We start from the raw sequence: 72,089 nt of genomic DNA, 5'->3' as shown, positions 1-72,089 counted from the left end.
GAGATTATCCAACAAACCAATCACAACTTCTCATAAATATTAAATATTCATTATCATTTATCAACGTCCACACAAATTAAAATATATAAATTTACGGAAATTACCACTCTGCAATACCATTGATAAAACTTTAAACGGACCCATTAAGCAAGCTATTAATTATTTCAAAACAGCACATGTACTTCGGTAGTTCCATAAAGTTTTAACAATTTACAAACAAATACAATCTTACAAAATCTAAAACAAACCATAACAGGTATAGAATTCTACATTCATATACTATAAGTTTGTTTGAGAAATGACAATAAAACATGTACATCTACTAACAAAATACATATACTAAAAAAACAATAAAATTGACATTTAATTAAATGTTAAAATTTAAAAAGATAGAATTACTTACAAAAATTGATAAAATCCATCAGTAAATCAGAACACGGATGCTGTGACCACAAAACTTCAAGAAATATAACTTGTTGTGCTGATATGAGGGAGATTTTTGTTTGGAGGGGAGGGGGGGTTGGTTGTTTGCAGATGGGGAGAGTTGGGATTAGGAAGAAGAAGGAGAAATAGGGGAGGAGAGGGTCGGCAGAGCAGACATATATTAACGTTTCCCGACGGTTTCACCGACGGACACTCCGTAGGTGAAATCGTCGATGATTCTGACGGAACAATCGACACTTCACCGTACGGATCTGCCATTTCAAATCCGTTGGTGATTCTGTCGGCAATATAAACAGCGAACCGGTCACGTCGCTGTACGGGCTGTCTTTTTGAATCCATCGGTGATTTCGTTGGAAAAAATAACCCGCCAAAACCTCCACGTCAGCGACCCGCCTTTTTTTTACGACGAAAACTTTTCCATCCGTAATTCAGTCGGTAACTACCGACAGAAATTTGCCATCGGTAGTTACTGACTGAAGTACAGATGAAATAGTGTCTGTCGGTAATTTCGACCTCAAATTACCGACAGAAATATTCCGTCGGTAAATCCATTGCTATTTAGCGAATTTCTAGTAGTGGTTATTGGAGCTTCTTGAAACTCAAGAAGAAGCAATCGGCTCACCTTGCTGAAGCTTTTTTTATCTGCTCCATTCAAGAACTGAATAACCCTAAGTTGGTCCCCGACTCTGGTGCAACCTCTCATATGACAAATAATCTTGACAACTTGGATAATCCTGCTACTTACTCTGGTAATGAAAGGGTGATGGTTGGTAATGGTCAATCTCTGCCTATTTCTCATATTGGTTCTGTTTCCACAGTTGCTCCTCACAGTTCCATTCCTTTGTCTAATGTCTTAGTTATTCCTGCCATTAAGAAAAATCTTATTTCTATCAGTCAGCTTACCAAACAAATTAATTGTCGTGTAATCCTTGATTCTCTTCGTCTTATCATACAGGATCGCGTCACAGGAATGGTGCTGGGGGTTAGTTGATGTAAGAATGGTCTCTATGTCCTCGATCAGCATCATCATGCTCTTGTTTCAATTTTGTCTACCTATAAACCATGTGCCTCTACTCAGTTGTGGCATGCACGCCTTGGCCATTCCAATTATCATATTATTTCTTCTTTTTCCAGATTAGGGTCTATTCTTTGTAGTGATAGATCACTGCCGAATAATTCCAACATTTGTATTGGTTGTCAACTTGGTAAAAGCCATTGTTTACCTTTTTCTCTAAATGATGAACATTGTAGCATGCCATTTGATCGATTACATTGTGACTTATGAGGTCTGTCACCAGTATCTTCTATTACTCGATACAGATATTATGCTATTTTTATTGATGATTATACTAGATTTAGTTGGATGTTTCCTTTGAAACACAAATCTGATTTCTTTGATGTATTTGTTAATTTACAACATTATATTGAGACTCAATTCTCTGCAAAAATAAAATCTTTCCAATATGATGGTGGAACGGAATTTACAAATAATAAGTTTCGCTCTCACTTGCACTCTTGTGGTATTGTTCTTCGTCTAACATGTCCTTACAACCCGAGTCAAAATGGTGTTGCTGAATGCAAACATCATCATGTCACAGAAACAGGTCTTACCCTTATGTTTCATACCCATGTGCCAGTTTTGTTATGGGTCGAAGCCTTCTCTACTACTGTTTTTCTCATCAATCGACTTCCATCACCGTCTCTTGATGGAAAAACTCCTTATGAAATCTTGTTTGGTAAGTCACCTGATTACTCAATGCTTCGTACTTTTGGGTGTCTTTGCTTCCCTTATTTAAAAGATTACTCACCCCATTAACTGTTTCCAAAATCCGCTCCATGTGTATTTTTAGGTTATAGTACTCTTCATAAAGGCTTTTGTTGTCTAAACCGAAAGACTCATCGTGTCTATGTTTCACGACATGTTCAGTTTTATGAACATCATTTTCCTTATCCTGATGCCTCATTTCCTACTCTACAGTCCAATACTGACTATACCTGTTTTTCAGATTGTGTGGACTGTGTTCCTAGCTCTTCTCATAATGTTTCTTGTGACTCTTTATCGTCCTCTTCTGTTTTGAAATCACCATGTCTGCCTTGTAGTGATGTTCCAGGTTCCTTGAGTTCTTCTTCACTACAGGTTCCTATTTCTACAGCGTCTCTCCCCGCTACTACACTTTTGGATTCCAGGGTTCCTTCTCCTATGCCTTCACCTTCTCCTGTTCTCACCAACTGTCATCACATGATTACCAGGGGGAAGGCTGGTATTTTCAAACCACGGTCGCATCATGCTTTGATTGTTTTGTCTTCCAATCAATTCTTTCAAGCTCTTCTTGTTACCAAAGAGCCCAAGTGTTTTAAGTCTGCTGCAAAGAATCCTAATTGGCTTTCAGCCATGGATGATGAAATTCTTGCTTTAAAGAGAAATGGTACTTGGACTCTTGTTCCCCGGCCTTAATCTCATAATGTCGTTGGCTGTCGTTGGATCTTCAAAGTTAAACCTTGTCCGGATGGGTCTACTGAACAACATAAAGCACGCCTTGTGGCTCAAGATTTCTCTCAGGTTCCTAGTCTTGACTTTGGCGACACCTTCAGTCCTGTGGTTTGTCCTGCTACAATCTGACTCATATTATCATTAGCAGTTGCTTCTGGATGGCATTTACATCAGTTAGATGTCAACAACGCTTTTCTTCATGGTTTTCTCAATGAATAGGTATACATGGAACAACCGCCAAGTTACACTGATCCCCTATTCCCTTAGCATGTCTGTCGCTTAAAGCGTGCTCTGTATGGCCTAAAATAAGCTCCCCGCGCTTGGTTCCATCGCTTCGGCTCTTTCTTAAATACACTTGGTTTTCACTCCAATCCGGCTGATTCTTCATTATTTGTTTATCATTCTAAGCTTAGGACTGTTTACTTACTTCTGTATGTTGATGACATGGTGATCACTGGCAGTAGTTCTTCGTTGATTCGCACCTTCATTACTCAGCTTTCCAAGGAATTTTCCATGAAAGATTTGGGTGATCTTCATTATTTTCTTGGGGTGAAAGTTTAACCTACTGAAAAGGGTTCATTTCTTAGTCAAACAAAGTATGCCCTTGATCACTTACACCGAGCTTCGATGACTGATGCCAAACCGATTTCCACACCTTTTGTTGTTGGTCAGCATTTATCAGCCGAAGGACAGTTGTTCTCCGATCCAACTCTGTTCCGCTCTTTAGTCGGTGCTCTTCAATACTTAACCATCACCAGGCCAGATTTATCATTTTCTGTTAATTCTATTTGTCAATTTATGCATGCTCCCACCGACGATCATTTCCATGCTCTCAAGCGTATTTTACGATATGTTAAAGGCACAATTCATCATGGTCTTCAGCTGCATAAAGTATCCACTCATAATCTTCTTTCTTATTCTGATACGGACTAGGCTGGTTGTCCTGATACACGTCGTTCTACTACCGGTTATGCTATTTTCCTTGGAGCTAATTTAATCTCTTAGTCCTCTAAGAAACAAAGCACTGTCTCTCGTTCAAGTGCAGAAGCCAAATATCGCTCCTTATTTGTTGCCACTGCTGATGTTGTATGGCTTATTCAACTCCTTCAAGATCTTCAGGTTCCACTTCTAGCACCACCCCGCATTCTTTATGATAATCAAAGTGCAATCTTTATAGCTGTTAATCCTGTTACTCGCCCTCGGTCAAAACACATTGCCATTGACTATCACTTTGTCCGAGAATTTATCGTTAATGGCTCTTTGAAAATAAACTTTGTTCCTTCCCATATGCAGCTTGTTAATTCGCTTACCAAAGGAGTCACCAAGCCTCAGTTTTTCCTCTTTCGAAGCAAGCTTAGCGTTCTCCCTTCTCCCACGCTCACCTTGCAGGGGGGTGATAAGGGAGAATCTCATGATTCTCCATAATATACATTGCAATTCTTCTGTTACTGTAATATTGCTAATGTATAGCTGTAGGATAATTACGTCATTAATTGTATCCTTATCTTTCCTATTATATAGGATTGTATAGCTGTCGTTATGTTAATATATAATGAATAAACTTCTCCTTAGCATGGTAAGGAGACATTCAGCCATTCTCACTGTCCTGTAAACATCTTTATATCCAGATTCACAATATATATATATATATATATATATATATATTCAAAATTTTCCAACTTCCAAGGAATAGAATATATTAAAGGATCATATTATTCCTGGGTTGATTAGAAACAATATACATATATCATAAAAAACAAATGGAAAATATTTTATTTATTTATTTATTTATTATATGAAAATAAAAGGCATCAACATCTTAGTGACAAGATCCATTTAAGAATCATACCATCACTAGGTTGATTCTTTGAAAAAAAAATTAACAAACCCTATTTTACATGAAAATAATCCTACCATTTATTTTTTAAGAAAAATTATTAAAATTCAAACATAAAATTAATTACATCCATACACTAAATTAAATGCATCTATACACAAAGTCAAACATTTTACAACTAATCCTCCCAATTCTATTATGGAGTATTGATTCCAACCTTCATAACCCTAGGAAAATTTATAATCATTGGAAATTATTCAAAATAAATAAAAACATCATTCAAGATTCTAAAACAACATTTGGTAGATGTTTGGGTCGGGTGAAAGTTGCTAGAAATGGATTGGAATCACTACTATATTTAACAGTTTTATCGACGAAATATTATGTCGGTATTTACTCTACCATTCTATCGGCGTGTATTTTACTGATTGATTCGCAAATAGAAAACATCTGTCAATAAACTGCTCATCGGTAATTTCTTTTATGTCAGCATTTTCATTGATAAAAAAAACCCGATGATTTTATAAATAGAAAATGCACGCCAAAAAAAATTATCTGCTGGAATATACCAACGGAATAATTTCATCGGTGATTGGCAGTGGCATTTAGAGTAATTTTATTTTAACCCTCTGTAAAATACCGACGGAATAATTTCATCGATGATGTAATAGTTGAAGTGGCATATGTAGTAAATTTTTTCCTACTATCTAGAATATACAAACGAATTGAGTCTGTCAGTAACGTCGTCCGTAATAATTAAAAAATCTATTTTTAAAAAAAATCTATTGCACCAAAAAAGAAAATAATTAAAAAAAATTGTATAAAATTCAAGTATGTAAAAATAAATTATCTTAATATAAAAACCAAATATTCATTAAAAATTTATATGTTCAAATAAAATTAAACTAGAATAAAGGCAGCGCTAGAAAAGGAGGGGACTAGTCGTTCCCGGGACTATAAGGCCAAAGAAGGGGTGCACATGTACCACTCATCTGTGATTTCATATCCATAACTATTCAGAAGAGTTCTTTGTAATTCACAGAGAGTTGTTCATATTTTTTAGTTAGATGGGTTGTATGTTCTTGTGAGGCGATGAACTCCTGAGACTTGGTGCTCGAAATCAATTGCAAGCTCCCAACGATTGAGACACTATGGGTCGTTCGCAAGTTCTTAGCCGTAGTGTTAAAGAGTTCGTACATCCGATTTCTATCGGGTCCACCACACGATCCTACCTCCATCTATAAATCAAGGTGGGTTGAAGAATCGTCCCTGTATCTTTCCCCCAACCAGCTGTTATATGTCTCCTCGAAATAAAAAAATGAAATCATCAGGTTTTTATATGCGCTCAAAAAATGGTTGAACAAAAATACCACAAAGTGTTGAGCACAGTTGTCGATGAACTGTTACACCCCTTTTGGCGATCTTCAATCCGCACGTGCGTCTCCACAAAAAGCTTCATTATGCTTGGCTCACATTCAAGAGGCGTAGCCTATAAGAAAAAAATATTGTCAGTTAAATATATTTATAAATAACAATAAATTAATTAAAGATAGATGTGATTAAAATTAATCTTACCATCTGCTTCACATGTGAAACAAATGGAACAGAGTTGTCGATGTGCATGGTAACCGAACCGTGAATTTGTCGGCTTCGGTTGCCCACACCAAACTATGAGCATCGTGTGAAATGTGCAGACGTCATGTGTTGATTACATTCTATCCATATATTCTAAAGTATGTAAGGCGGCCTGAAATCCTTTCAAACCACCACGTCACTACAGCTTGGTCGAGCATTTTCTCTGACATATTTTTTAGAATTTGTTTTGCACCTCATACCAAAAATCATACAACTTATATGCTACAAACATATTCTATATGAGTTAATGTGTAACAACCCTGATTTTCTACATTCTTTTTCGCAATACATTGGAAATTCTCAGGTAAATTATATATATATATATATATATATATATATACAGGTTCCACCAAAATTTCTCCCAAAATTTCAGCAAAGTCTCCCCTATACAAGAAGGTCCCAAGTTATCGACATATACCCTATTTACACTTCTAATATCTCACATCTCATAACTCAATCACGACCCAATCATCTTGGGTTTCAACCCAACTCATTATCATCAACATAATTGATGCAACCATATTATTCGATAGTTTCACCCACATTTAACTAGTGTTTTGCCTATGTTTTATATATAAAATGCCTTGATATTCTTTGTTTTATGTTTTGAAGGCACTTTTGGATGAAAGATGCAAAAAGGAGTAAATTGGAGATAATTGGCAGATTTGACCTTCAGTCGATGTTTTGTGCAGAGCGTGAGCTCTAGAGGTTGAAATGAAGTGATTCTAGTGGCATTAAAAAGGTAACATCCATACCTTTCTGGTCATCTAAGGCAAGAAAATAAAATAAGGAAGAGCATGGAAATCGCAGCCTTCAAAGTCAAATCTCGTAATCTGCCAATGTTGACCTTTGACCATTCCAACTTGAATATCTGGAGCTACAGAAGTCCAATTGATGCAAACTCAATTTTTTTGGATTTATGACTCAAATTTCTATAAACTCTCCAACTTTCAGCCAAAACCGATGTCATATGAGAGAGATATGATTTTTCAAAGATGACATCTGAATTCTGCCAGCAAACAGGTTTCGTGAAGAAACCAGTCCAAATTACGTTCCGAAGCATCTAAACCGATATCCAAGTTTTTATTTCAGAAATTTAGCTCCTCTAAGTCAAAGCTTGAAGATTTCATGCAAGGCTATTTCTCTTTTTTTAGGAAAATAGTTATTGAAGTACTTAAAAATAAACAGTTACTTAATGGAGGACTATTTTGTAAAATAGAGACCTGGGGTTTCCTAGGATATAAAAAGAATGAGAGAAGAGAAGGGGGGCAGCCAGCCAAGAAGAGAAAAATGCCCCCTTCCTCTAAGAAACCCTAAATTATGCATTCTTCCTTCTTTTTGATTAGTTGTTCAACAAACATGCAAGGCTAAACACTTTTTCTTGGTTGCAAGGACACGGAAACCTTCGGATTTCAAGAACTGTGAGATTTATTTTACCTTTTCTTTTCAGTTTATATGATGAATATGTTTGTTCTCCTATGCTTATTTTTCCTATGATTGTTTATTTTAATTGCTAGAGCGGACTCTAAGTTATTATTGTAGACAATCTATTGCTAAGTTTGATATCAAAACCGGAGTTGTGGTATATGAACTTCTAAAGCAACTGAGTTTAATAATTATGGTGGATCTACGTTATTAATCTTAGAGAGAACATTCAATCAAATCAAACATAGACTGCAAACAGTTATGTTTTCTTGATTAATCAACTTATCTAGTTCTTAAGGCTACCATTGAATTAAATTACTAGTGCGGACACTGTGGTTGTTTGATGGTTAGGGTTAGTTATACGGCGGATCCGTTAACTAACCAATGTTAAGAAGAGATAAATATTCAGAATATAAATTGATGTTTCGTTTCCATGATTAGTTCTGATTTCTGTAGGTGGAAGTGTGCTTGTGACTAAGATTTGTTCTCTTGATAATTTTCTGATTTTATTAAATTTCATTTGATAGTTTTCTATTTTCTTTTGCTTTAGCCTAGAAAACGTCCAAACCCCCCCCCCCCAAATTGCATATCATCTAGCATAAAAATCTGACTTGAATCTTCCTTGTGGGATTAACCCCTTGCTTACTCTATACTATCTTGTGTGTTGTGTTTGAAGCTAGGGTAATTAATTTGTGCGACCGCGACATCGCAACAATAATACATCTTATTCAATAACATCATATAATGTAGTTCAAGTGAAAGATTCAATTTCAATTATAAACATGCATGGTTAAATATATACTTAGAGTTTTAACCATTGGATTAAAGACATACATTCAAATTTACGGATTAATATTACATCTCAAGTTTTAGGAGATATAAGTCTTTTAATTTACAAATAATTTACATGGTCAAAAGCAAAAGATAACTAAACTAGTATCACTCTTGACGCGACCCTAATAGACCTGAAAATAGAAATTAACATGTAACATAAATATAAAAGATAGTAACAAGCAATAACAATGACAGACAATAATCTCTATGAAATTTCTTTTGATATATAAAATTAGGCATAAACCTCTTTTACAACATATATTTTCCATCTATTACCAATATCCATCTAATATCCTATCTTATTTGCCAAGAATAATTTCATCTTGGAAATCTCAACACAACTCAACGGTTTGCTAACACCATCTCCATATAAATCAATTCTCACTTAATACCAAGATATTCCTCTCTTGGTATCATTAGCTTATCTAATTCTTTTGGAATAACTAATCAATATTTTCCCTTTCTGAATTTGTTGTTAGAAGGTAATCGCCGAAACTAATAAATCTCATTAGTATCATTAGTCTTCTAATATAGGGCTAGACTAATCAATTACATTCACATGTCGATATCAACATAACCGATTAGTATCATTAACTAATCCTTCCTCAGAATAATTAATCAAATCTTATTCATATATGGTTTACCATCAAAGTTGTCGATGTCAAGAATCCTTGACATCATTAGCCTCCTTACCTGGAGTAGCTAATCAATGCCATTTGATTCTTCCATTCGTACCGAACCCCTTTTATTTTTCTTATTAACATCATATGCATTATTACCACGGTTGCCAAGTACCATTCGCACACAATCTTAGTTATCGACATTACGGTCACTAAGCATCCTTCACATAACCTTGGTCACCCTCATCAAAGTGCCAAGTATCAATTTATGCCCTTAGCCACCGTTATTATGGTGTTAAGTATCATTGTAATGTATCCTTAGCCACCAACACTACGGTAACCAATTATATATCAATTCCCCTCCAATCTCCAAGTCATTGTGTCTACCCAATAACCACATTAATTAATTTACTCAATATCTTAGTCATATATTAATTATTTTACTCATAACATTTAAAATTTACTATTTCTAACTTCAATCAATTAATTCACACAATCTCTTCAAAACTTAAATATCCTATTACCAATAATTCTGGTAATTTCATATAATTACCAACAAATTTGGTTAACCTTCCTCGGTTACCAATAAATCTGGTAATTCCATACGAATTACCCAGCCTCCAGCTAACCTCTTTTGTTAAGTCAATCAATCCTGTAATTACATATGAATTACCCCATATCCAATTAACTTCCTTGTTAACCAATAACCCGATAATTCTCTTAATTACCTAAGAAATCTGGCTAACCCATCTTGGTTGTCAAAATCAATCCGGTAATTCCATACGAATTACTTGGCATCCGGCTAACCTTTTTTGTTAGCCAATCAATCCGGTAATTCCATATGAATTACCCTATATTCGGTTAACTTCCTTGTTAACCAATAAACCCGATAATTCTCTTAATTACCCAAGAAATCTGGCTAACCCATCTTGGTTGTCAAAATCAATCTGGTAATTCCATACAAATTATCTAGCATCCGCCTAACCTCTTTTGTTAGCCAATCAATCCGGTAATTCCATACGAATTACCCCATATTCGGTTAACTTCCTTGTTAACCAATAAACCCGATAATTCTCTTAATTACCCAAGAAATCTAGCTAACCCATCTTGGTTGCCACAATCAATTTGGTAATTCCATACCAATTACCCAACACCCAGCTAACCTCTTTTATTAGCCAAATAATTTCGGTAATTTCTCTTAAATTACCAATAATTTTCCTTTGTAATAATCACTCAACTTATTCACTTGTTTCATTCTTTTAACATCAATTAAATACACAACACAGAAATTTAAGAAAAATTAATAATTACAAAATAAGGTGATGAATCACCTACCTAGAATAGGTGCACGTGCTGCCACTCCATTCAATTGTTCAGTCCCCACAGCTTCCCCTGTACCATCAGGGATTCAATTTTTATCAACAATACAACCAACATCACATCTTCATTTAATTCTCATTCAACTAGTATTCTCAAACCAATCAAAATGAATTTTCTTTAAGATTTCATACTCTTACTCATTTTCATGTTTACATCCATTCTTATAATTTTGTCATCACAACCATCACTCAACATCAATTCCAAGCACAGATTAAAAATTGTCTAATTCCGATCAATTTAGCTTTACCATCTCAGAATACTATCTAGTGTTTTAATCATAACTAAAGTTGTAAAACTCAATTTTAGGCGTGATTTATCTCTATGAAAGGCTAAAACATAGAAATACAGCTTTTATGAAGAAATCAACTCCAAATTATTTTGTTTTAAGGCTCAAAATCAGCAATCACAATAGCCCCTCCTTTATAGCAAAAATTTTGGACAACGAGGATTTTCATCCCTTGGAAATCCTTTTCAACTTCCAACTTATTTTCATGCAAAAACAACATCATCCAAGGTCATTTGGCATCATTAAATCACAAATTCAAACCAATTCTAAAGCAAAATATTCAAACAATTTCCCTACCTCTACAATATAGCAAGATTAAACCAAAATAAGAAAACTCATTCCTTTTGGGATTTCTCCTATTATTATTATTAATACAACAAAATGATAAACCATTCATGTTCTTTCGCTTTCTCTTCGTGAGATTAAAAATATGCGACAAACCTTAACAATTAATATTCTTAGATCATTATCACAACAACAATTTCACCTTATTAGTTGGAATCCATGACAATCTTCATTAACTAATCAATTTGCCAAAAATAATTATGGCTAGCTTTAAATATGTTTTATTTTCCAAATTTATTTCATTTCAATTTCTTCATGGTTCCACCCCATTTATATCCACACAACCAATAAGTTAGCTTTCTATTCAATCAACATGTTCATATAGCAATGTTCCTTACTATTCTTACACAATAATCATTCTTCCCCTCATATAAAGATTACACAATTAATCTATAATAATAATAATAACAAGAACATATTTTTCCATTACACTTCCATAAAACCTACACCTACACAATTCTAATTTTATCAAAACATGTATTTAATCAAGTTTACTAAATTTTGTCAAAACCAGCAATAGATTCAAGAGGCAATAAGTCATCAATCTCTGATTATTGTTTTAAACGCAATGGTCAAACTACATATAATAAAGTTGTGCATAATATATCTCAAAATCATAATGATCCAACGATTGGATCTCCCTAAATCTGAATAAAACCGAGCTAACCTAAAAATGGACGAGCTACTGTTCAACATGACCAAAACCTTGCTGGAAAATGTATTTTCAATCTCCATTATCCAAATTTAAGGAAACATCTAGGCGCACCACATATCCAAGAATGAGCATGACCCAACGGTGGATGGGAGAGAAATCAGCCGGCGACCAAAATTGCCCTGCAGAATTATTTCCTTTTGTTTTCCAGAATAGTTCAGATGAATATTTCTATCAAACGGATTGTTCCTTCAAATCCCTGCAGTCAGTTAGTAGAGAAGTGTGTGAAGAACAATATATCAAAAAATTAACATGATCCAACGGTGGATTCGAGAGATATGGCCACCGGCGTATTATTGGTTCCTTCAAATTTTGAACTTCTCTCTTTAGTTGAATTCTCTATTCTCTCACTTTTATTTTTTTTGAACTTGTGGCCTTTTTCTATTTTAAAGGCACATTTTTCCCTAATTACAATTATGTTCCTCATTTATGCCTCTATGTATTTTATTTTATTTTTCATGTAAACTATCTGGTTTATTTCTACCTAAATCACTAGTCTTTACTGAACTCTGATTGGGATGGGATCTTTAACCAAAGTAGGAAAACATATTAATAGACTTCATGCAAAATTGCATCCCGATCCGATGATTTGATTGAGAGCTCTGCTTTCTAATGTAAAATTGGTCAATTCATGACTTTTCATAAACAATCTAGATTTTTCTTGTTCAATCTTCACATAAAATCATATCAATTATCCTTCTAAATCATTTTATTATTTTGGAATATATTCATTTTAGAATTTCCATCTTTATTTATTTATCGGGCTTATTACCGTTTCAAAGTAACGTCACTGATTTTTAATCGGTGGTTGCACCTTTAGTCCTACCTTTTTCATTGCACTATTCTTTATTATAATATATTCTTTATTACCTCACTTATTTCCTAGAAATAGTTTTTCATTTTTCTTATTATTTTATCCATCAAAACACGTTACCAGTTTCTCTGTCCTTATGAATTCTAAACCAAAATTCATTTTATAGAGGTCATCTCTTCCCTTATATATCATTATTTATCTATTATTTCTAATCTTGGTTTTCATCACTCATTAAAATATTACCACTTTCAGTCTTACGTTTACATGAGAGTTTACACATCTGCATATTTAAAATATAAATTTTCAGGGTTTCACATAATGACATATGAAATTTTAATATTTAAAATTAAAAAAATTATTGTATTGTTTTCGATGTTACTTAGTTGTAGCGTGATTCTCCCAAACCCTCCTCACAACATTATCATTTGCTCTATCCCACTCAAATTTAGCCTTGCATTAAAACTTTATAAAAAATAAATCAATAATTTCAATAAAGTAAAGGAATTAACATAAAAAAATAGTTAAAATATTAAGTTAACACTAACTTTAAATCTTATAAATCATGCATCGACATAAGGTTTTCAATTAGGATGTTTGAAAACCTGGCTTCATTGAAACAATGGAATTTCCATCGATGATTTAAATGCTGATGTTATTACTCAGGCAACGTCAATGTTTGTGAACCTAAAAATCAATAAATTAATTGAAATATTATTTGTTCATGTATTGTTAAACACAAACCAACTCAAAGCGAAACAAACTTTCATTGAAAGGTTATCCTTTCAATGTGCCTTGTACCTACGGGTGTATGGATCGCACTATGAAGGGACATTGCATCTATGTTGTGGAACTGCACTCGAAGAGGTAGTGTCATGAGTCGATACATGTCCTCTTCTTGGTCAGCACCTAATGACACGTTATTGTCATCATCATTGCTAGAACAACTAGTTGTGATCATATACTCATGACATGCAGTTGATTTTCTCATATGCATCTACACAAATTTGATGAATATTTACATAATCTATTTCAATTCTTTAAAAAAAAATCGGCAGCACCTCCCTTATTTTGAAAGCTACCCAGAATTTTCAATCCTGCAAATATACAACATATATGCCATAAACCAATTAATTTTATTTTATTTCTACAAATAATTTTGAATTATTCAATTTCATCTCATTTTCAACGTGATAATGTTTTTAATCCTAAATTGACAAGAATGTTTTATAATTAAATTTAATCATATATATTCAATTGACATGTATACTACAAATTTGATAGTAACAATTAAAATTCAACAAAACAATAAAATATTATTCCAATGTAGACCAAAAAAATAGACGAAAACAAATAATAAAAAAAACAAATATAGGCTTTAAGATTGAAGAATTCTTACATTAATTGTGTGCTTACTTTCAGAGTTTATCTACATGTAAACCGAATAAAAGAAGAAAAATAAGAAGAAAATACGTCAAAAGATTCACCATATATACATGTTACACTACAAGATTTCACAATTTTACCAACAAAAATATTCCGTCGGTGTGTGATTAGCAGTTCGTCGGTGATTTATTTACTGACGTCTTCACCGACGGATTATGTCCGTCGGCTTTCCCGTCATCAGTGATTCCCCATTCCATCACTATATCGGTTGGAAACACAAAAAAACCATTTGCCGATGGTTTTACAGACGGAATTTGCGCCCCGAAAAAAAATTTCTCGCTTGAAATATACCGATGGATTTTCATCCGTCGGTGATATCCTGATTTACCGACGGATACGTACCATCGATAAATTTATCGGTGAGTGTTTGAAATACTGACCAAATATATCCATCTATAAATTCATCGGTAATTGTGGCAGCTACTGTCAAGTGCCGACGGATTCATTCCGTCGGTAAAACCCTTTGTAATAGTTTTTTCTAAATTTGTTTTAAAAAAATTATTTAGAATACATAATATAAAATTACATAAATTGATGGTAAAAAAACCAATTATGCAAATAAAATTTATATTAAACATCAAAAACAAAAAATCAAAGTTAAATAATATTCATTACAAACTGAATGAGTTTCAAAAAAAAATTAAAATGAAATTTTAAAGGTAAATAATGTTTATTAAAAATTAATATAAAGGTGGAGCTGGAGGAGGATTAGGCGCACATGTTCCACTCTGTGTTGCCATATTCATGACCACTTCGTGAAGCTGTTCATAAGCCGTTTTTTGTTATGTAGACTCCGCTCTTTGTTGTGCATGAGACGTTTTGAGTTGTGCGTACTCCACTGATAGGTGGTCGTATTTTTCAGTGAGCTGAGTCGTGCCATGCGTTGCTGCAAGGCCATGAACTTTTTAGATTGGGAGCTCGACATTGATTGGGAGCTCCCAACGGTTGAAACACTACGAGTTGTCTGCAAGTTGTCGGTCGTAGTGTTGGAGAACCCGTAAACCTAATTTTTATCGGGTCCACCTGACAATCCAACCTCCATCCACAAATATGGATCAAATTCCAGATGGGTCAAAATATCGTCCCCGTATCTCTCCCTCAACAGATTATTATAAGTCACCTGAAAATAAAAATAAAAGTAATCATCATATTCAATTCAATAAACATAATAACTTATAAAATAAAATGGTTGAACAAATATACCACGAAATGTTGAGCACGGTTATCAATGAACTGTTGCATCCCTTTTTGGCGGTCATGACTTCGCACGTGCGTCTCCACAAACAGCTCCATCGGGCTCGGCTCACGTCCAAGAGACGTAGCCTATAATTAAAAAGGATTTATTAACAACAACTTAATTTAACGATATATTTCATTTAAATTAATCTTACCATCTGTTTTGCATGTGCAGCAAACGAAACGGAGCCGCCAGTGTGTGTTGTTACCGAGCCATGAATTGGTCGATTCCGGTTGCCAGCACTGGACTGTGAGCGTCGTGTGAACCGCTCAGACATCACGTGCTCAAGATAGTGCGGCCATATATCTTCCGGGATGTATATCAGTTTGAAATCCCTCCAAATCGCAACATCGTTCCAACCTTGGAAACCCCTATCCCTCGCGGTTTTTTTTGCCCTTTTTTGTGCTTCATACCAAAAGTCACGCAACCTACTTCACGCAACCGAAAATTACATTTCGAAACATAAATTTTTGTCTAAAAAAAATCTTGTATTGTTTTTTATGTTACCTAGTTGCCGTGTGATTTTCCCACACCCTCCTCGCAACAGTGTTATGCTCACTGTCCTAGCAAAATTTGTCATGTGTATAAATAATTAATTTTAAATAAAAATAATAATTTAATTACAATTATATTAATAATTTATTAGAAATAAGCTGAAAATTATAAATTAACACCAACCTCAAATCTGTCAAACCATGCATTGATTTGAGGCATCCATTCAGGATGCTTGGATATCTGACTCCATTGAAACAATAGAATCTCCATCGACGATTTAAACGCCGATGATATTACTCAGGCGGCCTCAATGTTTGTGAACCTGAAAATAAATGAAATAAATTCAATAGTGATTACTTCATAAATTATGTTGTAATTTATAAAAAAAAAAACTAAAACCTTAACAAACTTACATTGAAAGTTCGTACTTCCACTGTGCCTCTTACTTGCGGGTAAATTGATTCCACTGCAAAGGCACGCTGCCTCTGCGCTGTGAAGTAGCGCTGGAAGAGGCAGCATCAGTTGACGGCGCAGGTGGTGTAGGTGCCTCTTCTTGAGAGGCACCTAAGGAAATATCATCATCGCTGCTAGACGAACTAGTTGTGACTATACGTGAGCGACTAGCTCTGGTTTTCATTCTATGCTTCTACATAATTTTATACAAATAACTATATAATTAAATTCAAATGTTAAAAAACAATTCGACAGCACCTCCCCTATACTGGATACTACCCAAATCCACAAACCTGCACATATTAACAATAGCCACAACCAATTGACCCAATCTATACTAATTATTCCAACATATTCAATTATTAAGGTAAATTCAACATTAAGAATTATAATTCAACAAATTATTCAATAATTATGCCAATACAACAATAAAATATATTCAATAAATAAATAAAAACTCTAGACTAACAATTAAAATTAATGGAAAAAATTAAACAAAAATCATGCAATAATAGAGTAAAATTAACAATTATTCCAAAATATTGAATTACTAATACTAAGGTAAATTCAACATTAACAATTACAATTCAAAAATTATTCAATAATTATGCCAATACAACAAAACAATAAATTAAAAAAAAAACTCTAGACTAACAACCAAAATAAATGGAAAAAATTAAACACAAATCATGCAATAATAGAGTAAAATTAATAATTATTCCAACATATTCAATTACTAATTCTAAGGTAAATTCAATATTAACAATAAATATTCAACAAATTAACTAATAATAATTATGTCAATACAATAATAAAAAATATTCAAAAAATTCAAAAAAAAAACTATAGACTTTAGGAATCAAATATGCTTACTTTAATAATGTGTTGAATTCAATACTTTATCTACATTAGAAAAAATACACCAAAACAAAAAACATAGCAAAAAAAAAACCCCTAAAGTAAAATGAAATAGAAGAAACACATACCTTTTAAACTGATGAAGATTCACAAGAAAACATAGCAAAAAAAATAGCAAAAAAAAAAAAACCCCTAAAGTAAAATGAAATAGAAGAAACACATACCTTTTAAACTGATGAAGATTCACTAGAAAACTTGCTAGAGATTGTAGGTGAAAGCTTCGAAGAATAGAGAGGAAAAAAAATTGAAATTTAAGGTGAAAAACGGAGGAGAAGAAAAAATGAACTGAAGGGGATGTCCCTAGAACTTATATGGCAATTTTACCGATGGATATAAAATTAATTATTATATTAATTATTATATTAATTTATTCCGTGGGTGAAGTGTCAAAAATCCGTCGGTAAGTTTTGAATTTCGCACCAAAATTTTTAATGACCCTCCATATTTTTCGTGGTCCGTCGGTAATTCTATCGGCAAGATGACGCGGTTAGAGATGCATTTAATGCACAACCCTTTGGAATTCGCACAGTCCGTCGGTAATTTTGTCGGTAAAATTGACCCGCCGACAACTTACTGACGAACTTATATCCATCGGTATTGTCGTCGGTGATTGTGGCATTTCAAGTAATTATTTTTAAACTTTCTGTGAAATGCCGACAAACTTAATCCATCGATATTGTCGTCGGTGATTGTGGCATTTCAAGTAATTATTTTCGAACTCTCTGTGAAATGCCGACGGACTTATTCCGTCGGTATGGACGTCAGTGATTATGGCATTTCAAGTAATTATTTCAAGTAATAAATATTTCGTGTTATAAAATATATCATCCATAATCAAAATTACATGAAAAAAGGGTTTTACACAGGGATTCATTTTGATAGTTAGTCAGAATTTTCTTATTCTTTGTCATCAATTGAATAGTCATCACCTTCATCGCAATCTTTAATATAGATATCATCTTCTTCATCGACATTTGCTTGTCCGTTAGAGCTCAAAACAACTTTCAACTCCTCTGCGTCAACATCAACAAGACTATCATCGAAAACACGAAAATTTAAATTTTCTTCCAATTCAATCGAAGGAGCAACTCGATATGGTTCAACCAACTCACTAACTTGAAATACTTCATCTCGCACATTTGTGTCTTCGTTCTCATCCTGAACAACCTCAACACGACCCCGAGGTTTCATTTTTAAAACGGACAACCAATCCACTCTTGATCGATCCTTTCTAAATGAAGGGGTGTATGTGTAATTAAAAATACTTGATTATATTAAATATTATTATTTTAAATTATTTTCTCGGTGATTTCCTCGGTAACTTCACTATAAAATTTTTATTTCGCACTAAAATTTTCAAAAAAAACCATCCAAATTTTTTGAGGTTCGTCCATGATTTTGTCGGTAAAATTGTAAATAGTACACAGTCGGAGATGTATTAATTACCAACGTGTTGGAATTCACAAGTCGTCAGTAATTCCCTCGGGAAACCTGCCACTCACTCAGTGAACTTTAATTGCCACCATAAACATGAGAAAGAGAACAATTCTCTTCGTCTTTGGAATACACCAACAAACACAAACCGTCGGTATTTCCATCAGTGTTATACACAGTGAATAGTGTCAAGTAGAGGGGAACAATTCCCTTCGTCTCTATAACACACCGACAGACACTAACCATTGGTATTTCCATCGGTGTTGCATAGTGAATAACGTTAGATTGTATTTGTATTCTCTATCTATCCATCCTGCAAATACTTAAATTAAAAGTTGCATGCACAACACAATAATACAAGTTCATATAACAATAATAAAATAAATATTTTTTGTTGAGAATTTCTTCAATAGCTAGTACATTATAGTTTATGGCATTATAGTTTATTGGAGAACATAAAATTGATAGAGCTTTACTTGATCTTGGAGCTAGTGTGAATTTACTTCCATATTCGGTTTTTCAAAGTCTCAATCTAGGTGAGTTAAAACCTACTTCTGTAACTCTTTTACTTGCTGATAGATCTGTAAAAGTGCCTAGAGGAATAGTTGAAGATGTGTTAGTACAAGTTGATAAATTCATCTTTCCTGTGGATTTTATTGTCTTGGATACACAACCTGTTGAAGCATGCAATTCAATTCCTGTTATTTTAGGACGTCCATTTCTTGCAACTTCTAATGCATTGATTAATTGTAGGAATGGAGTGATGAAGTTATCTTTTGGAAACATGACATTGGAGATGAATGTTTTTAACATTTGCAAGCAACCTGGAGATGATAATGATTTACAGGAAGAAGAATCAAAGGCAAATAGTTGGAGACCAAAAATTGAGGAATTGCCACCACGATCAATTGAGTCCATACCTTCAAGTGTTCAACCACCAAAACCCGATTTGAAGCCATTACCATGTAATCTCAAATACTCATTTTTGGGAGAAAATGAAACTTTTCCGGTAATAATTTCTTCCAAACTTAATGTTCATCAAGAAGGTAAGTTATTACAAACTCTGAAAATGCACAAAAATGCATTAGGATGGACCATAGCTGACATAAAAGGAATTAGTCCTTTGATTTGCACACACAAGATTTATTTGGAGGAAAATGCTAAACCCTCTAGAGAAATGCAACGAAGGCTTAATCCTAATATGAAAGAAGTAGTGAGGAATGAAGTCATTAAGCTTCTAGATAATGGAATCATTTATCCTATTTCTGACAGCAAATGGGTAAGTCCTACCCAAGTTGTACCTAAAAAGTCTGGAGTTACTGTGATAACAAATGAGAAGAATGAGTTAATTCCAACTAGGACTATTACTGGTTGGCGCATGTGCATTGACTATAGAAAACTTAATTCAATGACTAGAAAAGATCATTTTCCTTTACCTTTCATGGATCAAATTCTAGAAAGAGTTGCAGGTCATGAATTTTATTGTTTTCTAGATGGCTATTCGGGTTACAACCAAATTGAAATTGCATTTGAAGATCAAGAGAAAACTACTTTCACATGTCCATTTGGTACATTTGCATACCGAAGGATGCCTTTTGGATTATGTAATGCACCAGCCACGTTTCAAAGATGCATGCTTAGCATATTCAGTGATATGGTTGAACGTTTTCTTGAGATTTTTATGGATGATTTTTCTGTTTTTGGTGATTCATTTGATGATTGTTTAACTAACTTGGAAAAGGTTTTGAACAGGTGTGAAGAGAAGAATCTTGTGCTAAATTGGGAAAAATGTCATTTTATGGTAACAAACGGCATTGTACTTGGTCATATTGTTTCATCAATAGGAATTGAGGTTGACAAATCTAAAATCGAGTTAATTGCTAACTTGCCAACACCAAAATCTGTTAAAAACGTTAGATCATTCTTAGGACATGCTGGTTTTTATAGAAGGTTCATCAAAGATTTTAGTGTAATATCTAAGCCATTGTGTAACCTTCTAACAAAGGATAATGTTTTTGAATGGACTGAACATTGTGAAGAAGCCTTTGTTAAACTTAAAAACTTGCTTACTTCTGCTCCTGTCATTCAACCTCCTGATTGGTCATTGCCTTTTGAAATAATGTGTGATGCTAGTGATTATGTCGTGGGTGCTGTTTTAGGACAAAGAAAAGATAAGAAACCCTATGTGATTTACTATGCAAGTAAAACTTTAAATAGTGCTCAAATGAATTACACCACCACTGAAAAGGAATTACTTGCAGTAGTATTTGCATGTGAAAAATTCAGATCTTATCTTGTTGGCTCACCTGTTATTGTTTTTAGCGATCATGCAGCGTTGAAATATCTTCTTTCTAAGAAGGATTCTAAGGCTAGATTGGTGCGGTGGATTTTGTTACTTCAAGAATTCGATATCACAATCAAGGATAAGAAAGGCACCAAAAATGTTGTCGCGGATCATTTGTCAAGATTGACAACTAATTCGAGATCTGACATCACACCAATCAATGACTACTTTCATGATGAATCTTTACTTTCTGTCTCTACGATGCCTTGGTTTGCTAATATAGTTAATTTTCTTGTTTCAAGACATTTGCCAGCTCATTGGAGTACCCAAGACAAAAGAAAGTTCTTGAACGAAATGAAGAACTTTTATTGGGATGACCCTTACTTGTTCAAATATTGTCCTGATCAAATATTTCGAAGATGCATTCCCGACAATGAGGTAAGTAGTGTCATTAAATTTTGTCATTCTGAGGCAAGTGGGGGTCATTTCTCATCAAGAAAGACAACTGCAAAAATCTTACAATGTGGATTTTATTGGCCCACCATGTTCAAAGACACGCATGCATTCTGCAAAACTTGTGAAAATTGTCATAAGCTAGGATCTATTTCAAGACGTCACATGATGCCTTTAAATACTATTCTTGTTATTGAAATCTTTGACTGTTGGGGTATAGATTTTATGGGTCCATTTCCTCCATCATTTGGTTTTGTGTACATATTAGTCGCAGTAGACTATGTTTCAAAATGGATAGAGGCAATTCCAAGTCGTAACAATGATCATAAAACAGTGATCAAGTTTTTGAAAGAAAATATTTTGAGTCGATTTGGAATCCCTCGGGTCATGATAAGTGATGGTGGAACACATTTCTGTAACAAGCCATTTGAGTCTTTAATGAAGAAATATGGAATCACACATAAAGTTGCCACTCCTTATCACCCTCAGACAAATGGACAAATAGAACTTGCTAATAGGGAGATCAAACAAATATTGGAAAAAACAGTGAACCCTAATCGGAAGGACTGGTCTTTAAGACTTAATGATGCACTTTGGGCTTATCGCACTGCTTTTAAAACATCATTAGGTATGTCACCTTATAGGTTGGTTTATGGAAAACCTTGTCATTTGCCTGTGGAACTTGAACACAAAGCTTATTGGGCTATTAAAGCTTTCAATTCAAACCTGGATGATGCTAGCCATCTGCGTAAGTTGCAAATAAATGAGCTTGAGGAAATAAGAAATGATGCATATGAAAATTCAAAAATTCATAAAGCAGGAATCAAAGAGTTTCATGATAAGAGAAACTTGAGAAAAACATTTGATGTTGGTCAAAAAGTTTTGCTTTATAATTCTCGACTCCATTTATTTCCTGGAAAGCTAAGATCAAGATGGAGCAGTCCATTTATTGTGAAACATGTGTATCCTTATGGGGCCTTTGATATTGAGAATCCAAAGAATGGCAATGTTTTTAAGGTAAATGGACATCGTTTGAAAGCTTACTTTGATAATTTTCCTAGTGAAATTGAATCCATTGGTTTGAATGATGTTGTATATAAAGGTTGATTATATTGTTTTTCTCACATTGTTTTTGTGTTTCTTTTTTGTGTGACTCTTGTTTTGCTAGTCTTTCTCCAACCCCGGTCAAATGGCGGATAACGGTGTGAAAGATTGAGGTTGTTAATGAACCATGGAATTCCTGAAGATATTCGTTGGTTGATTGAAGCAAAGGTCCGATTATTAGGTGAGTCTTCCAATACTTTTATTTCATACATGCCTGGAACAGGTAAAAGCACTTTTGCAAAGAAACGTCGTGCAAAACGACTGAAAGTCTGTCACCGATGTGCCAGATGGACTTGTAATGCAAAATGTCGTTCTTTAGGAATGGTATCTATAAACCGTGAAGATAAAATACAATTCATTAAGGATGGCCTGAGTAAGGAGTCTTTAGATAATCTTCTATTAACTCTTGAGACGCATCCTAGTGGAGATGTGCATCGTGCAATTCATGATTTATGGCCTCATTTTCATAAAGAACATGATCGACTTAGTCTTGGGAATCTGACTAAAAAAGACCATGTTTGTCAGTTTTTAAGAAAACTGGATGGGAAGCCTATCCCCGACCCATAGAGGGCGTTTAAGCCGTTCTTGGACGTAAAACCAAGGGAAGATGTGAGCCACAATCACAGCTGTTTGTACATACACATGCTTTTTCAAAAAAATAAAAAAAAAAGAAAAAAAAAAACAAAGAGAGAGAGAGAGAGAGAGTAAGACTCCAGCTAGCCTACATATAGGTGGTATGATTGCATTTTCAATTTCTCATCTATAAAATCTTCTCTTCCTTCCCATCATTTCTACTCTACCCATTCATTTAATAGATATAGAAGTGTGTAGAAATGGCCAGTTCCTCTGTTCCTCCAATAAAAAATATTTGTGTTTTTTGTGGATCCAGTCCTGGGAAAGAAAAAGAGTTTTTAGAATCAGCAAATCATCTTGGTCGGGTACTAGCTGAGAGAAAGATTCATTTAGTATATGGGGGAGGCAGCCTTGGGTTAATGGGGAGTGTTTCAATAGCTGCATTTTTAGGAGGCAGTCAAGTTTTGGGGGTCATCCCCAAAGCTTTAGCCGAAGGGGACATCATTGGAAAAACAGTCGGAGAGGAACTACAGGTCTCCACAATGTCTGAACGACTATCTGTAATGTTTAACCATGCTGACGCCTTTATTGCTTTACCAGGTGGTCTGGGAACTTTAGAAGAGATATTTCATATTTCATCTTGGGCTCAGCTGAACATTCACCAGAAACCTATAGGTTTGCTAAATGTTAATGGTTTTTATAATACTTTACTGTCTTTTCTTGATCATGTTGTGGAACAACAATTTCTAACATTTTCAGCGTGACAAATCCTCATCTCTGCTGCTACTGTTGAACAATTGATTGATGAACTTCAATCTTTCATCCCTGTAGTTGATTCCTCTATGAGTCGACTTAATTGGTCAATCACGGAACGCCGTAAAAAGCTTAGATTGGATTTGAGCCTTAGTTTGTGACAACTTGTGTCTTTGGTTTTATTAATGGTATAATGTTTGTGTTTTGTTGTTTATTATATTTGTTTAAGTGTGTTTCAGGTTTGTCAGTTGTCGTTGTTTCAGGTGATGTCTTCTATACTCTATCTTTCTACCTTAAAACATTGAGGACAATGTCTCGTTTTGGTTGGGGGGAGAGGGTAGTAGTTGATATTAAAAAAAAAAAAAATTAAATAACTATGTTTTCTATTGTTACAACCATTTGCAAACCTGTTGTTACTAGGATGGCAGAGTAAAGGATGAACTTTAGTGACTCTTGAGACGCATCTTAGTAAACATTCTTAACAAGGTCTATTATACTACTTCTTGAAATATTCAGATTTACAAACTCTCGCATTGTTATCACTTAATTCTGCTCATATACTCATTTAACAAGTATTCTTAAACCTTCATTTTCACACACACACTTTAACATATGATTGTGGGTTGCATATTGGATTATTACATTATTTATGTTCTTTTGTTAAAGGTAACAACTAAGGGAAAGGGATAATATATAATATGACAAAAAAAAACAAACAAAAAAAAAACAAACAAATAAATAAAAGTAGATAAGTTTGGTTTCGTAGCCTCCTTGACTTAAGCAATTAAGCCCGAAGGGGTGTTTTAACACCTAGTACCCTAAAGTCAACTGACTTGGGAGCTATTGGCCCAGTGCTTGTTACATGGGTTAAGGAGAAAAGCTTAAGGGAATCAAACATTGCACTATCTACGTGTTAGTATCTGCAACCCGAGTTACTAAGCTCGTAGGGGTGTCTCAACACCTGATGCCCTAAGACCAACTGGTCTGGGAATCATTAGCTAAAAGCTCGTTACATGGGTTCAAGATACATTGTATTATAAATTCTTGCTTTCAAAAAAAAAAAAAAAAAAAAGAGATAATAATCCCAACCTAAGGAAGTTAACCTTAAACATTGGAACAAAATTTTGTTTTCTTCCATGAAAAGCTCCATAGCTATGTTTTGATTTACTGAGCACAAAAGGAAGGTTTATTAATATCTTGTTTAAGAAGTATGAAGCAGATATATAAATTTAACGAGAGTTTGTTTATTTGGATAGATTAATGGAAGTTAAATGATGAATACCTTGCTTTGTGGAACTTGCAAATTGTTTTTGTATTTTAACGCTTTGATTACTAGGGACTAGTAATAAGCTGGTTGGGGGGTGTGATTAGTACTTAAAAGTGCATTCTCATTAAGGCTTTATATCATCGTATTGCACTAAAGTATCGTTAAATTCCCTAACTAAAGCATGTTTTATAATAACAAGTCTAATAATATAATATATCTTTAATTTATGGTAAATGCTTGTTTTGAATGCAGGTATATCTCATAATTCAAAGGATTGATTGATGTGATTAACTATTGAAAGTGAAGAGACAAAAGGAGGACTAGGCTAGGAGAAGAGATGCTGGTTCAATTCCAAACTGGGACACCATTCGGTTATTTGATCATAACTGGAGTTGTAGAACTCGGATTTAGGTCCACTTTATATGGATGGAAAGATAAGACATAGACCTAAAACTTTCATGAAGGGTCCAAGACTCAATTCTGCCGTTTTCAAGTTCAAATCTTAGCAACAACGGAGAAGTCGGAACCTGTCCTGCAACTCAAACACTGTTCGGTTTTCAGCTCATATCTTGAGTTCTAGAAGTCCAAATGAGCTCTGGTTTTTTTTGCTGGAAAGCTGAGACAATTTCCCATAGATTTCATGAAACAAAGGGCTCAAATTCTGATGTTAGCAATGACGTTTTGGCCAGCCAACAATATCAAAAATCAGCCAACAATATCAAGAACCAGCAGCCAACAATGTCAAAAACCAGCCACCAAATCAATGGTTGCCTACCAATCAATAGTTCTGAATCTTAGCCTATAAAAGGAGGCATTTGCCATGTATTTAGTCATATTATTTTTCAGATCAAAATCATCTTCTTGCTTTCTCTCTTTATATCTTTGTAATGTTCAAGTTTTCTTTCATGTTATATTAATCTCTTGTGTATGCTTTTTCATTTCCTTTCATATACTTAGTTAACTTATATCATAATCATGTTCTTATCTTGTTTATTTATGTTTTTCTTCTTCATTATGTTTAGCTAAGTTAATTATGTCAAGGTGAAAAGGTTTTACTAATGGTGTTAGAATAAGGTATAATATAAACTCAACATGGACTTTAATGTTTATATCCAAGATAAATTGTTATTAGCATGTCTTATCTTTTTATCTTACTAATTCTTAATACCTTGCTTGTTAAATGGTTAATCTAGATTTATGTTGTATAACACTTGGTACATCGAATGCTTGATCCTTCATAGTTTTCGGCCGACATCGTTGTTATGATAGGAACTTGATTTGTTGTTAACATAAGCTAGCAACATGAATGCCTGATGATATTTATAAGTATGGTGTTACTTAGACAAGATAATTAATATGATCATGTTAATACTTTATAATGAGCCATTAATGATAAATCATCTGATTAGAACCTCCTTTGTGTGTGGTTTCTAGTTGAGTAATAAAAAGAGTTTATATTATATTTATTTGAAATACCATTAGTGAATCCTCTAACCTTGACATTTGTTTTTATCATTGTTTAATCCTTACATTAATCTTCCATCTCAAAGTTCACATTAATTTCTTCCTCTTCTTCTTTTTATTACTACTACTACTACTACTACTATTATTATTATTATTTACATTCTTGTTATATGTTATGTACGTTAAGTATGCTCTGTGTTTGATCAAGGATCCTGACATTGTTGGTCTTGCCTTGTTCATTCGCATCAGAAATCTGTTTATATTATATAATATATCTCTTTGATCTTTTCATAAAATCAGTATATAGGCTGGAAACCTGTGACCCGATCTTTTAGATCATTCTCAGGTATAACAACGCCACGTACTGAGTATTATTATTATTATTATTATTACTATTATTACTATTATTGTTATTGTTGTTGTTGTTGTTGTTGTATTGTTATTTATAATTTATACAATTAACCTCTCTGTGGTTCGACCCCGGTCTTGCCGGGTTATTTATTACTTTGACACTCCTGCACTTGGGATAAGACATCAATCTTTTGGTCGTGACAGGTGTATGTGTAATAAATTTGCTAGCATTGCTTGTTGACATTGCAGAGTCTAGCTTTTGAGTTAATTTCGATTAAACCATGATGGGGATCTACTCTGATTCCTTTATTAGTGGAATCATACCAATAAGGAAGCTCCTAGAAAATACTTTATTTTACCCAATTATAGGTCAAACCAAAACCAAAAAACTTATGCTTACCAGATTAGAAACCAAACACAATGTCACTGTACTCTGACACCACGTCATATAATTCTTCACCAGAAAGACGTGGGGGTGCAACATTCTTTTCAACTCTGTCAATAAAAAAATCATTTTTATTCTTTATGTACCTGTGATCTGTTGGCAAGAAACATCGGTGGCAGTCAAAAAAGACATTTTACCCTAATTTGTTAGTGTGAATACCTTGTTATTTTCCATGCAATATGGACATGTTAGTTTTTCATGCTTGTTTCAACCAAAAATCATTGATAGCCCACATCAAAGCTGCCCTCATAAGAAAATTATGTTTCGTAAATACATTATAAGTCAAAGTCTCGGAGGACCATAATTGCATCAACTTGTCAATCAACGGTCGAAGACAAACATCTATATTCCAGCCCGGACTATTAGCATCGGGTATGACCGTGGATAAAAACATGAATTTTGGCCTCATACACATCCCTAGTAGCAAGTTGTAAACCGTGAGTATAACAAGCTAATGACCCGAATGAATTGAATCTGTATATACATAACCCAAGACGCGTGTTGCTTGATTCATCTGAAAAGTGATGGTGCATACTGTTAAAGTGTTTCCATGCTTTACCATCGAAAAGATGCACCATCACTCCATCCATCGTATCATGTGATTGGTGCTATGTCATGAGCTCAACAATCTTTGGTGATCTGAATAACTTCTGTAGTTTAGGTGTGATTGGGAAGTATCTAAATTTTTTATGTGCTGCAAGAGTCTTTTCCCTGCCAGTTCTAGGTTTATAACGAGAATGCCCATATATCCTGCACTCGGTCAACTCAGCATTTTCAAGGTAGTACAACATGTAGAAGTTTGGACACATGTTAATTTTTTAATATCCTAGAAGGGGTTTCATCATGGACTTAGCAACATAAAAGTTCTCTTTCAGCATGTTCCCTTCATATAAAATGCTTCTTGCCCTTCGACAATTCTATCATAACTGGCCTCACTCAACCCATAATCCGACTTGATGGTAAACATCTCTACAACGACTGTTAATTTACTGTGATTTATGTAGTCATCTCATAATGGTTTGTCAGAATCTTTCAAAAGATCAAAAAACCTTGTCGCGTCTACATTAGGTTTTTCATCTATGATTGGAAATTAACCGGTATGACCCTGATTCATTCTCATTACATCCATAACTATAGTCCTATAAGGATTACTATTGTCATTTACAACTCCATGCACGTTGCTAACACTAAAAGTTAATTCAATCATCCTTTCTACTATGGTCTCATAAAGAACAAATGGTTCTCCGTATGCATACCAACACAGGTATTTTTCCATGAACCTTTTATGTAGAAGATGCATCGTTACAACATCTGGATCGAGAAACTTTTTATTTTTACACCTCTTGCATGAACACCTAATATCGCCTCCACTAATATTTCTCGGATTAGATGTTGCGTAGTTAATAAAAGCCTCATTACAATAATTCATCCTCTGCAATTCTTGGGGTGAATCTCGATACATTCATGAACGATCATCAATGACTTCTATCGAACCTATATCAAATAATGATGACAACATGTATTAATTAACTACATTAACTAAATAAATTTGTAAAAATATTGGTTTAGCTCAAGATTATCCAACCTACTTTAATACTTCTCTTGATTCATTATTAATTATATGCATACATATAAATTTATACACATTTACGGAAACTACAACTCGGCAATAAAATTGACAAAATATAAAATGGACCCGTTAAACAAGCCATTATATATTTCATCACAACACATCTAAGTCGGTAATTTGATATAAGTTTCAACAATTTACAAACAAATATAATTTAACAAAATCTAAAACAAACCATAACATGTACAAAATCATAAATCCATACAGGAAGTTTGTTTGAGAAAAACCAATAAAACAAGTAAACACCCAAACAAAATACATATACTATAAAAATATGCAATAAAAAATTAACATTTTAAAATTATGTTCAAATTAAAAAAAATAATAGATTTACTTAAAATGAAAAATCAGCAATAAAATTTCAATCAGAACACGAATGTTGTCAAATAGAGTGTTGTTGTGACTGGAAAAGTTGAGGAAAGATATGTTGTTTTGAGATGAGGGGGGATGGGGGGGCTATTTTTTTGTGACAGGGGTTTTTTAAGGAATAAGGAGAAATAGGGGAGGGGAGGGGAGGGTTGATAGTCAGGTCATATATTAATTATTACAGATGGATTTATCGACAAAATTATTTTGTCTGTCAATCCATCAGCAATTATGTCGATATAAGTGATACATCACTATACGGGCTTCCTTGTTTGAATCTAACCGTAATTCTGTCGGTAACGGTATCCGCAAAAACTTACACGTCATCATATTGTTTGGTTTTTTAAAATTCTTTCTATTCTAATTGGGATTCACTCAGTATTTACTAATAAAAATATTTTATTAGTAAATACCGACAGAGTTAACAATAAAAAAAAAATCAATCAATAAATATCATTTTAAAATATTAAAAAAAAAATGTATCGATGATTTTATTTGTATTGAATAAATTTTCTGGTAGTGAATAATGGCGGCACAAGGATATTATGGGTGAAATATGACGTGTCGATGAGCTAGAGCAGTGTAACCCATTCGATTGACTGCACCTAGTTCTTTTATTCCTTTCTACGTTGATAGTGATGTCTACCGCCGCTTGAGGAGAGAGATCAACGAGGGGAAAGCTTCGAGTTTTCTCTCCCTTTGCTGGCATGAGAAGGGTTGTTGCGCGAGGTGGTTGTGTCATGTCTTCTTTTGATGGTGTGGTGGCTGTAGTGATCAATGGGTGTCTTATTCAGTGTCGTTTGGGTTTTACGCGGCGGTGATTGCTTGAAGAAATAAGGCAGTATATGCATATGGCGTTAAGAAAGAGAGTTTTTTATTAAGTTTATGAAAAATCGTGATTATTATGATTTAGGCTTTTGTTAGTAAATCATTCAAAACTGTGTTTAAACGGCCATGTTTTGCTATGTAATTAATACCCATTAATTTATTATTCTTGTATTAATTTATATAATACCCATTAAATTAAATCAGATTATTTTTTCTTAGAAAATGTTATACTATCTATGAGCATTTGTGGCGAATGACTTATGGTATCCACAGATATTAAACAATTGATTAAGCATGGAAAATAGCAGTTGACGCCTCAAATTGTATAAAAAATTTATATAATTTGTTTTTTAAATATAACATTGCTCCAATTCTTTCGTCCATTCATATTGATATAATTAAATGAAGCACCCATCATAAATTCTGGTGCCCACATACAGGGACTTGATTGAATAAAACTTTAAATGCTATTATGTCAAAAAGGAAGAGGATTGAATTGTAAGTTCACCATCACCCAGTAAGAACATTTTAATTTTTTTCCAAATGCCCTCCATTTTTTTTTTTTTATGAAATCAAGTCATATTTTAAAGTTCAAACCTAAAAAAAAAAATTAATAACATGAAATATTATAATTCAAAATAATTCAATTAAGAAAACTGACTTTGTTTTTGTTTTTCTTGGATTTCTATACATGATACAACTGTTTAGTATTATATTTGTGATTGTTTTTTAATTAAAAATATATCAAAATAATATTTTAAAAAAATTATTTTTAATATCAACAATTTAAAAATATTAAAAATATATATTTTTATTTAAAAATATTTTAAAACATAAAAACAAATTAGCTACTGGATATTGATGCAGACACTATCTTTACTTCTTTAGTCCAAAACAAAGGGGAAACATCGCTTTACATACAAGACTAACACTCAACAATGTCTCCTATGGTACCAATCCAACAACTCAACTCTCACCTACAATACTTGGGAATAAAACCACAACCTTGTTCTGATCAACGGTGAAATAAATTTACAGCACAAACCAAAAGGTTACAATTTTACTTCTTAGATTGTATAAAAGCTTACATATTTCCTTTTAAATTAATGGTTGATATCAAGATTGATACCAAATTGTGCTGATAAGGAACCCTTGTAAGCATTTGATACAGCAACCACGGTTTCAGATAACTTCATTTTCGACTCTGAGATTTTGGACTCGATTTGTTCTTTGCATTTTGACACTGAATCAACCAGAGCAAGAAGTTCAACGGCCTGCATCTGAATTTCTTCTTCACTTGTTTTGATTGCCTCCTGCAACTTTTGTTCGGCAGCCTTCATAGAAAACACAGGGCTTTAGCAGCTTTTAACCCTAAAATCTAAAGAAAATCATTCTGCCACCAGGTTTTTAAGTACTTCCCAGCAATACCAAAATCTTCGACTTTACTGTTAGAAGAAATAGGCGAGTCAAAAGGCCATACCTTTAAAATTTCTGCTGCTTCTCTTTCCAAAACATCCAGGTTATGAGCCTCTATCTGAACATCCTCTACGAGCTTTTTAGCTTCAGCTGCACATCTAGAAGTGCTGTCTTCTGTTTCTTTCCTTGACAAGTTCAACTGAGCTTCCATCTGAGAGAAATGATTTGTTCAGGATTAGGTGAATCTTATGATCCCTCCATTAAAAAGCAAGCCAGAGAAATCTATTCAATACATGAGATACATTAAATAAATGAAGCTGAGCTATGCAACCTCCAAGCCGTAATTCAAAATGGCAATTTCAACACGGTTTCAAAAATTCTGAATTTCAATAACTGAGCTAAATTGAACTGAATTCATAGAAGAAGCAAACCAAACTAAATGTGATTGGTTGGTTTGATTCCTTTCATGGTTTCTGTTTATAAGATTTTGGTATTTTTTTTAATGGTAGATCACCTTAAAAGCCTATTAAGTTCCCATTTTTGTTAAAAATATATGATACATTGATCTAAAATTAAAAGAAATACAGTTCACTTGGGTCAGTTCAGTTTTATTTCTTTGAAACCAAACTGAACTGAAATATTCTTTTGAAACCAAAAAGGAACCTAAATAGCCAAACAGAAGCATGAAGTCGAGTAGGTTTCTTTTGGAAATTCGGTTTCAATAGAATGTTTCTTACCCCAACTTTTGCAATATTTAAACTGGTGTAGAACCACCAACAACAGAACCAATTCTCTGGAAGAACACTCGGTTTTATTTTTTTGTCAATATTCAACGTTACTTCAAGTCTAGGTGGAGTGCTTATCGGCACCAAAACAAATAAAATAGAAAAAAACTAATAACAGTACCGATCCAATAAGGAACCCAAATTCCTAATTCAACTACTAAATAATAAATACTAATACTGCTACAGGTACTAAAAATCCAGAGTAATCATCCAATGTTGTAATTCTATATAGTCAAACAATAATTCCCATTGTTGTCCTTCTTCAGTCCCATCACATATGGATATCACTATTTTCTGAATTTGCGATAGCAACTTCATGGGAAAAGTGAACATGCAATAAAAAAAATGTGAAACACTGCCTTTGGATGAAATAAAGGAAGATAAATGATTTTACAGAGACCATGTTCTCCACTCTTAAGGTATCTAATAAAATATAAAAGATGCAAAAGCACGCAACGATTTGCACAAATAGTGTTTGACCTGGATAAAGATACCCAACAAATACCATTTTGCTATTCCCAAAATATTCATATTCATTGTAAGAGAAACATGATGAAATAATGTATATAAGCACTCTAAATTATAGGGGAAAGGGAACAAAGCAGTATAAACGCCTAAGGAGAACATCTATGGCAACACAATTCACCAATAGACTAGTAATGATTCCAATGAACATTTTACTTCTACAATCTTGAGATAAAATTTCCTACTTTGTTTCTCTTCTCAAATTCTATTAGATACTTTTCCTGGTGTAATTCAACTAGTATTTCCTGTAAAACAGGGTCACTTGCTCGGCCATTTTCTCAGTCATAGCCTCATAGGTGCAGCATCTTTGCCACTAACAACAAATGACAGTGGCTATTACTAATTTGTTGATGGAATAGTTGAAAATTTTGGATAAGATCACATGAAACAGAAATCTTTGACTGCAAAATAAAGAGATTACATGTATCATAAGTGCACCTAAAAAAAGAGCATAGAGAATAAAATCAAAAACATGAGACCAGGGCCCTTACAATTATACACCTCAATGGAATCAAGGTCAATGTTGAACTAAATTATGCTGCAACAACTGGCCATTCACAAGCTACACTTCCTCCATAGTGGGGTGGGGTCATAGAATGGAGAATTTGGGGACATTCCTAACATTCAAGGATTTTGCATGAAGTGGCTACTGCCAAGAAATCAAACCTGCACCTTGTGGTTGCAACACTAAGACTTCTACTAATACCATGATTATGTGAAACTAAGGAAATTGTGGCAGTAAAAACTTTTCCTTTCAATGATATGTGAAAAGGAGCGAGAGCACAATAGAGAAATTCCATTTGAGAAAATGCACAAACCTAAAGTGTTAGTAAAAAAACAAGACAGCCTCCAACAGGACAGTTCCTTGGTAGAGTAATCACTAACCCGGGAACGCTTACTGAGGAGAGACCATCACACTCGTTTTGTAAAAAAAAAAATATAGTGGTTTCAGATTTCAGTCTCATTGTAAGAATCATGCTACATGGACTCGGAAATAGGCATCAGATGTGTTGCTACATGACCAAGTGTCTACTTTTTCTCTCTTCAACAGATTTTCTAAGATGTTGTGCATCCAGTTAGGATAGCTTTGCGACTATCTTAATTTGCAAGAAAACTTCTCATTAATGAAGTGGGATCCAGGTATGTTAGCTCATGTCACATACCTTTAAACAATGGCTTTTTCATTGATACAGATAAGTCATCAATCACCAAAGTTTTCAGGGGGGAAGAGGGTAGAATTTGTTGTCTATAGTTGAAACCAAAAGTGCATAATTCCACTTGCATTAAGATTTAAGCATAATATACCACAAAGGCATAGCATAAATTACACCCCAAACTGTAAAGACATAGTTCTAATGAACTTACTTCATCAATATGCGATTGAAGTGTGGAGGTACGATTTCTTTTTCCCTCAATCTTAGCAGCTAATTCTGATGACTGTTTTTGAAGCAAAATCAACTCTTCCAGTTTTGCCATAGAACTTCCCTTTACAGCAGCAGCAAAGGATTCAAGCCCAGGCTTAATTGTGGTTTTGTAGTCAAGCCCCATGATCTCAGCAGCTGTGGACCCATTGGCATTAGGCACATATTGATAGCCATTTCCAAGCTTTAACCTGCAACCGTCAACATGAAATCAGATGCAGCAGAGTAGTAAAAGTTTAGCATGACAACAAGTAAAAGGGACAAGAAAAGTGGCAGCAAGTCAGACACACATGCAGATGAAGTTAAATGCATTAACATATACCTGATGTCACAATCTGCACAAGCCGACCTGGATTGTGAATAACTTGCAAAAATGGAGCCATTTAAGAGCAACAAGAACAGTGAAACATGGAGAGCCACTATGGTAAAATTCTACACAACATGAGTGTCAAGAGGAGGCCAACAACGATTTGAAAACAAGGAATCATCTAATTATTTTGGTACAGCAATCAAACCTAGGGAATAAGCCTAACCTTCTTTGCCAGAAGTAAGACAGGTTTTTGGTTTAAAAATTAAACTTAAAAACGCACACGCACATGTGTGTGTGTTTTACAAACAGAGTAAAGGACTTGCACGCGCCTAGCATCAAGAAATTAACAACAAATGTATGATTTACAAATCTCAATCGATTCTTAGATTTATCCATCACACCCAGAAATTAACCCCTCTTATGTGTCCGGCTGCAGTGGACATGTCTCTGCTAGCCGTCATCATATATATGTACACAAAATGAGACATTTGTTGTTTGTTTGGCTGAACTTAAACATCAAGAGAACTAAGAGAAAGCACTGCTTTGTTTGTTGTTTGTACTGTTTCGTTACTTCATTAAGCTAGCCAGAAGGCACAACGTCTCTAACAACAAATGGATCGATTTATCTCCATAGCAAAAGACTTGTGCTTTAAAAATAATCTGTCTTTAGATAACATAGTTCAGCTTAATTATCTACTAAGGTAAAACTAACTGATCGCTTCCTTAGTGGAGAGCGAGGTATAAAACACCTCCCCCCACCCCTTTTTGTCCTTCCCTCCAACCATTTATTCTAACAGTTGATCATATCAACTAGGCAAAACAAAAAATGTGGCAGCAAGTCAGGGACACACGCAGAAAATTAAGAGTTTCAAAAATCAAATACTGTTAAGTGAAAATATTCAGGATAAAAAAAAAACCTCCTAGTAGCCTGGTTACACTCCATAGCAAGTGCCTCAATCTCCTTAAACTTATGTGCAATTGTAGCATCAAGATCCCACATCTTCTCCTCCCAAGCATTCCTTGAAGCCTCAGCCTCCACAATATCTCTATCCACTACCTGCAACTCCCTCTTCATCCTCTCAGCATCCCTCGGATTAAAACTCTGCTCCTCCACCCTCTTCTTCAACTCATCATTCTCCTCATCGAGCTTCTTTTTCTCCTCCACTTTTGTCTCCATTTCCTTCCTTTTCTCCTCCAACCCTTTCTCCAACACCTCGATCCCCTGAGTGAACTCTCCAATCATAGCATGGAACTTCTTCACATCCTCCTCCAAAACACTCCTCTCCTTCTCCAACCTCTCCCTTTCTGTAGGCCCTGCTCTCAATGCCTCCGCTTTTGCCTCAGTTTCTTTCAGACTCGCTTCCAAAACCCTAACATTTTCCAACACGGACTCCCTCTCTTTCCCTAGCTTCCCCATAAATTCGTTATCCAATTCCAACACCGAATCATCATTGCCGCGAATATAATTCAGGTAACTATCCAAAGCATACATAAACATGCTGTTGTTTTCGACCAAAGATCCCGTCTTGGCCGCCAAATCCTCTCTATACATCGCAAGCTGGACTAGCCAGTGGATTATGGCTACATAGGAAGGCCAATTGTGAGGAGTATTGGGGGCACGGAGTGTAGATTTGTTGAATTTGAAGGGGCAATTGAGGGATTTCAAGATGGAAGCTAGATCATCCTCAAGTTTCGTCGATTCGTAATCGAGTTGGTGGAGGAGGTATTTTAGGGTTTCGGTGATATCTTTACCGGAGGGGGTTGAGTTAGGTGGCAAGAGTTTGGAGGAGTGCGAGGAGAGGTAAGCGTTGATTGCGCGAATCGCGGAGGCCTGGTGGGCCTTCTCAGTATATGGGTCGGCGGTGCGTCCAACGCCGATGGATGATGGGCGACTGCTGGCGAAACTGGCATCGGAGTCGCGGGAGGTGTTGGTGGCGTATTGATGGCGGTGGTGATCGGGCGTCGGCTGTGGGTTGAAAGAGTTTGTTGGGCGGCGATGACTTGCGCCTCTCATTTCTCCGGCGAGGGTTAGGAATTTCGGAGAACTGAGTGGTGGTAGAGTGAGTAAACTACCTTTTTAATTTTGAGTTTGTTTGCCTTTCCCGCCTCGATTTTGGGCCTCTTCAATTTCCTTGAAATAAAAACAAAAGGTCCTAATAATTCATAATAGCTAGCCGTGGGTCAGATTTCAAATTAATTTATAGTATAATTAAAATTACATAGCCGTTATGAATGCATTTTTCCATGCCATAAAATTAAAAGGAATATGATAAATGGTGTATATGTTTAACTATCAAATTATTAAATTATTAAAAGAATTGTAGATTCTAATTATTAGAATGTTCTTTGTGAAGAATAAATGTAAATATTTTATTGTGATTTTCCTTTTTATTTTACATGCTTTTTTATTTATCTTGGAGTTTAACCTTAGTTACTACATGCATATTATTTTAATTTTTATAAATTTATCATGCAAATCTAACTTAGTTATCTAAAATTTAAAAAAAAAACTTAAAGATAAATTTAAATAATCTCTTTGGATATTATGAAATTATAAAAACCATCTAAAATATTAATTACTTAAACTAAATAGTTTAAAAAAATGAGAGATGGTTTTAATTAAAAATTAACTTTTAAAAACAAATCTAATTATATAAAAAAAATTTCCAAGCATGCATGTCTGGCTTAAAAGAAAAGGACTCAATTGTACTTAGGTCATGTTTGTTTCCCGGAATTCACTTTTTGAAAAATCATTTTCCAAACTTTCCTGTGTTTGTTTGCCAGTAGAAAAGTTGGTCAACGGAAAACACTTTCTGGTCAATGAAAAAATTTGATTTGGTTTTCAGGAAAGTGTTTTCCCTTTTGGCTGTGTTTGTTTTCCGGAAAGTGGTTTTCGGGAAACCACTTTCCAAACTTTCCTGTGTTTGTTTGCCATTGAAAAAGTTGGTCAACGGAAAACACTTTCCAGTCAAAGAAAAATTTGGCTTGGTTTTCAGGAAAGTGTTTTCCTGAAAAATTTGGGCGGAAAACACTTTCCGGAAATTGTGAAAAATTTAGAAATGTCATTATTTGCTGATTATATCAAATTTGATCCTTAAACTTTTGATTGCTATATATAATTTGTTTTGAATATTTATTTTTCAATTCCATCTCTTAAAATTTAATTTTTATATTAATTTTGGTCCTTATTTTTATAATTGCTATTTGCTTTTTTCTTATCATTTTTTTATTGAAATTTTTTATCTATCAAATTTGGTCCTCATTCTTTTGATTTTTACTTATTTTATTTGAAATAATTTATGAAATGTTAATTATTATTATTTTAATTTCTTCACCTTTCATTTTTTAAAAAAAATTTTAGATTTGATCTCTATTATTTTGATTATTATTTATTTTATTTGAGATAATTTATGAAAATATATTTTTTTTCAATTTCATTCTCATTCAACTTTTTAATTTGTAAGATTTGTTCCTCATTATTTTAATAAACTTGAGAAAAATAAAATATTAATAAGTTATTTTCCAGCTCATTTTTCATGACATAACTAAACACTGGAAAATGTTTTCCAATTTATTTTCCATTACACTACCAAACATCGAAAAATAATTTTCTGTAATTCACTTTTCCAGAATTTACTTTTCCTGGAATTCACTTTCCAAAAGGAAACTACTTTTTAGCAAACAAATGGGGTCTTAGATGTTAAAGGTTGAGCCCACATTCCTAGTTTTGTTATTTTTTCAAAAAAATAATCAAACAACAAGTTGTTTGTTTAAGTTTTTTTTAATATTGCAAACAACACATTATCCAACTAGACATGGATATTTTCTAGTCACTAAAAACTAGAGTCCATGTTTTTTTATTTCAAAAACTTAATTTTCAACTTATTTTTACCAAAAATTATTTTATAAACTTCAATAAATTCATTCTCAATCTTTAAACATTCTCTAATCTATTTAAAAGTCGATAATCAAACCTAATAAAAAAAATTCACAAATCCTGATCTCCTTTTTTTTCGCATGTTTAAAAAAAAAATTTACCTCAATTAAACTTCCTTGTCTAAAACAAATCCAATGACACCATTAATTAACAAAACACTACATAGTAAAGCTAACTTATTGTAATTATACCCATAAAATACTATTTATTATAATAATATTTTTATTTACCTTTTCTTTTAATTCAACCATTTAATAACTTAAATTTTTTTTAATTTTATCATTTAATATTATGTTATATTTGAGGATTGTGCTTTGTAGTTTTTTTTTTTTTTGTTGGGTTATATTTCAAACCTATAAATTTAGTTTTTTTTTCTCCATTTGAACTTTCAATATTAGATCCACTGAAAGTGAGCTTCATAATTTTATTTATTTGTATTTCCTGAATTTATTTCAATCTCATTACACAAGTCATGGGTTAAACGGATTAACCCGGGTTGTGTTTATTTTATGCTGTTTTTTCTAATTAAATTTTTATTTTCAATTTCATCTTTTAATATTGGGTTAATTAGAAGTCAGGCTTCATAAATTTTTCTATTTACTTTCTATAAAATTATCTCGATCTTATGACCAAAGTCATAGGTTTATCAGGTTGACTCATGTCATTTATTCTAGGTTGTTTTTTAATTGAATATATTTTTTTTTCAATTTCACCCTCCAACAACTCTATCTTCCTTTTCATTTAGTCTTTTTTTAATTTCATCTTATAATATTAGATTGTTTAGAAATTAAGCTTCGTAATTTTTTTTTAATTTGCTTTATGTGAAGTTATTTCAGTCTCATTTATTTATTTATTTCTCTTTATTTCAACCTTCAACATAGAATATGCTGGAAATTGAGTTTCATAAAAACATTTATTTGCTTTTTATGAAGTTATATCAGTCTCGTGACCTAGATAGCGGGTTTAACAGGTTATCTTGGGATGAGTTTTTTTTTAATTGATTTTTTTTCAATCTCATCTTTCAGCATTGGATTGGTTGGCAATCAAGCTTCATAATTTTATTTTATTTTCTTTCTACGGGCTATCTCAATTTCATGATCCAGGTTACAAGTTTGGCTGGTTAACCCGGGTTGATCCAAGTAGTTTTTTTGTCTTTTTTTATTTATTCTTTTAACATCGGGTTAATTAGGAATTGGCCTTCATAATTGTTTTTTTTTCTATATGGTTATCATGGTCTTATGACTTGAGACATATATTTGACAGGTTAACCCGGGTTAATTCAATATGTCACAGTCTCAATATTTAAAAAATATCATTCAATATGTTGTCGTATCAATATTTAAAAAACATGTCGTCCAACATGTATCATATTTTGAGTTTATGATTAAATTTTTTTCTTATTAGAGTACACATTATCAACGCTTAGACAATTTCTTTAACGTTAAAACAAATTATATGACCTACAGTGCAATGCAGGCCAATGAACTAGTAAAACTCTAAAGGAGTTGGTATTTTACTATAGCAACTCATGGTGAAATATCCATTTTTCCCTCTACAAACAAAACCTCAAAACTAATTATTAGAAATAATTATGTAATTTCACAAGAGTTCATTGGTAATTGTCAAATTGAGAACTTTAACTTTTATATTTAACAATAATTTTCTTTAACTTATATCTAGGGGTATTTTTTGTATTTTTATTTTTTTTTTTGTTATTATCACACCTAGTTGAGGGATAATTTTGTAATTTCAGAAATTGAATATGTTCAAACTTAATTACAATTTACCCGGTTATGAGGGATGAGTCGTGAGAGCTGACACACACTCAAAACTCATATGCATACTAGAAAAAAGAGATTTGTGTGGAAATCAAAGGTGTTTTATTGGTGCGCTATTGGTTATATGTTTTTTCAATTGGTTATTTAACTTTGAGAAATAATGTTTTCTTTATGGAAAAAATCCCTTTCAAAAGTGTTCTTACAATCAAGATTCTTCTTTTAACACAAAGTAGTTTTAGGGTTTCCATTAAATGGATTTTCACACTTTTTTTCCCTACAAGAATAAATAAAAATATTGCCAACAATATATATATATATATATATATATATATATATATATAGTCAATGAATTAATGAAATCGAGCACTAGGGTTTCTGGCTTCCTCTCCTTTCTCATTAGAAACTTCCCATCCTTTCCTATTATCCATTATTGTCCTATAATCTTTCAACACCTCCCTTTCTTTTTTTCTTTCTTTCTTTTTTGATCTTCAATCATACATTTGACCCTGTTTGATATAGTAGTTTTACCTTTTTTTTTTTATGTTTTGAAATCGCTTTAATGTGTTGATGTCAGAAATGAATTTTAAAAATAAAAAAAATATTATTTTAATGCATTTTTAAAAAAAGAAAAAACACTTTAAGAAACAACATTTACCACTGTCTCAAATACCTCTTAGGACTATTTGGAACTGCATTCCAAACGGTGTTTCCTTAAATTTTGAATTGTTTTGTTTTTGCTTAAAAATATATATTTTTATAATTTTAGATCGTTTTGATATTCTGATGTCAAAAATAATTTTTTAAAAATAAAAAAATATATATTATTTTAATACATTTATAAGTAAAAAATACTTTAAAAAACAATTAGTACCACACTCTCAAATACCCTCTTATTTTTATTCGTTTACCCCAAGTATTGCAATTAAGGGTGTGTTTAGAAGTATGATAACAGTTGCAGTTCAAAATGTTTTTTATTTAAAAATGCATCAACATAATATTTTTATTTTATTTAAAAAAAATTATATTTGACATCAACATATTAAAATAATTTAAAAATATAAAAAATTAATTTTAAATAAATAAAATTTAAATTTTAATAAAATATAATTTAAACGTCTTCCAACAACACCCAAGCACGATAAGAGTTGCTTATTGGGCCATTCTTGTAAATTGCAAAGGAATGATATTCGGATCTGAATAAAATCCAAACCCTAATGGCATGGAAGAGTGGTAATAAGAGCATATGATCTCTGAGATGACAGATTGTTTGTTCTAATGATTGCAGTAATGATGAAACGACTTCCTATGAGAGAATAATTGTTGGGAATGTCACCGAGATAGCACAATCATGCTCCGTCTTTTGCATAGAGCATGGAGTGATAAGTTTTGTTTGATTTTACATCGCAAGTTGTTAGTTTTTGTCTACCATATTGAATTATTTTTTTTTATTTTAAATTATTTTTTTATGATGTTTTAATGTACTAATATTAAAAAAATAAAAAATATATTATTTTAATATATTTCAAATAAAAAACACTTTAAAACACAACAACTATCATAACAACAAACACTACCTTTTTATACATAACATGATAGAAGGTGAGTAAATCATTAGCAGGTCCAATTCATCAATTTATCTCCTAATATTAACCTATTAAAAAGAAGACTAGAGTCTTTTATAATGATTTATTGTTTGTATTATTAGTAAAACATCTTAATATACTATTTTAATCATTTTAAAATAAATTTAATTATCGATGTAACTACTTAGACGAGTGCCAAATAAGTGGTCGTGGGTTTGAAAGTGGAGAAGCATGTTTATTTTCTAAATTGTAATAGATGACTTCTTGTCTATCACTTTATTTTTAAAAGGTGGACGATATGTTGTCCATTCCTTTGATAAAAAAAAAACACATGGTTAGGAGCATGGGCTTGGCCTCGGGCCCACACTCCCCTGGCCTGCTACTTGCCCGGGGCCAACGCTTTGCTCGCTTTTTTTTTCTCTTAGTTTTTTTATACTCCAAAAAAACTGGACTCATTTATTTTTTGGTTTTGACATGGTTTTTAAATACTATTATAAATTTTTATTTTTATTTTAATAGTTTTTTGTTCAATTATTATGTATTTGATAATAATAATAAATTATATATGAAAACTTGATTGAAATTGGTTGCTTATTATTCAAATGTTTAAAAACATTATGCTGACTAAAAATAAACAAGAGATATGTTGATGTTTTTGTAATTTTTCATTTGATATTATGAATTTTATTACATGTTATATTTGACTTTTGTTTAGCTTTTGTCAAGATCTATCTATTTATTGGACCTTTGAATCGTCATGAATAGATATGGTGTGGTAGTTCATTATCTTATGATTACTTGGTCTACTCTTTTGCTTTCAAATAATCTATGTGGTTTTTAGTTGAGTTTTTGTTTTAGGATTTATCCTTAACAATGTAATTTGTTTAATCTCAGTTGACCAAATATGTTATTGCAATTTGTTTGATAAACGAAATGAAACTTTGTTGGGCTTTAAGGTTTGTAGATGAAGAAAAAATAAATTATATGGTGCTTTTGTTTAGCAAAGAATTAAAAATCCAAGTATATTATTATTATTTTTTTTGTTCAATTCATATGTTAGCTTTTGGCCTTGAACTAACCGTTAGCCAAATCATATTTTTTCCAACATAAAAAAATGCTAGATAATGATATTATTTTTAAAGGATAAAAAAAAATATGAGACCTTGATCATTCATTAAAATAGAGCTCAATAAACTCGGTTAATTTAATAATATGATTATAAAAAACAACAACAATAATTAATAAAAAACAAACATTTGCTAATATTATGAAAAGATACTTTCTAAATATTCGTAAAAGATCTCAACAATCTTATTTGATAACAAAGTAAAAATTAAATAATAATAGAATAACCTCGTAAAGAGAAAAAAAAATCTAAGCTTAATGACCAACAAATCAAACGTTGAAGAATAATCTGGATTTTTTTAAAAAAGGACAAAAACCTTAACTTAAGTCAGTAGGTCAAATTTATAGCCTACTCATGAGACTATAATAATCTCATAGAAAAGAAATTAAATAAAACAATGGAGGTCAACTTTCAAGCAAACTAAATGATGAAATGCAAAATTAAAAAAAAACTAAAAAAAAAAAACTCAAGTCAGCTTGAATTAACTCGATTAACCCGTGACCCAGGATATGATATCAGGATAACTCTATAGAAAGAAAAGAAAAAAAAATCATGAAATTCAAGGCTCAATAATATAATGTCAAATGATGAAATTGATAAAAAAAAATTAAAAAAAAAGCCTAAAAAGACCAAAATTAAATCCAGATAATTTTCAAAACTTATGACTCGGTTCATGAGATCGAAATTATCCCATAGAAGTCAAACACAAAAAAACCATGAAGCAAAATTCTCAATCATTTAAATATCGAGGGATGAAATTGAAAAAAAAATCAATCAATAAAGGGATTAAAAAACAAAACAAATGGCAATCAAAAGAACGATCACCAAATCTAGTATAAAATTAAATTAAATTAAATAATGATGGACAAAATTGAAAAATGAATTAAATCATGAAAATAATTAAAAAAACAATCGAAATAATTATGACCAAATTGTATATAAAAAAATCAAATTCTAAGGATAAAATTGAAAATCAAAATCAAATCAAAAAAATATTAAAAGCAAAACAAATAGCAATTAAAAGAATCAGTATCCAAATTGATAAAAAAAAAAAAACTGAGAAAACATATTTAATTTTTGGAATGGTAAACGCGAAACCCGAGGTAAGGAGAAAAAAAGAGAAAGGAGAAAAAAAATAGTCTACGGGAGCCACACCATCAACCTTTCACCAACACGTGTCCCACTATCCAGAAAAGCTTGATACACTGCTCCCAAAGCCACCATGAAAGCCAAAATTTAGTTGTCAATTGATAAAGTATATGCCGCCCAAAGGGCACACGCAATACACATGCCAACCACTTTTAGTTTTAAAATAATATTTTATATTTATTAAAATACCAAATTATTTCTTAGTCAACTTAATTATAGCTAAAAAAAATTGGAATAAAAATATGAAAAAGCTCCTAAATGCTAGTTTAAAAATATTTGCCAGGATAATTTAGCAATTTTTCTATGCTTTAAAAATTAAAACTTAAAAAGAAAACCCAGATGTCAGTTTAAATATTTTTTGTTTTTAAGGATAATTTAATCATTGAATTAAGTTTAAAAAATGTTAAAAGACTTGTTTGTCCCCAATCATTCTGATAATAATTAATTACTAATAAACCTTGTTAAAATATCATATTAACCCTAATAGTAATTTCAATAATTTTTTTATTGAAATGGTAAAATAATTATTATATTATTCCAATTCATAATAAGATGAGTCTGTCTATAATGAAAATGAAAGTAACAATTTTTAGGTTTTTGTTAATATTTAGTCACAACAAAAGAATTATTAAAAAACCTACAGATAATCTGTCAAATTTTATGGATTACTTAAATTTCAATAACCCATGTTATTTAATAGATCAAAGTAAATGCATACATACACTTCAATTTTAAAAACTCAATTAGTATAGACATCTATTAGTTCGATGCCCTTCATTGTGGGTAGGATTAAAATAATTTTAAATATAAAAAAGATATTTAGATCATAAAAATTTATTTGCTATTATTTTTTACTTGATTTAGTAGGTTAATCTTAAAACCACTCAACTCAATTCTTTACTTAACTTGAGTTTAAAATCAACTTGTGTGATAATTTCCTTGACATAACCTAATCAACTTCGTGACTTAACCCACTAAAACCACTACCTGGATCATGGATTCCACCGAGTTTAACATATATATTTTTTTATTTTTTAAACTATTTGTTACTTAATGATATGATAACACAAATAAAAAAAAATCATAAAACTAAGCACAAATCAAATACCAGGATATTTGTTTGAGATTGCGATAATATCATAGGAAGTATACCAAAATAAATTAGAAGGAAATTTTTTTAATCAACTAAATATTGAAAAATAAAATTAAAAAGAAAAAAAAGCCAAAAATGATTTAATCAAAAGAAAAAAAATTGGAAGATGATTTTTTTAAAAAAGGAAAAAGGGACAAAAGGGGTCTGACAGAGTGGGTTAACTTTGAAACCTTTCGACTAGATTCCTTGGTTTAAAATTAACCCGCCTATAAATTACCCCGACCTGACCTAGTGGACTTGACGGGTTCAAAGCAATCCGGATAACAGGTAAAACGATGTGAATTGACTTTGAAAACATTTTAAGATGACATTTTTTTTTAATATTGAAATAGTAACATATTGGATTGATTCGGGTTTTATGGCTTAACTCACCAAACCCTCCAAACCCATAATTTGGATCATGAACTTCACTAGATTTAACAACTTTGTTTTTATTTTTTTAACTATTTTTTAATTAATGTTACAATAACCAAAATAAACACTTCCAAAATTGAGCGTCAACCAAATACTAGAATATTTGTTTGAGATTGCGATAATGTCACCAAAATAAATTTTGAAGACGGATTCAAAATCAATGAAATACTAAATGATAAAATTAAAAAAAAAAGATAAAAATGATTCAATTGAAATAGGCTCTCAAAAAATTGAGCATGAATCAAATAACATGACATTTGTTTAAGACAACGATAGTATCATAGAAAGTAAATTAAAATAAATTACAAAAAATAATTCAGAATTGATGAAATATTGAAGTATAAAATAAAAAGTACTAGAAAATATACAATCAAAAGAAAAAAAAGTTAGAGTATATAATTTAAAAAAATAAAAATGGATAGCTCCTTCACTGTTCATATAAACAATAAAGGAGTTGGAGTGAAGTCCCAATTCTTTTAGTAGAGTAGGTAATTGAAATAAAATGTTAAAAAATTGAGTATCAACTAAATATTATGATATTTATTTGAGATAATAATAATATTATAAAAATTAAATCGAAATAAATTATAAAAATAATCTAGAATTAATAAAATCTAGAAGGATGAAAATAAAAATAAAAAACTAAAAAAATTCAATCAAAAAAAAAATCAGAGAATAATGTTAAAAAAAGGGGGGAGCTTTGTTCATATGAAAAAGTGAAGAGGCTGGGGTAAAACCCCAATTCTTTTTGATGGACTGTGTAATTTTGTAATTAACTCGCATTTTAGTACTAGTTATTAATTTAGAACAGTTCATTGATTTTTCAAAAAAATCTAACAGAAACATTCAAATTGAAATATTTATAATTATAGCTATTGAAAAAAGAAGAAGAATAGAAGAAGTTCATAAGTTTCAGATATTCCTCAACTGGGTCTTCTAATTATCAAATTTATCAAATAGATGCAAAAGTATTTCATGCTTCACAATCAAGTACTTTTGTTACGGTTATTGATGGACTAGATTGAGAACCAATTCGTAATTGATGGACTAATTTTGGATAGACAAAAGGCGAGGGCACCTAGTAAATATTCGAGGCATATCCAAAAATACCCGCAAAGTATCCACAACAAATATCTCCTAATCTATTCCTTGTATTTATGTAAATTTGACAAATATGCCGTTATAAAAACAATTATCAAACAGATCCTTATATTCATCATGTTTCACCAATTCAAAACAATTTGACTGAAATTCCTCTCTCGAGGTCCATGAAATTGAATCAAATCGTTCTAACTCATCTATTTTGGGGCTTAATTTCATCCAAGATCCGGGTCATGTATCTTGGTTGATTCAAGATTTTTTTTAAATTTATAAAACAATACTGTTTTGAAAACAAAAACCAGGTTTTTTTATTAACCTAACTCGTAATAAGTTCTGATTTTTCCAGTCGCTTAGCTGACCCATCAAACTAGGCAAGGTAAGAACTACCTAAAGTTAGGTTATTCCTCAAATATCTTGGTAAACATGTCTTCCCCTTGCAAGTAAATTCATCACAATTTGCTTACAATTTAGTCCCCAATCAGAGGATTGAATTGAAATAATGCAATGAATATAGGCTAAATCTGACGAAATGTTTACCGTAGAGGATTATTTCTCACCAACCCATCCCATCCACGGGCTACGCTCGTGAAAATCATCTCTCTCCATGCTCCGAACCGCTAAAAAGTGCTCTCTATTTTTTCTTTTTCCTTCAGCAAATAATTTATTTATTTCTTTATTTTCTCTCAACCGCCTATAACTCCCCCTCCCCCACTATCCATCCCTTACCAGTCTCGATCTCATAGCCTTACCTTTCGATTCGATACCCTGTAATAACAAGAAGAAGAACAAACCCTAACTTTACGTATTCTTTTTCTTTCAAGGTACCTATGTGCGTGCATTTTCTTCTTTATATTTTTTTTTGCAAATTTTATGGATTTTGGATTTACTTACAAGGCTGGTTTTTTCTCAGTTGAATTATTTCATTTCTGTGATGAGTTCTGTTCATTTTCCATGTCGAATTCAGGGTTTGACTTTTTTTGGGTTATTTGTGATTCTAAGTTGTTTAACTCTGCTGGACTTGGATAATCTTGTGTTTCTTATTGTTTACCTTTGTGTTTATGGAGGAATTTAACTTATTTTTTCTTGCTTGTACATGAACTTTTAGATGGAAAGTGATTCTGAAGGGGGGGGGGGTGTGTGTGGCTAAATTTCTTCTCTTTTTGGGTGGGGGTGGAACATGGAGGGAGGGTTTTCATTGCACTGTTGAGATTTGAAGGATCTTGTGATTAGCAAGAATGGATGTTATTTTTTAATTTAAAGATTTTAATTGCATAGTGATTGTAAGGATAGAAGCCTTGGATATTTATGGATTGAATGGAATACGAGACTACATCTCAACTGGGCTGCTTTTCAAGCGTTTTGGTGTTAACTTATTTTTTTTAACACAATTCTGTTGAGTTTCTCTGCGTTTCCAATTGAAGCCTTCTTTATGACATTAACATGCCCCTAATATGTGTGTGTGAGTTCCAAAGATTTGTTGGAAGATTTGTGTTTTGCTGTTGAACATAGCTATGGGGTATTTTCCAGCGGAGCTGCTCAGATTAAGTAGCAGCAGGTGTAGCTTTGTTGTGTTTTAAGCAATATATTAGTTCAGTTATTTTGACAATATTTTGAGATCCTTGCCTTGTGAAGCAACCTCTCCAATCTATATGAAATGATGGTTACATTGCCAACTTGGGTTCCTTTGCTTTCCTATGTGTTGATTTTTGTAATGCCTGCTTTCTCAAAGTTCGCCAAAATTTCAGTGTTATCACTTGAAGTAACTATTATCTAGATCTGATACATTATGCTGTTCCTTGATGCTAGAATTTTAATGACAGGGATCCTCAAGGCTCAATAAAGAGTCTGTGAATAAGGACATAAAATACATCTCAGATTGCCGGCACAGATTTGTGTCTAAGATAGTTTCTTGTCTGAGGAAATGAATCACCTGCAAATAATTATCATCTTATTATTAGATAATTTTCTATGATTAGATTCAGGATCCGATTGGGCTGCGTGATTTTTTCATGGCCTTGGAAAGTAGAAAGCTGACATTTAAGATGCTGGAAGTGTTACAAAAACTGCTGTATCATTTGTTTTGGGGAAGTTTCTGTCCCATAGTTTAAAAATAATATTAGCTGTTTGTGTAGTTGCTACATAATTATGTCAAGCAGTTCTTCTGATGGAGGCCATTCAGCTCCTCCTGTCGTGCATTTGTAATTGTGTGAGGAATGAGAAGGTCCATAATAGTTTCGCCTAGTCATGCTAATGCTGAATTCATTGGTTATTTGTTTTGTTGGTATTAGATATTACTGTCACACATGGAATTAACTCATGGATTCTACTTCATGGGTTTTCAGGTTTAGTTGGAAATGCCGAAAGGTAACAGGGCAAGGCGTAGGATTGCTTCTCAACAATGCAGGCAGGCACCTTATTCATTACCAGGTTATAATCAGCATATTGCCACAGACCCGTGCTCAAAGAAATGCTCCAAAATTTTGGACAAGAAAGACTGGGAAAATGTAACTTGTTCTGTTTGCATGGAGTGCCCACACAATGCTGTCCTTCTACTCTGTTCATCTCATGATAAAGGTTGCCGTCCCTATATGTGTGGAACTAGCTTCCGCTATTCCAACTGCCTTGACCAGTACAAGAAAGCTTACACTAAAAGTATCTCATCCACCAGGGCTGCTGATAATCCGATTTTGGTCTCAGATTCCAGCTGGCCTGTTGATAAGTGTGAAGCCACAGAGCTTGCTTGCCCTTTCTGTAGGGGGCAGGTGAAAGGGTGGACTGTGGTGGAACCTGCACGGGAATATCTGAATGCCAAAAGGAGAAGCTGCATGCAGGATGACTGCTCATTTGTTGGGACTTACAAGGAGTTAAGGAAACACATGAGGGCAAATCACCCCTCAGCACAACCACGTGCAGTTGATCCCATTCTTGAACAGAAATGGCGAGGGCTCGAGGGGGAGTTTGAACATGATGATGTAATCAGCACGATTCGGTCGACAATGCCAGGCGCAATGGTTTTCGGAGATTATGTAATAGAGGGAAGTCATAATGGTTTTGATACAGATGAAGATGGGGGTTTCGATGCAGATGCTGCAGAGAGGAATGGAGGTTTTGATATGGGCTTCAATCAGAATCTGGTGAATGTCTTCCTACTGTGGCATGCATTTGGGTCAACAGGTGATGACCACAGTAGACGGCTGATGCATCGGCATTCTGAAAGGACCGACCGTCAAATGTCTGATGAGAGTGCTGGTATTGATCACTCTTCTCCAGATGGAGGGCTGGGTTTGTCTGACGAATGATGACAATGGTGATGATGGTGGCATGTCACTTGTTAGCCGACTTCGTTGACATGGCAGAATGCTTTTGGGGCATTCAGGGAGGAGACATTGGCGCAGAGAAGGGGGGATTTGAGAGGATGAAAGAAACATAAAAGAAATTAACTGAAAATTGCACGTGTTTCTCTTTCTCTTTCTGTTTCCTGGTTTCTGATTAGATTGGCTGGGAAAAACTTATAGCGGAAAGAATAACCTTTGCTTTCTATGTATGTAATCTTTTTAGATGCCATTCCTTTAATTACCTTCAGTCCACCTACACGGTAGACTATGAATATTCTTCTGTGGAACAACCTATGTAAAGTCTTTCAACTTCATTTCTCGTACAAATATTGTTTAATCTTTATAAATGGGCTTATTTGCTTATATTTTCTTGAAAAAATACTGTCTTTCCTCTCGTGAACAGTTGAATTTTTATTTTACGATTATTTTTTTCTAATCTAATTCTAATGTTCATGTTTCCTACAATAATAGATTGTTTACCTGCTTTTTCTTTCATGAAAACCTAAGATGTTCTTGTCGTCACCTTGAGCGCTTGACCCTGCAATACTGCACTAGCCTTGTAGAAGGCACTGACGAAAAAACGACAAGGGCTTAAAATTTAGAAGGGAACCAGGTTGCACCTAAGCTATGAAGGATAAGGGCTTAAAATATTTTCAAAAGAACCAAACAAACGGTCCAAGAAACCCAACAACTAAGATCTAAGGGTGTATTTGATATTGGATTTAGAAACATTATTTTGATGTTTTTATATTATTTTATTGTGTTGATATTAAAAATAATTTTTTTTAAAATAAAAAAAGTATTATTTTAATATATTTTAAAATAAAAAATATTTTAAAAAACAATGATTAATGTACACTAAACTTATTCTAAGACAGCTTTCCGTAATTGCTCTTCTTTGCACCATGCAGTATAGAGACTGTGTACTAGTTATTTGACCCATGTTTTTTAACTTTCAAGAAAAAAAATTTGATTGTGCATTGAAGAGTTAATGCTTAATATTTATATAAAATATAATAAAGTAAGGATAATAGGTGTTAATAAATATAAAAAAGAATTATTAACAAAACACCGTTGCTTATATAATCTCAAATTAATTTTTAATGTGGTATAAAAATATAATAATGTTGCAAGTAAGTTTTACACTATCATGATTTTTTTAGCTGAGAAACATAAAGATACTATTTATATTAAATAAAATAAATCTTAAAATATATGAATTGATAAATTGAAAAATAACCGTTAATGTCAATAAAATTAAAAAATAAAAAGATTATCATCCCTATAAAAGTAAAAAATAGATAAGTATGATATTTAACCCCAACTTTTCTTTTTAATGCATGTTTTTTTTAATCTCAGAGGTCATTTTTTCTCACCCAAAACACTTATAAAACATCATACAAATCTTGATAAATATGATCTCAAATAACCTAAAAATCAATTCATAAACCCAAAATGAACCTAAAACTAATAAAAAATCCAAGTTTAGATATATCATTTTAGGCGATGAGAAGGCAAAAAATAAAACCTAGACGGGACTCCCCTTGTTGAATAAAATTTATTAGCATTAATATCGATGTTTTTCATGGACTAAATTGGTATCAACTAAAACTTTTTCTTTTTATCTTCTCTCTCAAACCGAGGATCGAAAAGTAAACAAAAAATAAAATTTTATACCACAATTAAAAATTCAAAATATTGAGAGACTATAAACTTATAATTTAAGAAGTAAAAGGACCAAAGTGAATTTTTTTCTATATTTAAACTACCACCCCTTTTCTTTTTATTTTACACTTTGGTCCCCCTTCTTTATTTTATCATTCCTTAACGATTCTTGATAAATTGGTCAGGAGTTTGAGCATGAAAATATACAATTAGAAAAAACTTCAGGGACTAAACTGTAAGAGAATTTCACTTTAAAACTAACATGATTTCTATCATGTTACCCAGAAACAAAAAAAGAACTACTTTATCTTTGTTGACATAGCAAAGAGCAATTTGAATTCAAATGCAATTTCCTCTAATTTATCTACAAAGGCATTGTCTGACGAAAGTATCAGGAATTGATCCAAAAACAGAAGGCAAGATACGCATTTACCAGAGCGTAACAGTGAATTACAAGCTTCTTCATCTAGACCATGCCTTGCTCCTCGAAGAATAATCTTAAGAAAGCTTTCATTTGCATCTGGATTTCAAATCATGCACCAGCTTTTTCACTACAGAGTCCATGTGCGAGCAGCTGAGCCAATCTCCAGGTTCATAAAGGCATCATATTCGGTAAGCACCAACAAAGAATATTCAGTACAAATGGTTGGTGGCATATCTGATACAGTTCTTCAACAGCCACTAATAAGAGCTCAATAACTACAAGCTAACTTCTCTAAGGGAGACCATGAAGAAAAAGAAGAGAAAACTCAAGAAGCTTTGAAGATTCCTACCAAAGTTCCAAGTATTTAAACGTTTTACCTTCTTTCAAAGTCAGAAGTGGACTCTGTTGAAAGAATATTGCATGGCTCTTGAATGCTCTCATGCCACAACCAAACTTGGTAAACTAGGGAGTATTTCAGAAGATTTATGGGATTTGTTTCTGGGAGTTTAAGAAGGTTTAGATGAGATAATGTGTTCTGTCACGATATAGAAGTCTCTACTGGTTGCCGGAATTAGATCTTCTCTTTCAGTGGGCTTTTGAAGAGTGAAGTTGTTTTTCGGATGGAGACCGAGGTTGACATTATTTTCCCCTTCAATCTGCTGCTTTGCATCTGATTTTACTTATTTTGTGGCAATGGCCACCAGTAAACTATAGAACACATACAAGCCAGAAGAAAAGACATGCTGATCACTTGCAGATTTCCTGAGAAGGGCCAAAGCTCTCAAGTGACTAGGCAGCACAGACCATCAGAATCGCAGCAATAAAGCCTTAAAGTGATGTTTATGCTAATTTAAGTTTACTGAAACACACAACATTCATAGAGGTAAGAAATAGGGCCATGATGAGGATTTGTTTTCACCATCACCAAGATTAACACCCTACACTTCATCACCCTGCAATCTCAAACCCGCCCGCCCCACCTCCCAAGAACATTTAAGCTATTGAAAAAACCAGTTTCCAAACCATTGAAGGGGAAGGTAGCATCAAAAGAAAGTTTCTTCAAGAAGCTACTCGTCAAATAAAGCAATTCCAACTAAAGAAAGAATGAAATAATAAGCATGCAGGAATCGACGAGGTTTTGAGCTTTACGTTTCAGAATTGAATTCGAAAGGAACTGGTGATTAAGGTTATTTCCTAGTGAAGCTTGATGAAAATATGAAGCCCAGTGACTTTCAGAGAGCACTTTGCTATAATTTGGCAAAGAAAATGTCTCCCTGGAGGAAGAAAGTACAAATACAGCAGAAAGTAATCTGGAAATCTGTTGAATTATGATTACAAGTCAAATGCCATAGAAGGAAACACAAGTAAATCCAGGGCTGCAAGCGACAGTTGAAATCTAAGATCAAAGGAAAAGTGAAATCAGATTAATTTGATCCCGTGCAGACATTCCAAGTTCATTAAAAAAACAGAAATCTGATAAAAAGCGATGGATATTGAATTCCTGTGTTTGAATTTTCTCCACAAAAACAAATAGCTATTCATCTCTTCTGATGTTTCCTTATATCTTGAGAGTGTATTTATTAGTCTTTCTAGCTTATTTAATTAGAATGGACTTTTCAATAAATATAATAAAGGCTAAGTTTTATAGCTATCAAAGAAAATAAATTTACAGGTTTAAAATGGTATTTAAAGGGTTTTTTTTTAACTCAATGTAAAACAAATCATCTCCTGAACCAATCACCGTGATAAAATGCATTTCTTCAAAAACTAATACAAATCATAAGAGTTGGATGAACATTGCTATTTAACATGACTTTGAAAAATCCTAGGTTTTTTAAAAGACGATAAATCTTGTGAAATTCTTGTTAGGAAAAACACCCTAAAAAAACAAAATATGTGTAACGTGTATTTGAGAAAAGCACATGAAAAACAACATATCACGCTTCTAAAGCATGACCTATTTAATAAGCGTGAAAACTATTTTGTCACGCTTTTGAATAACAACATTTAGTAAATGTTGTGTTTCAGAAGTACGACAAGATAAAAATATATTGTTTCACTAAATTCTTTTCAAATGGTGTTATTCTGCTAAAACTTTTAAATTACTATGCTAATTTAAAAAAAAAATCTTAAAATTTTGAGTGATGATAAGTTTCTCTCTTCTAAATTCTTTACTTTGGAAGATTGAACTGTCCCTTTTTTATGTTATTTTGTATTTTCTTTTCTATTTCAATTTTAAGAGTAAAGTGCCGACCACTAAATCTAAAAAATTAAATAATAGATTAAACTATTAAATAAGAAATTGATTACATAGTTTATAGGCTCACAAATATTTTTTTTAATATAACAAAAAATATTCAGACCATAAAGAACTATTTGGAATTGTTATTAAACTCAATTAGACAGGTCAACCTTGAAATGTTTCAATTTGATTCCTTATCTACCATGAGTTTAAAATTAAATCGTATAAGAGTTGGCTCAATGTGACCCAATCGACTTAGTTTGTCCAAAAGCAACCCAGTTAACCGGTAAGAAATGTCTAAGGATGAAATTGAGAAAAACAAAATAATGAAATAGACAAAAACCCCTTTCAACCCAACTTATTATCTAGCTCGAGTTTAAATTAAATCAAGTAAAAGTTGTTCTTATGTGATCTAAACGATTTGGCTAGTCTAAAGGTAGCCCAATCAATCGGTATAAAAAAATCCATGACAAAATTGAGAAAAAAGAAGAAAATTAATAGAGAAAAAAAAAGGAAAATAGCAAAAAAAAAAAAATGAATTGAAAAAAAAAAGGAAAAAAAGCGTAGGAGGAGCTTCCCCATTCATATGAACAGGGAAGCTCCATAAGTTTTCCCAAGTTTTTTAATATAATAGGGTAATTAGTTTACAGTGCCATACTATGTTGCGACTCAAATAACAAAAATAAACTTAAAAACATATTCATGCCACAAGAAACTAATTGATATTGTTATTAAATCTGATCCAGCAAGTCAACTTTGAAGCCTCCTGACATGACACATTGCTTGGTCCATGTTTAAAACTAAATCATGTGAGAGTTGTCATGATATGACTCAGTCAACTTGACGGGTTCAAAGACAGCTTGATTGATTAGTAAAAAATATGGTTTGGATTTAAAAAAAGAACTCGAGATAACTTTTTTTTTTAATATTGAGATAACAACATATTGGATTGACCTGAATTTCACGACTTAATCTGCCAAATCCGCAATTTAGGTGATGGACTACACTGAGTTTAAGAAATTTGTTTTTTTTTCTTGAAAAATATTTTTTACTTAATTGTATGATAATTAAAATAGACTCTTATAAAATCAAGCAAAAACCAAATGTCAAGATATTTATTTAAGACCGTGATAATATTATAAAAAATAAATTGAAATAATTTGTGAAGAAAAATTCAAGAATAAGTATATGTTAAAAGTTGAAAATGAAAAAAGAAGGATGAAGTTGAAAGAAAAATAAAGAAAGAGGGAAATGCAAAAAAACCAAAAACAAAAGATGCAAAAAAGAAGAAGAAAAGAAGCCACATCCTGTAATGTTTATATGGACAGTGGATTAGGTGCAATACACCCTAAGTGTTTTGTATAGAAAGTATAATACCATATAGCGGCTTAAATAAAAAGAAAATGAGAGTGCTTTTCTACAATTCAAAGTAGTAATGTTGAGAGTATAATTATCAAATCAGCTTAACCTAATAGGTCAATCTTGAATTTGGTCTAGACGAGTTTGTTTTCAAATAAGATAAAGAATTAACTTAAATAAAACTTGGGTGATCTTGTGGGTCAATCAAAGATTCGAGTGGCTTGAAAAAACATGAATTAGACCCGACCAAGTCAACTTCAAAGATTTTTTTAAAAGTTTTTGCTCAAAATGACATCATTTTAGTTTTTATTTTACTTTTTGTCGAAACAACCTCATTTCATTTAACAAAACGACATTGTTTTGGAATAGTCTCGAATTAATCCCCTATTTCAAGAGTTGATCCACTCAATCTATAGCCGAACCTAATAATTATGGTTAAGAGGGCGAGGAAGTAAATTTTTTATAATACATGGTCTATTTTATAAGAATTCCTAAAACATTTTAAAAGTTTAAGAGGAATTTTAGAACATTTAAGAACTGAGAGAGCTTAGGCCATCCCTGAGTTAACTACCTTTTTGAGTTGTTTTAGATATTTTTATAAAAGTATGGATATTTCATATCAACACTATTCAAACATATAAAAAACAATTTAACGCATTACAATTTAAAATAAACTGTAAAATGAACACTAAGTGTTGTAGGGTACATCTTAATAATTTGACTATGTAAAAGGGGTAAAAATAAGAAAATGAGTTGTTATCTAATTTTGTGGTTACTAGAAATTCTAAATGGTATTTATAAAATTTTTTTAGTAAGGGTTTGATTATACTAAAGAAAATATAAAAATCACCTTAAAATATTCTACCTAAAATAAGCTGTATTGTTATTTGATTTTAATAATAAAAATATATAATATTTCACCTAAATTAAAAATTCATAGGATAATGACTTGGGATATAGGCTTAACAACGAGCCTAATCCTTACTTTTTAGGATATGGGACGAGGTTTGAAGTAATGGTAAACAGAAACATGAGTTTGGACTTATTTATTTTAAATTAATCCACCACAAATTAATTATTTCACAAAGCATGATCACCATAAATGTTCTAACCATTTCAATTAATATAAATGAACATAATCAAACCAAAAAGAAAATCACGAATACATAGTGAATTTATTCAAACAATATCAACATCAACATACTTTGCAATTCAAAATTTAACAAACAAATCACAAATTATTCTAAAAATAAATAAATCACATATTGGGATTCAAAATTATCCTTCACAAGTTGTTGGAGTTGGTTAGAATTGGACCGTAGAGGTTGGAACGAGGAGAAACAATGCTAGAAAAAAAAACACAATGTTAACGCGTACTGTTCACGTGTCGGATAACTAGTCAAGATTACAGGGCTTCTTTGCACCCGCAACTAAGGCAGGGGCGCATGGATATGCTCGTGTGCATGACTCACTCTTTTTCTTTTTTGGTGTAGGCAAAGTCGATCACCTCCGCCAGAGCTGGGAGATCAGAGCCTAGGAAGTTGTTGCTGTGTTGGATTTTTCAGGGTTGTTGATGTTTTTTCTTCTTTCTTTCCTTGTGCTCGTGGTGTTTCTTTTTCTTTCTATTCTTATCTTTTCTTTGCTAGGTATTTTGTTTGGCTAGACTTTTTGCAAAAATCTCTCCTTTAATCTATGTATTTGTCATTCTCTTTGTTACTTTTCTAATTATATTATCTAGGATCCTCTGTAAAATAGGAAAAGCTAAACTAAGAAAAAATATTGCTAGAAAATTTATATTGTTTTCTTTTTTATTGTGGATTTCTAATTAGTTAAATTTTATCTTTTTAATGAACCTCTTTCAATTTTTTTCAATTTTGTTTAATTCTTCTATTTGTTTTTTTTTTTTTTTGCATAGTCTTCCATTGTTTTTTAGTTCCTTATCACATTAGTCCCTTGTTCTTCTTTTTTTTCTTATTTCACCGCTTAAACTTGTCTTTTTTTTTAAAAAAAATGCCAAATAATAAATTGGAATGAAAGTAATTTTTTAAAACATAAAAAATTAAAGGTCAAAATGAGTTACAATACTAAATTATTACACAAGTAATATAACTATATATATTCAAGAATCATGGCATGCTCATAGTATTTGATTTTGGTTGTTTAAACCTGCTTTTCATTTCAAATTATAGTAAGCATGTTCTTGGCAACACGATGCACCATGTTAAAAGCAACATCATTTTGATGCTTTTAACATGCATGTTACCAAAATACCCTAAAAACCTGGGTTTTTAAAAATATAAATTTATAATTTTTTTAAAAAAATTATCTTTTCAAACCAACCTTGAAAGCTATAGTAAAGCCAAATACACTTGCAGGCTGTTAGCCTATTTCATACGACAAAATGGATCCATGAGATGAACAAAACGAAAGAAAGAATGAAAAGAAAACAAAATCAGAGAAGGAAGAGAAATGTCCTGTGCAAGTGATCATCTAACAACGGATGAACCTTCACTTCTTTCCATTACAAAATTTTACCTCCAACAACATTCCTATTCCCCCCCCTCTAATCATCTATTACCTAATTCAAAATTGTAGGCAATACATGCCATTTAAGACTTCAAAACTGTGCACGCATGCCACAGAAAACATGGAATATAGATGGTGCCTGCATTGAATTGCGAAAAAAGCCATCTTCTTTTCCACGTTCCCAGCCACAATGGCAAATCCTCATAGACCATCAAAGCTGTTCACCTTTTCCAAGTTCGTATCTTGCAATTATGGGTCATCTTATTATGCAATCTCTCCAACTTCCCTCTATTTGCTGGGAAATTGAGTATCCTACAAGAAAGTGACACAGGTCGGCATTCTTAAGAGAGAGAAAAAAAGAAATGGCATGGATATTTTTAAAAAATAAGTTGTCACAGCTTTGATAAATTTCTTCTTTCCTTTTTCATGTTTTATATTTCTCAAAGAACTTTCAGAATGTCAGTAATCAGAAACTCAATAAATTCACAGTGATGCAACTCAAGTTATAGAATACAGAGTCATTACCGCAATGATATTATAAGTCATTTGCTTCTACTGATATAATGAACTTGTTAGAGTCTTTAATCGATCAATTGCACACTTTATAATGTGTCTTTCTTCTATTGGCACGTTGATTTCCTCTAAAGACTGCAAAAACAACAAAAACATGAGATGACATACATTACAAACTAATAACATAAATTCTCAACACTTAATTTCCAATGTACGAGCCAGTATATTCAATGACCCCTCAAAGTCAAGAAAAAACAGAGGTTAATTTTTCTACCACTCAGACAAGTTTTCTGCTGAGACCTTACAGTCATGTCTCCAAGTATCCATAATCATAAACATCATGCTTTAAAGAGCCGAGCCATGCAGATATGAGGAGCTTTCGATCCACAGCTTTCCAATAATATTTTCTACTATTAGAAATGCCCCTTTATGTACATAGCTAAACATGATATCCAGCAAGACCGATATGCACAAGGAGTATTTGATTTAAAAAGGGCCAGCCAGACCTTCAATCTCTCCCCTCTCCCCTTAAAATGGTGAATTCTTTTCCTTTGTTGATAAATCTTTTGCAATACAAAAACAGAGAAACATAGAACATGGACAAGAAACGCCCGGGAAGCAAAATTATACCTGTAAAGAGCATATGCTTCGTGAAATGTGGTCAATCTCTTCCTTGTATAAATAAAGAATTTGCTGAACCTTAGCTTCCCTTTGCATCCATAGTAAAACAGAAACAATAGCATTTATAATACTTGAGCTCCCCTTGGCATAACAGATACGATCACCAGATAGAAGTGAGAAACTTCTTCCATTAATCAATGACCCCATCACGTTCAACACAAGATTGAGAAGTTTGTGACTTCTATCAAACAGGATAAAGCTAGGCAGAAGATAATAACGACGTGTTTGTCCATGGATGGAGCTCATGCTCTCATCATCATCTTCTGGAACACACTGTTAGAGAAGTGAAATATTCTCATTTCAATAACTAAAAAATCAATGAGGGTTGCTTGATGTCTATGAAGCAAATTCACAAAATTTAGTGCAAAATAAGAAAGATTAAATATCCAGCTCACAAAAAGTAAAAGGGAATTCTATATAGAAAAACTTCATCATGACCACGGAAACAACTGCTAAAATGTATTTTGTTCCATGAAACCTGGAAATTAAATGAAGAGATTCCTCGGCCAATAAATACTCTACCCTCCTCATTGGAAAATTTAACGCCATCATATACAAAAACAAGGGAACTGAACAAAGATCTATGCCATAAAGAAAACAATGAAGTTTCAAAAAGCATCCCAGTTCCCATCACAAAAAGTATAAAGGAAAATAGATCAAATATCATTGACTTAACAAAGATTTAGGTTGCCAGGGTCAAGACTCAAGATACACACAGCTGTACCATATAAAAGGAACCAATTTCATATCATCGTCTTGCAAGACTTTAAGTATTTATTGATAAGTCAAACATCAAATATCCTAATGGCAACTCAGCTTTTTTTCTCTCAGAAAAGGCAGAAGAAATAGTGTTGCCAGCAGCACTCCAAAAGAAAAACAGACATTGATACAAATACAAAAAAAAAGAGAGGAAGGTCTTAGTAAAGAAGAAAGAAATCAGGACAGTTGTTTAAGGGTAGGAATACTTACATGTGCAACATCAATGAGATATGCTGAAAGGACATTGCTTAAAGAGCAAATACTTTGTTTAGAAAGTCTCGTGGGCTTAGAATCCAGTGCAACAAGCATTCTGAGCATAGCACAGGAATTGTCCAGAGGTGGTTTTAATGACTGAAAATATGAAAAAAGGTGTCACCATTGAGCCTCATGAATGACCCATCACGAGTCAAGCAAACAAGATATTGCAAACAAATTTCTACCTTATTTCGTGTTCACGTTTTGAAATAAAAAGAATTTGTCCAACAGAAACCTCAGAAGCCCAAAAACAGGACCATCTATGTAAATAACAAAATTGCATAAAAGCCAACCAACTTACTATCTGCTCTAGTATTACTTTCTCTAGAATCGCAAAAACTAGAGAATTGTCACCCATCTGCGACAGGCATGAGCAAACAACACTGATCAATGATTTAAAAGTTGCACGATTTGAGGTCTTCTTATCTCTCTCCGTGGCAGGAAAAATATTTTCTGCAGACATGAATCTCCTTGTCAGACACAAACTACATAAACTATTGATCCAAAATTGCTTGCCAAGGGAGAAATCATTCTGAATTTACCAGGAAAAACTTTGAAACGCGAAGCCAAAGTGATTAAGAAGCTGATGAAGTCAGAAATCTGAATATGGCCAGCTTTGTAGGTTGAATGTAAAACCTCTATGATCCGGAATAACATAAACGGATCCAACTCATGACCTGAAATATATCAGAAAAGAAGATTTGAAATAAACAACCTTATTAACAGTCAGAACTTAGTTTTCTCTTTCATGAGTATCAAGTCCTCCTTTAAAGTTTAATGCTTACAACAACCATCCAAAAGCAACAACATTTCTTAAAAACCTCATTAAAGAGGTATAAGGATCAAATAAATAATATGTTTATAATGATAAAAGTCCATTCTAATGGGAAGAAATGTTGAAGGAAAATGTTGTCATCATTAAATTGCAAATTGTCAACTAAACTGTCATTTCAAAATAAGTAGTCTTTCAATACGAGCTAAATCAGTGGAAGACATTCTGTGCAAGGTTTCATGCAGAAGTCTTTTTATTGTCCCCACAATGAAAACTTTTGCACCTTAGGGAACGCAAGACACTACAAGAGTGACAGAAGCAAGCATGGGTTCAAAGATATTGGATCCTTGCTAAAAGTAGCAATGTAAATTTTGGTAGAAAGGAATCATTAGAAATAAAGTTAAGTAATGCAACATCTTGAAAGTTCATATCAAGTTCAACAAAATGTTTTATGTCAGTTCCAAAATAAAGAATCAATTAGGGGAAAACTAAAGGAAGTTAGGGACTACAGTGAGGGGAGAAACACACTTACACAAGCAGCAAGAAGCAATTGACTTCAGCAAAGTTGAATCCAGTTGAGAAAAATAATAAAGACAACAGATAGAGAGTTCTTGTGAATCCCTGGCTAGCCTTAAAAAAGGACCATAACATATGTTCCCTGCTCAACAAAAAACGAGTATGACAATGAACCAAATAATGAACCTCCCATGGGCTTGTAACCAAGCATGGAATTTATCAGGAAATATCAGCACTAACCTTTGTCTTGATCTGTGCTGTAGAACTCTTTCAGCAAGCCTTGCATATCATCATACAACAATGAACGTTGCCCCAGGCGAAGTAGAAGATGCAACACAACCTGTGAGGAAGAAAGCAATAAAAGTTCGCCAAGTTCATGCATTAACTGAGCTGCATGTGAACTTGATAGCAAGAAGAAAAGCAAAACCTAAATATTGATGACATGAGTAAAGATTTCATCTTCAACAACTACTCTAAATACCTTGGAAGAGGATGAGTGCCGGTCGCCTAGCAGAATGAGTAACATAGGCAGCTCTCTTATCCAAGTAATCTTGTAGTCAAATAGTCCTGAATCATTGACATCTGTGCACAGCAGATCTTCATGCTGCAAATTTTGTAAAAGGTATTATTTGAGAGATTCAGTCATTTTTTGCAGAAATAGAAACGATGAGAATATCTTCTAAGGAGGCAAGGAATAAAACTCTTTAATGCTGAGGAGTTGAACATACAGAAATGACCATTTCTTCAATTGCAGCAAGGCAAGCTAATTTTACTGAAGACTCTGGACTGCAATCCTGGAATGTCTTTGTAAATGCCTGCAACAAAGATATGATTGTTTAACATCTTCATTACCACCAGATCTTACAGTTCTCTACAGAACATGTAGAGTTTTGAAGAGAAAAATCTATAACCAAGAACCCCAGACACGGTGACAAAAGACAATCTCATAAAGCAAGAGAGACATCAGCCAACATAATTTACTTAAGACAAGTTATCAAGCAAATTCTTAAAGAATGAGTCAAACCTGGAGAAGGCGATTCTTCCAATTTCCAATCACCCGTGACACAAGTTTTGGGATAAAAGGAATCAGTGTAGATATCTGCTTTTCTCGAACTGCTTTGTTAGATCGCACGTTACTGCAGCTCTGCATAAAAAAAAAGATGCAACAAATCAACAAAAAGTAAATAAAGGTACTGCTTCCAAATCATCTAAAAGTACTCTTTTTTAAAAATATCTGAAAATCTCCCCAAACAGCGGTGCAACTCAGAGTGATTCTCATTCCTTTTCCTTCATACTGTTCTACTATGAAATAATTTGATAAGGAAAGGAACATATTAATTTGAATTATCTGGTCCAAGATCCAAGGTTTCCTAGATTATCATCTTTTCTGCTAATTCAAGAAGTATTGACACACAGGAAGCACACCTTTTCAAGCAACACGTACTCCACAAATGTTAGAAATTTCTCAAATAAGACAGCAGGTGGGCAGATCCATTCACTTAAGTGCATAAATATTTCTGTAATTACAATGTTCAAAATAACATATCTGTCATCATCCTGCAAGCAAGCAAAAAGAAAAAGTTAAGGCACACGAGCTACTATAACAACAACTACAGTTACAAAGACATTTTTGAGACAAAAGCTTCCTTGTTAAAGGAAGCAAACAGGAAGTTACTGCAGAGAAGTATGCACAGTAAAAAGTGTTTGAAAGCGAGGAAATCATGGGATGGAAAAACATTTTGAGTTATATCTCCACTTGTTTGGTTGAGAAGAAATAGAAGAGAGGATGTAGAAAGAGGCAATAAACTTTTCTGAAGGCTTCCCCATATCTTATCCATCAGTAAGAGGCAATAAAGTTTTTGATGGCAGATACATTATCCTTATATAAAATATGGACCTTTTGTTTTGCATCCCTTTCCCTTTTTTTCAACCAAATAGAGGAGATATACTTGGAAACAAAGTCATACCTTTTCTGAAAGGTGATGCATTGGACTGAGGGGAAACACAACTAGTAACTTCTTCAACAATACTGATGAGAAGCTTTGATCAAGAGGTGGTGATTCGGGATGACCTTGCTGAATCCCATGGATAAAGAATGCGACTGCAAGATCTATGCTCCGAAGTATGTTAAGCATGCAATCAAATGATTGTGCATCTAGTGAGTCGTGAAGTACAGGGAGAAAATCTTGGAAGCAATTGACTAAAACTGGTACAAGGTCTTTCAGCTTCTTGATGATGACGGAATATTCTACACAAACAAAAACAAAACAAAAGAAGGTAAAGGCTTGCCACATTTTACTATTTTAAATTACAGTTATAACACAAACAAAGGGCATAAAAGGTCAGACAGTTGTGTATTGAATGTTGAAAATATGCTACTCAGCCACAATTATTTATTATCAGAAATGAATGGATTTCTCCTATAGCATGGCAGCAAGAACTACCAAAGTGGAGCTAACAAGTAAGCAAAACAAAAAATAGCTACCATTGCTAAATACTAAGTAAAATTGAACATAAAATCTTCTGGTGCAAGATTAAGCATATTGTTTGTACAGTAACATAAACATATTTCCATGCAGCAACAGTTGAATGCTGGTAACAATGAGCCTGTCACTCTACAAACCCATAAAGAAAAGTGAGGGCGAGGTGTTTAGACATACCTGCAAATACTGTAGGCACATCAGGCTCAAAAGCTTGCAATATTTTTTTCTCAGGGATATTCTGTGAAATTGAAAAAAGTGTTATCAGAAATAGTTAGGCAAATCAAAGGCAAGAGGCTTCGCAAAAGTACACAAGTATAGCAAACCTCATAACACAATTAGACACAAGAATAATCCATCCCTAAAGTTGTACTTTAAAACTAATAATTTTACTTTTCAATATGAAGAAGATAATTCATATATTGACGAGTTCATTTCATCTTCAATGCATGCCATAGGCATGTCGCAGAATAACAAATTAACCATTGCTCCGGAACCATATCAATGAGCCACCAGTTCTATGAGATGCGTATTGTATTGAACATGCTATTGGGCAAAATAAGAAATCTCTTGTGCTAATGGAGACTCACTATGAGGGTCATTGGCTGAGATCTTCCATGTTGCAAAAGTAATAAATTATCCATGTCTATCTAATCATGTATTTATATGCGATCCAAAAACCAACTACAGATTTCATAATAAACTTCCCCAAAGCTCATGTTTTCATAAATTGTCAACCAATTCATGTAAGACCTCCAACATACAAATGCAGTTTAAACTGCTTATACAAACAAAAGATCCATACAACTGTTACAATGAACTAAATCATCTATCTGTCATAGACCACTAGTGCTTAAAACTCCTGCTACTATGACCACAATAACAACTGGAAAATTACAGAACTATCTTCCAGAGTATGATGGTACAATCATGCATAGCTGGGTGTAAAATATGACCTAACAGTTTGTACCTGATAGAAATTTTACCAAAATCATTAGGATGTTAAAAGGAAAACAAACGAGTTTTGCAAGTGATTCTCAGGGAGCACCTTTGCAGGCAGGTTAACATCTTTACTAGATGGCAACAACAACAAGCATCGCACCAAACCAGCAAGAGCATTCTTCAGCTTGACTTTGTCTTCTAAATAGAACTGGTTCTTCCGAAGAATATCTTCATAATTTTGAAGTATCTATTAACGACACGTCCAGCAAAAAAAGCATCAAAATGCAAATAGAAAGAATGATAACCATATCAACTAAAGTTCATGAGGTATCATTTTGATGGCAAGTAAGCATTTGGGAATAGCATTATCTTAATTCTTATCAAATTTAATATGAGGTTATTTTGACAGCTCAGCAGCATATATTTTGCATGAACCTAAAATGACAGCATCTACCAAACCATAAATGGAGGAAATCAAGAATATTCAAAAAGCAAGTAACCCATCAAAGATTTGATGAAAAGAAGGATATCCAATAAGACCCGATCCAATAAGCAACTGCAACACCATATTAGAAGCTCATGATATTATAATGCACTTGTGTGCCACATGAAAATCTCTCCATTACAGTTTCGTTTCAAATAACACTATGGTTCAAGTCTTTCACAATGAAGAGATGACTGCAGAACTTTAACAATGGCATTCGGACCCTTATTCACATTGCACTAGCCACCACGAACAAACAAAGGGTAGAACAAATACAAAACAAGTGGGTTCTCAAACACCAATAATAAAGAAATGCACTCCAAACATTTGAATATCATGAACAAATGAAGATACCTTTTCAGCATACGAGAAAAATGAAGGAGGATGATATTCAACAGCGAGATCAAAAAATTTGAATGCCATAAGTCGAACGTCAATTGCTAAATGTGTCATTGCATTAAAAATGTAAGCCATCATTAACGAAATGACAGGTCCTTGATTATCCTGGACATGCAAGGATAGAGAAATAATGTCAAAGGAAGGGATAAATTAATGATGATAAAGAGTGATAAAATAGCAATGAAACTGACAGAATGCCTCATAAAAATGAAAAATGACCAGCAAAAAAAAGAAAAGTAATTGGAAACAACAAACCATAGAACCTTGTGACTTAGTTGTTGTACAGGATACATTTGATTGAAAAGAAAATCACAAATCTCTAATCTCATCAAAAGTAAAACTAACATCTTCTGTTAAAAAATAGTAATTTTTTATTATCCCCTAGTCTCAAACTTCATTTGCCAGTCCACCTCCAACAAAAACCGATAGCACCACTCCTATAAGCAGTATTCTGGCTAGTTATTGAATCATACAAGCAACTTTACCACTAGATCAATCTATTAATGTCTCAAAGCTCACTATTAGAAGATTGAGAGAAAAAATAGACCCCCTGTTATTTTTTAAATTGAAAACTTTTGGAAGAATCCTTCTTTCTCATTTTAAACAATTACTACAGCTAGCTATATCCAAGAACCATGACAGTTTAATTTAGGCATTTTGAGCATGCCAATCTTTAGATGAAATTTTCATCGTTTGTATCAAGTCTTTGAAAGACACCGGCATTAATACTAATAACTGATTAATATGAGTGCATAGTCAGGGCATTGATGTTTGATATGGTTCTTCCCTTTAACCGCTTTCCATGTAGGGTTTGCTCTCAAGATTCAAACAAGAGGGCTTGTGCTTTACCAATTGTCATTAGGATATACAATTATAAGCTGAAAATCTTCCTATTTTTTTCCCTATCAATGTCTAACAAAAAAACCCATTAACATCATGATGACGATAGTTTCATGCTCTTGCGATAACCAAGAAGAGCAAGAAATACAAATCGAAAACAAAACATTACAAAAGAAAAGTCATACCAAAAATAGACATAATTTTGAATGTTAATAGAATATAAATTATTGAGCCAAGGCTGATACATGTCCTTATAGATTTAAAAGTGTCCAAGCAACCACCCTGCACAAACATGCTAGAAAGAAATGATAAATTACCTCTTTGCAGCCCGGTAAAATCACTAACTTAAGAAGTTGATATAGGTTTTCTCGAACAGTTTTCTCATCATCACTCATCCGTTCACGTAATTTTTCTATAACAGCATATCTGTGCAATTTAAGCTCTTCTGGATGATTGAGGAATAAATCCTTCATGCCCATCAAGGCATCTTCAAAAGGAAAAGAAAAAAGAGGCTCTGGTCAACATCAACATTTCCAACAAACGCAAGATAATAAATGCAGAGGCTAAAATATAAACCGTAAAAATAATCATGAAAGCAACAAACAGTCAAGTAGCTACCAGATAAACTCAACAAAAGCATTTTTATGAATACATAGTTTCTTTCTCTTTTAATTACAAACCCAAAACTCTTAAGGACAACCTTTTATTCTAACAGGATAAGATATTTAAAGAAAGTACCTTTACGGACTTTCGCATTGTGATGGGATGTATGTTGAAGAAGCTCTTTCAAAGTCAAGCCTTTCTTGCTCACAGCTAAACCTGCTTTCTCTGATGCCACACTCTGCTCTGGAAGAACAATTGCTGCTCATAACACACACACAAAAAGAAACTTCCATTAGTAACATTACTTCATAAAAAGCACAAAATTTTAAGAAGAAACTAAATGGAAATATTTTTTTTACCTTTGGATTTAATTTCTGTGTTAGTAGTATTCTTAGGAGGTGGCAATTTCCTGCCGATCTTTCGCTTTATTTTCTACAAAATTAACAAGAAAAAAAAAAGAGAGCAAACAATTCAAGTTCACAAGACATGAAATTTAGAAAAAGGAGGAAAAAGAAAGAAACTGTTATTACTCACTTTGAAGTCAATTCCACGCTTTTGCTGCTTCTTGGAAGAACCCTTAGTTTTTGCCATTTTCACTGCAAATTACAGAAAAAGAAGAGTTTACGCATCAAAATTACACTTCTGTTAACTGATAATAAATTAAAATTGATAATATAATTCAGAGCACAGGGATTTGAGAACAAACTAGTCAGTACGAGGCAAAAAAAAGCTGCAAAAACAAAGAAAAACAGCTTGAATTTTTTTTTGGGAGAGAGAAAACTCTCACAAGGTTCTACACCCCTTTTGTTCTTCATCAATGGCATTTGGGAATGCTTTTGGTGACGATTAATGAAGAAAATTTCCCTTCTTGCTTTGTTGAAACCATATTTATCAGACCCGGCCTAGGTCGTAGGTTGGCTAGGTCAACCCGGACCATTATCAAAACAACGTCATTTTAGTTATTTTTAAAGAAAACTGAAACAATTTTGCTTTGGACAAAAATTTTAAAAAATGCAAACTATGTCGTCTTGGGATTCTAATCATTTTCCAACAGTAGCAGCAAAGGGTATTCCAGCCTGCAGATTCCAATCATTTTCCAATTTCGATTGAAGGATGATAGACTTAAAATTAAAGACCATTAAATGAAAACCCAAATGAGTAAAATGCAAGGCATGCTCCAGTGGGCAGGGTAAAACAGGAGTATTATTGTGAATTATGCACCCAACATGCTCCGGTATCTTTATCATTCTCAATTATGTACCAGAAAGGCTCTGGACATGCTCCAGTCTCACAGTCAATATAGGTTTCTTTTCTTAACAATCACACCCTATAACCAAGTGTTAGATAAATGACAGCAAATTCTTCTACCAGTGGGAATCATGTATATTGTAAATGCAGCTCTCAACTTTTTCAGCAAATCTTCTATGCTAGCTCATAACAACACCCCCCCCCCCCCTCAACATACACAAAACACATGCACACAGAAACAAAAGTGAAGAGAAAACAATACAGATGCATATCTAACCTATCTTCAGAGTGCAAAACTTGAAAATATATGAGCCAATTGACTTGAGGTGATACACTATATTCATATTCGCCTCCTAGGAAAATTCATCCTATTTCAGGGTGTAAAACTTGAAACCATAGAGCCAATCAACTCCAGATATATTACATTCACGTTTCACCTCCTAGGCAACTAGGTTCTACAACAAGATTCTATTCAGAAAACCTGCAGTTTTATTTAACAAAAAAAAAAGTTGCCCAAATATTCCAAAAGCCTAATTCGCACTAAAACACAATGAAAGACACATAAAATTAGAGTTTCATATGCAATGTTGATGCCATAAGCTTCCCATAGGCACCAATCTCAACATACATCAATGAATAGCTAGTCTTAGACCTATATCAAAACCCTCATACGCAAAACCAAATCTACATAATCATTAAACAGGTCTTGCAGTAAGAAACAATTAAGATTGGTACTAAACTGGATGAAAGTGAAAAGGTTGCAACAGCCTTGCAGGTTGATAGTGAAGAGGAAGCAGGTCAGATATAGCAGAATGTCGATTTTCAAAGATTGAAGGTCAGTACTGAGTGGTAGCAGTGCAATGTCGAGTATTGAAGCAGATTAGCAAAGTGTTGGCTGACATTGAATGATTTATTAATCTATGATCGGTGGTCGCTAGGGAAGGGTTTTAGGCATAGTTATAAAACCCGACCCGGCCATTGATCCGGTAAAATGACCGGGTCATAGGTTTGGTGGGTCAACCCGGATCAACCCAGATCTAGAACCAAGGCACACGTTAATATGGTTATTTTAGCATAAAATATCACATTAACATATATACTAGCATAATTAATTAACATCAATAGATTAAAAGGTGCATTTGTTTTCAAAATGATGTTTTAAATTCGCAACTTAATTATCGAAAAGGAAATACTTATGAACAAACACAAAATCAGCTCAAGATTTTGTGGAAAGGACGTAGGGCATGAATTGATAATACTAATGTTTGCAAAGGTAATAAAAGACTGAAAACAGATTCAAAGATTGTTTGATTAAAATAAATAAATGCATGAACAAGTTCTCTACAAAAAAGATCCAAGAAATGGTAAAGTCAGAGCCTTAAAATGCAGAGTAACAACACCTTTTGATAGGAATTTATCTTCTTTATGCTAGGAAAACAAAAAAGACCACATAATTGTGATGTTTCAATGGTTAGATTCAAAAGTTACGGTTTCTAACATCAAAGTGAAATTATAGAGAGAAATTCGATTCTAGTTAACATTATTCAGTTCCCAAACCGAAACAGAATAATATGAACTTCCCAAAGCTTTTAGCAGTACATCTTTGATATACTTCCTATTCTAGAAGTGAATCCCCAAGATATATGCAAACAGCTACCTCTTCCACAACAGGGTTCAGACAAAATACATTGATGCTATAACAAAAAAACAAAGAAAAATGTAAGAACCCAGAAACCATTACCAATAATAACTCCATAATCACTACAATATTAAAAGAGATTTCAATCATCTTCCTTGTTTTTTCTTTATGTTTAAATGAACTGAGTTTGATTTACTTGTAAGTTGTAACAACTCTTCCAGTGTTGCATCGTGCCTACAGGCAATCAACTATGGACCCAAAACAACTAGTGGTGATCTAAAGGATGGTTGTCAAATGAATACTTTTTTCAATTATTTGTTCCAACCCGAAGACGAGCTTAAAAACCATGGAAAAAAGAGGGAATCATTCAAAATCTGCAGCAATTGTATGCAATAAGAAATCTCAACAAAGAAAAAAACATAAAAAAGTAAGCAGTGTAAGGAAGATAGAGCACCTGTGATTATAACTCTCTGTTGGTTGTTATTGTTCTGCAAAAGATAACAAAAGATAACAGAGAAGGAAATGAGGGGCGGGCTGCTCTTCTCAGGAAATTAGGGCAGGGACTAATTAATTAGTTCTTCAACTTTCGTTTTGCTGCCAGCAACTCAAAGGAAAGTTAATATTAAGTAAGACTCTAAAACATAGTTATAAAACCCGACCCGGTAGTTGACCCAGTAAAATAACTGGGTCACGGGTCTTGGGGGTCAACCTGGGTTAACCCGGGTCAATAACAAAAGGCACACATTAATATGGTTCTTTTAACATAAAATATCACATTAACATATATGCTAGCATAATTAATAAGAAAATATCACATTAACATATATACTGCATTTATCTTCAAATAAATAAATATTTAACATAATTTAAAGATATTAAAGACATGGATAATAAAATAACAAGTTGTTCTAGAGACAAAAAATTTAACATAATAAATATAAGGGGACAATATTCAAACTCTAGTTTGCATTAGAATTCATAAATCAACATTTTAACTCCATTTTACATTAGAATCCATAAATCAACATCTTCAGCTGCATAAAAAAAACAAAAGATTGGTAAAAACCCAAAAGAGTAGCTACTGGCCTCATCTGTGCCTTCTAGGATCCGCCACTAAAAATGTCCAACAAATATCAAGTTCTATAACAATGTTTGAAATTTGAATGTGAAACTTATCATAAAAAATTTGAATTTTAATCACGGGAGCATCCCGTGCAAACAATATTCTCTTTGTTTTTTTCCCCTTATAGCTATGCTTTTTTCATGCTTTTTAATTTTTTTCCCCTTATAGGACGAGCAATCAAATAAACCAAGATGAGAAATTAAGGAAACTGGGACTATGATAGACTGGGAATGTAGAGAGAAGAAATCACTATGTTGTATTCAAC

General features: G+C 32.9%; 3 protein-coding genes across 5 annotated transcripts; 1 reads left to right on the top strand and 2 right to left on the bottom strand.

The window, feature by feature from the left end:
• Nucleotides 1-31,179: 31,179 nt before the first annotated feature.
• On the bottom strand, nt 31,180-36,905 carry LOC133684882 (kinetochore protein NDC80 homolog). Its single transcript, XM_062106866.1, has 4 exons — nt 35,696-36,905; nt 34,413-34,659; nt 31,802-31,948; nt 31,180-31,655 (listed from the first exon to the last, which is right to left on the bottom strand). The coding sequence occupies exons 1-4, from the start codon at nt 36,790-36,792 to the stop codon at nt 31,425-31,427; spliced, it is 1,722 nt and encodes a 573-aa protein (XP_061962850.1). The 5' UTR covers nt 36,793-36,905; the 3' UTR covers nt 31,180-31,424.
• Nucleotides 36,906-47,588: 10,683 nt separating this feature from the next.
• On the top strand, nt 47,589-50,644 carry LOC133676738 (uncharacterized). Its single transcript, XM_062098471.1, has 2 exons — nt 47,589-47,840; nt 49,362-50,644. The coding sequence occupies exon 2, from the start codon at nt 49,374-49,376 to the stop codon at nt 50,316-50,318; it is 945 nt and encodes a 314-aa protein (XP_061954455.1). The 5' UTR covers nt 47,589-47,840; nt 49,362-49,373; the 3' UTR covers nt 50,319-50,644.
• Nucleotides 50,645-58,398: 7,754 nt separating this feature from the next.
• Nucleotides 58,399-71,314, bottom strand: LOC133673263 (uncharacterized). Of its 3 annotated transcripts, none has more exons than XM_062094023.1 (21): nt 71,156-71,314; nt 68,349-68,410; nt 68,174-68,246; nt 67,950-68,072; nt 67,529-67,698; nt 66,327-66,476; nt 65,595-65,735; nt 64,727-64,787; nt 64,034-64,314; nt 63,492-63,623; nt 63,091-63,210; nt 62,795-62,881; nt 62,548-62,670; nt 62,307-62,406; nt 62,083-62,208; nt 61,321-61,455; nt 61,080-61,231; nt 60,734-60,874; nt 59,714-60,037; nt 59,096-59,218; nt 58,399-58,882 (listed from the first exon to the last, which is right to left on the bottom strand). In XM_062094023.1, the coding sequence occupies exons 2-20, from the start codon at nt 68,403-68,405 to the stop codon at nt 59,123-59,125; spliced, it is 2,592 nt and encodes an 863-aa protein (XP_061950007.1). In that variant the 5' UTR covers nt 68,406-68,410; nt 71,156-71,314; the 3' UTR covers nt 58,399-58,882; nt 59,096-59,122. The 3 variants fall into 3 exon arrangements, with proteins under 3 accessions (XP_061950007.1, XP_061950001.1, XP_061949994.1); XM_062094017.1 differs by lacking the exon at nt 71,156-71,314 and adding an exon at nt 69,803-71,139; XM_062094010.1 differs by lacking the exon at nt 71,156-71,314 and adding an exon at nt 68,602-69,762.
• Between the last annotated feature and the right edge of the window lie 775 nt (nt 71,315-72,089).

The sequence above is a fragment of the Populus nigra genome, chromosome 1 (assembly GCF_951802175.1).
Source record: "Populus nigra chromosome 1, ddPopNigr1.1, whole genome shotgun sequence".
In the NCBI taxonomy this organism is placed as follows: Eukaryota; Viridiplantae; Streptophyta; class Magnoliopsida; order Malpighiales; family Salicaceae; genus Populus; species Populus nigra.
The sequence above is the reverse complement of the archived record's forward strand: the minus strand, read 5'-3'. Positions and strand labels throughout refer to the sequence as shown.

Coding starts and splice junctions, on each gene's coding strand:
- LOC133684882 (XM_062106866.1), bottom strand. CDS start 36,792: ATGAGAGGCGCAAGTCATCGCCGCCCAACAAACTCTTTCAACCCACAG. Junction 31,949..34,412: donor TTCAATCGCATATTGATGAA/GTAAGTTCATTA, acceptor CATTTCTCTCAG/ATGGAAGCTCAGTTGAACTT. Junction 31,656..31,801: donor AAGCAGCAGAAATTTTAAAG/GTATGGCCTTTT, acceptor TTTTCTATGAAG/GCTGCCGAACAAAAGTTGCA.
- LOC133676738 (XM_062098471.1), top strand. CDS start 49,374: ATGCCGAAAGGTAACAGGGCAAGGCGTAGGATTGCTTCTCAACAATGC.
- LOC133673263 (XM_062094010.1), bottom strand. CDS start 68,638: ATGCCATTGATGAAGAACAAAAGGGGTGTAGAACCTT. Junction 68,073..68,173: donor CACAGAAATTAAATCCAAAG/GTAAAAAAAATA, acceptor TGTTATGAGCAG/CAATTGTTCTTCCAGAGCAG. Junction 62,407..62,547: donor GGCACTCATCCTCTTCCAAG/GTATTTAGAGTA, acceptor TCTTCCTCACAG/GTTGTGTTGCATCTTCTACT.